Source organism: Bos mutus, unplaced genomic scaffold (assembly GCF_027580195.1).
Source record: "Bos mutus isolate GX-2022 unplaced genomic scaffold, NWIPB_WYAK_1.1 CTG348, whole genome shotgun sequence".
Classification (NCBI taxonomy): Eukaryota; Metazoa; Chordata; class Mammalia; order Artiodactyla; family Bovidae; genus Bos; species Bos mutus.
Genome location: NW_027219835.1, coordinates 18,793 through 90,372, shown reverse-complemented (window position 1 = coordinate 90,372; position 71,580 = coordinate 18,793). Strand labels below are relative to the sequence as shown.

General features: G+C 42.8%; 2 protein-coding genes, 1 long non-coding RNA gene and 1 pseudogene across 3 annotated transcripts in view; all 4 read left to right on the top strand.

The window, feature by feature from the left end:
- The first annotated feature begins 12,365 nt into the window (after positions 1–12,365).
- LOC102277689 (liprin-alpha-1-like) lies at positions 12,366–29,315 on the top strand (annotated as a pseudogene).
- A 12,594-nt stretch (positions 29,316–41,909) lies between these two features.
- LOC138986986 (uncharacterized) lies at positions 41,910–46,080 on the top strand. Its single transcript, XR_011463503.1, has 3 exons — positions 41,910–42,105; positions 44,788–44,833; positions 45,951–46,080. It is a non-coding gene; the product is annotated as an uncharacterized lncRNA (long non-coding RNA).
- Positions 46,081–55,267: 9,187 nt separating this feature from the next.
- Positions 55,268–55,875, top strand: LOC138986985 (putative ankyrin repeat domain-containing protein 30B-like). The gene is made up of 2 exons (XM_070366965.1): positions 55,268–55,524; positions 55,687–55,875. The coding sequence occupies exons 1-2, from the start codon at positions 55,330–55,332 to the stop codon at positions 55,873–55,875; spliced, it is 384 nt and encodes a 127-aa protein (XP_070223066.1). The 5' UTR covers positions 55,268–55,329.
- Positions 55,876–60,313: 4,438 nt separating this feature from the next.
- Positions 60,314–71,580, top strand: part of LOC138986984 (ankyrin repeat domain-containing protein 26-like) — a 12,142-nt gene continuing 875 nt past the window's right edge. The window contains exons 1-4 of the mRNA XM_070366963.1: positions 60,314–60,422; positions 61,994–62,131; positions 68,116–68,149; positions 69,286–69,355. Coding sequence (XP_070223064.1) covers positions 62,020–62,131; positions 68,116–68,149; positions 69,286–69,355 — 216 coding nt within the window. The 5' untranslated portion in view covers positions 60,314–60,422; positions 61,994–62,019. The remainder of the gene's footprint in view (positions 60,423–61,993; positions 62,132–68,115; positions 68,150–69,285; positions 69,356–71,580) is intronic.

The window sequence follows — 71,580 nt, the reverse complement described above, 5'->3', positions numbered from 1 at the left end:
TCAGGGGTCAAACCCAGGTCTCCCGCATTGCAGGCAGATTCTTTACCATATGAACCACCAGAGAACCCTGACCCTGGTGTACATGGATGTAAAAATCCTCAAAAGAATATTAGCAAACCAAATTGAAGATACATTAAATATAATCATACACTATAATCAAATGGAATTTATTCTATGCCTGCAAGCATGATTTATTATCTGCACATCAACCACTGTGATACACAATATGTGCAAAATTAAGAATGAACTCAGTTGATCTCAATAACTGCAGAAAAAGCTTTCGACAAAGTGTAACATCAATTTTGGTACAATCTCTCAACACAGTAGTTAAACATGGAACATCCTAAACGGGTATATAAGACGAGCCCACAGCTAACATCCAACTCAGTGGTAAGGAGGTGACAGATTTTCCTAAAAGATCAGGAATAGTACAAGGATGCCCACTCTCACCAATCTTGTTCAACATAGTAGTGGAAGTGTCCTACCCAGAATAACTAGGCAAGAAAAGGAAATAAAAGGCATCCCCATTGGATCAGATGAAGTTACATTGCCACTATTCAATTATGACAGGATTTATATGAAACCCTAAAAACTCCACCAAGTAACAAGTATTAAAACTAATAAACTCAGCAATATAGCAGGATATGAACCATCACAGAGAGAACAGAACAGTCCCATATACAAACTCATCAAAAAAAAAAAAAAAAAAAAACCTGAAATAAATTTCACCGAGGAACAGAAATAGCTGTACAATCACGGGCTCCAAGACATAGAGTCTGGGTTCAAATCCCAACTTACCCACTGACTTGCAGAGTGACCCAGGGCAAATTACACAATGATATGAGCCTCAACAGATTCAACTGTAAAATGGACACAAACCCAGTATCTCCTCCCAAGGCTGTGAAACTCCAAGGAAATGCTTATTTAGGCCCGGGGGTTGGAGTGTCTCGGGGAGCCTCTCCTTGTATGAAACTCCTCTAGAACTGGGCTCTCCTGATCCTGTGGGTGTAGGGCCTGGGAGCCAAACGGGACTGGACAAGGACGAGGACAAAAAAAATTACTAGTTCTGTGTCAGGGAGGGAAGCCACCTCCTTTCCAGATCTCAGAGTGGGGCCTGCACTGAGGGCCCAGGGGATGCACAATCAGATGTGAACCCCGAACCCCCCACAGCAGGGATGGAGCCTTCCTGGCAAGAACCTTCTCTCTGGTCCAGGCTCCGGTGTGATGTGGTGTACTCCCTGAGTTCTCCGTGTCTCCACCAGGCAGAGAGCTCTCGGGAGTTGGAGGTCTATTAAACCACAGGTGCCTAAAAGTCAGAATGACACAAGGACTAACAACACTGAAAATTAGCTATATTTAAAAAAATGACAAATACAGACGAGGCTGGGGACGATTGACTACCTCTCAAGCCTTTAGCAGAAATATCTCCACACCAGCTCAGCAGAGCCCACAGGAGGAAAATATAATGGAAAAGCAGGCTATGGGTATATCTACACTGGTGGACCCAGGGACCCAAGTCCCAATCCACCAACATCGTTTTGTGTATCCAGACACCAAGAGGAAGAAACACAGACCTTGCCTTAGGAAGTCTCAGCCAGACTTAATATTGGGGTTGCTAAGCATGGTCACATGGTCACCATGGTCACTCAGTCCCTCCTCCCTGCTCACATCCTCTGTCCTCACAGAAACATACACGGTTCACTATAGAGAACCCTCTGAGGGTACTTATGTATACTACAAACTGGAAATGGTGAAATGCGAAGAGAAGACACAGAAATGGAAACATGCCTTTGGAGTGCTGTACAAATTTCCAAAGATCTGAAGTTCTTGATACTTGGCATTTTTAAAAAAGCTTCTTAATGTGTAAATGCAGAAAGGACATTTCCAGGAGAAAGGACAGAGGAATCGTCCCATTGGGACAATTTGCTATCCATGTGGGAAGGTTAGTCGGATCCCTACCTCACAAAACACCACCAAACCAATTAGACACATACTAAAAACCAACAATTGAAGGAAAAACTTGACAAAATTTCGAACAATTTTTGATGAGGGAATATCTTTTCTTTAAATTGAGGTATTGTTGATTTACAATAATTTGTTTGTTTAAGGTGTACAGCAAAATGATTCAGCCTCTCAGGTGCTTCCTTGGACAAAATTCATTCCCTTTGGGAGGCCCCTGGGCCATGCCCTCAGAACAGCTGCTGCTGCTAAGTCGCTTCAATTGTGTCCGACTCTGCGCAACCCCATAGACGGCAGCCCACCAGGCTCCCCCATCCCTGGGATTCTCTAGGCAAGAACACTGGAGTCGGTTGCCATTTCCTTCTCCATCAGAACAGCTAAGAATCCTGAATAGGCAAAGCAGCATATGCTGGTGCTCGTGGGGGTTTTTAGACTGAATAAATTATTTTAACATAATACAAGAAACCGGAGAAGGCAATGGCACCCCACTCGAGTACTCTTGCCTGGAAAACCCCATGGATGGAGGAGCCTGGTAGGCTGCAGTCCATGGGGTCGTGAAGAGTCAGACACGATTGAGCGACTTCACTTTCACGTTTCACTTTCATGCATTGGAGAAGGAAATGGCAACCCACTCCAGTGTTCTTGCCTGGAGAATCCCAGGGACGGGGGAGCCTGGTTGGCTCTCATCTATGGCGTCACACAGAGTCGGACATGACTGAAGTGACTTAGGAGTAGCAGCGGTAGCAATACAAGAAATAAGCCCAGAGGTTAAGAGAGGATCTCCAAACCTACCTTCAAACAGGAGGTCTTGCTCCCTTGAATGTGGGTGTGTGAAACAGCGCTTGGGAAGGCAAGAGGTGTGTCATGAATATTTTCTCTGCAGAGGACAAAGCGGTGTATAGAGAGGATGTGCAGGCACGTCCCAGGACACTGAGCACACGGACACATGGACTGGACTTTCAGCCCTGCTCTGGGGGCATCACACTACCTCCACCCCTGACATAGGGTGAGCAGCTCGCACGTATCCTGGAGCATATGGTCACATGACCTGGACCTGGCCAATCAGTGTGTTCTATCCTCTCTGGCCACCCTGAGTGGCTCAGGACTGGGATGGTGACCAATCGGGGCCCAGGGCTGGGCCTCACGCTGAAATCAAGGGAAGAGGAGGGCTGGTTCTGCCGGAAGTGGTGAGGCCATATGAGATCAGGCTACAGCAGTGGGTGGTGCTTGAGGTCAGCCTGTAGCAGTTGGTGGTCTTCCTGCGCCCGTCAGGGCAGAGCCGCCGGCCTGAGAAGGAGGGCGCTGCTGAGCCCAGGGGTTGAGAGCGCCAGTTCCTACTGTGGTCCCGGAGCTCCACCTGAGACCGGAGGGAAGCCATCTGCCCGTGAGTCCTTTCCTGCTTGTCTGTCAGCTTGTTTGAACCACGCTGGAATTGTGCAGGCCAGAATACTGGAGTGGGTAGCCTTTCCCTTCTCCAGGGGATCTTCCCAGTCCAGGGATTGAACCCAGGTTTCCCGCATTGCAGCAGATTCTTTACCAGCTGAGCTACAAAAGAAGTCCAAGAATACTGAAGCGGGTAGCCTGTCCCTTCTGTAGTGGATCAGCATTCCCAACCCAGGAATCAAACCAGGGTCTCCTCATGGCAGGAGGATTATTTACCAGCTGAGCTATCAGGGAAGCCCAGTATCTCTTCAGGCCAGCTATTCATTGATATCTCTTAAGGCCAGCTATTCATTGATATCTCTTAAATCCAGCTATTCATTGTAGGATTACCCTAATTAGTCTTCATGGGATTAAGGTAGCAACCTGCTAAGGTAGCAATCGATGTCCTTTATCTAGAGGACAAAATTGGGGCTCAAAGAAGGGGGTAACACAGCTACAGCAAGGAAGTGTGTACCTAGACAAAACCCCCAGATCCTGCTGTTAGAACTCGGGGAAGCCATATGGTGTGTCTTGTCCATGTGACAAGGGCTAAGGCACCCAGCCCACACTGGATACTGTGGGGACCTGACTTGGTAACTGCCTTCTGGCAGCTCTGAGACTCACAAAAGCAATTTGCACTGAAGAGAGGAGGGACACCTCCCTTCATCCACCCCACCACACCCTCCGGGTACTCCCACAGCCTGCCCCCTTTCTCTTTCTTTGTGAGGGAATAAGCGTCACGCTCATGTGACCACATTGGCTGTCCACTGTTCACGAGCTACCAACTGAAGCTGCTACCGAAGAGGCCAAGAGCCTTTGCCCCTGAGTACCTCTCTTTCCTTTGCACCGTGGGGGTCCTCCTCCACACCTGCACAGCAGAGGCCGTTTCTGAGACATGCAGGGACCCTCTTCAGTTTGCAACAGGTTGCATCCATCGCTGTCCTTTCAATGCTTCCCTTGAAACTCAGCTCCTGAGCTCCTTTGTCTGCGTTGTGGCCCACCTGGCTGCCACGGGAGGGACAGAGCTGACCATGAATCCAAAGCTCAGATCTGACAGGCAGGAATCTGTGTATAAAGGACCTGATTAATCACACTTTAGAGGCTGTAATGGGCTCCAGGGATCCATAACCAGGGCTTGGGCCAAAGTGACTCCACAGCTGTTTTAATGCCTGGGGAGGGTTCTGGCTGTAGTGGGGGTGGGGTGAGTCTCCTGAGTTTCTGAAGGCCCACTGTGTGCAGGTTCATGGTGCCCTGAGAAGAGAAGGCAGAGTCTTTCCCTGAGCTGGTGGGCTGTGGGCACAGCCATGGATGACCAGGAGTCTGCATCTCACTAGGGGCCGAAGCTGGCACTGAGGGAATCCTCAGTGAGGTTTTTTTTTCCTTAAAAGCCATCCTAAGTGACTTCAGCTCCATTGCTTTTTGCCAAAAACCTACAATGATCCCAAGAACTTTGTACACTCCAAGGGTGGTGACTGGACGTGGAGCCCAGCACAAACCCAAGTCAGTCCTGCCCTGAGTCCCACGGGCCAGCCACACCATCCCCCTTCCGTGGCCTGGCTTTCTTCTGCCAGGACCCCAAGAATGGTGGAAAGGCAAGTGTGGCCTCAAGCTGAGGGGCCCAGCGTGGGCTCCAAGCCCCTGGGGGGTCCCCTTGGGACGTCTGGTGGACCTAGTTCACACTGCCGTCAGGCAGCTCTCTCTCGGATAATGTCGTGTTTCTTTGCTTTCTGTTGTGATGGGGCACCCCAGTTATCTCGGGGCGATTGGGAAGTCTGCTGGTGTTACACGTTCCTGCCTTAGATGGGGAAACGTTATTGCTGTATTGACGCTGCTCCCTCGATACTGGGAATCTGTTAAACACAAATGGCAAGGGGAACAGAGCAAAACAGAAAAAGAAAAATGGAGAGTTGCTGGGTTGCTTCAGGTCTCACCTGTGATTAAGTGTACAGCCTGCATGTGAACCCGGGTTCCCGCACCTGCCAGCTACCAGGTCCCAGGCCCTGATTTTAGACCCCCAGCTTCACTAAGGAGTCATTGACAGATATAGTTTGTGTGTATTTAAAGTCTACATTGTGATGACTTGATGCTCATAGACGTCGTGGAATGATTGCCCAACCTAGGCATCGCCTCAAAAGGTTAACTCTGTGTGTGTGTGTGTCTTTTATGTTGTTCTTATAATTCATGAACACAATATAGATAGCTTTCCATTTTTTAAGATCTCCTTTAATTTATCTTAGAATTCTGTAGTTTCCTGTATGCCTTGCACATGTTTAATTAGATATCTTGATATTTTCAGTGCTATTATAAATTCCTAATAGAGATAGAATTGACTTTTCTATATTCCTTTGGTAAATCCATTTACTTCAAATCATTCTAATTGTATTTTTTTATGTATACACAATTATGTCTGCAAATAATTGCTTTTTTTCCCCCCTTTACAGCTGTGATAACCCTTTCCTTTTTCTTGCCTTATTGTACGGACTAAGATCTCCAGTACAGTGGTGAACAGAAGTAGTGAGAATAAGTATCCTTGTCTGTCCCATTATCAGAGGAAAAGCTTTCAGTATTTCACCATCACACAGGATATTAGCTTTTTTGTAGATATTTTTATCAAAATATGTAAATTCTTCTCTGTTAGTTTACTAAAAGTTTTTCTTAGTCATGAACTAAAATTATTACATTAAATTTTCTTAAGTTTATTTTCTCCAGATTTTGAAACAGGTGATTTTTCTTTTATGTGGTGATTTAACTTTAAAAAATTTTGTGATTCTAAAACAACCCCAAACTGATCTTGATGTATTCTCCTTCAGTTGGACTTTATTTGTTAGTATTTTATTTAGGATTATTTAATCTATACTTAGAGTCTGTAATTTTACTTTCTTGTACTTCTTCCGTGTTGGTTTTAGTATCAAGGTTATGCTAGTCTTATAAAACAAGGTTGGAGAGTGTTCCTTGTTTACCCTGAGAGTTCCTGTGAGATTACTGTTTTCTTCCCTAGATTTTTGGAAGAATTGATTGGCAAAACCAGTCGGTTTCATTGTGGGGAGGCTTTTAATTTCAGATTTAATTTTTTTCATGCAAATAAAATTTTCTGATTTTGTGTCTTCTTGGGTTTATTTAAGTAAAGCATCTCTCTAGGGGTTTATCAGTTTTATCAGTCCTTTCAAAGAGCGAACTTTTGGCTTTGTTTTTCTTAAAAAAACTTCATATTTGCTTTCTGTTTTGTTGTTTTCTGCTCCTTTTTTTTTTTTTTTCCATCTGCCTTGTGTTTCTTTTGCTATGCTTTTTGTCTGGTTTCTTGGGAGAGAGGCTTAATTGATTTTTAGTGTTCCTTCTTTTCCAGTATATGTGTTTAAGGCTTCAAGTTACCCTCTAAACATAGTTCGCTGCATTCCACAAGTTTGAATAAGCCAGATTTTCATTATCTTTTATGGAAAAGTACTTTCTAATTTTCATTGTGTTTTTTAAAATTATTATTCATGAAATTCTTCAAGCAGTATGTTATTTAACTTCCCAATGTTTGGGGAGGTTTTTCTAGTGACCCCTTTTTGATTTCTAACTTAATTCCATGAAGAGCCCTGTATTAGTCTGTTTTGGCCTACTGTTATAAATACCATAGACTAGCTGATAAACAAAAGAAAGTTGTTTCTTGTAGTCTTGGAGGCTGGGGAGTCCCAAGATCACTGGCAAGTGCCACGTCTGGTGAGGCCTGTTTCCTGGTTCCTAGACTGCCTGCTGCTTCTCCCTGTCCTTGCAGCACAGGAGCCCATTCCCTCGTGGCCTGACCCCTCCCAGAGTCCCTGCCTCCTAGGATCATCATCACGTGTGGGGTGAAATTTGAGGGCACATAAACCGTCAGCCCATAGCATTCTGTAAGTATACCCTGCATTATATCAGTCCTTTGAAATAATTTGAGCTTTCCTAATGGCCCAATATACTTTTTGTTATGTGTTCCTTGGGCTCTTGAAAATAATATCTATCAGTGGGAATGCAGTGTTCTGTGTGTATCAGTCAGATCAGGCTTGTCACTCATGTAATTCAGATTCTGGTAGCCACGCTGAGTAAAAGCAGAAGTAGGTGAAATTACCTGTAATATATTTCATTTTAATACACTCAAAATATTATCATTTCAGTGTGTAATCAACATGATAAAACCTAATGAAATAGTTCACGTTCTTTTTTTCATGCTGAGTCTTTAAAACCCAGTCTGTGTTTCCTGCTTGCAGCACATCTCATTGTAGAGCCAGCTGCATTTCAGGTACTTCATGGCTGCAGGTGACTTCATACCAGGGAGCCCAGTTCCACGAGAGATGTGTCTTTAACGTCTCCCACTGGGATTATGAACTTGGCTGTTACTCCTTTTCTATTTCTGTCGGTTTTTATGTATTGACATTTTGAGGTTATGTTATTAGGTACATTCAAATTTAGAATCCTCATCTTGCTAGACTGAACTTGTATCAGTATGAGATGCTCCTTTTTATCACTAGTAATGCTTCTTTCTTTAGACACTATTTGACAGTCATATTGCCACATCAGTTTTCTGTCCTTGTTTGCCTGGGTATCTTTTACTTTCACCTGTCTAAAAGATCTTCCATCTTAACATGTATCTCTGTGAATAGTGTATATATCTCTGTGTATAGTTTTCATTGTAATCAGTTTGACACTTTATCTTTTAATGAGAGTATTTGCTCTGTTTATAATGTTGATTTTTCAGTGGGTAGATACCATGTTGCTGTTTGTTTTCTGTTTGTCCCACCTGTTCTGTGTTCTTTTCTTTTGCCTTCTTTTAGAAGTATGAAGTGTTTTTCTAGTTCTGTGCTCCTCTGTCAGGTTGTTGGGTGTACATTCACAGATACAGCGTGTGTTTTACATTCAGGTCTAACTTAGTACTTTTACTGCCTCCCTGACATGACAGTTTCCTTCTTGTCACTGTTATACTTTAAATTGTTAGGTATATTTTTTGCATTAAATCATTGTTTTGTAGAGTTAATATTTACCCACAGAGTTACCTCATTGTTGGTCTTTATTTGTTTTTTATTTTTCCATCAGAGACTACTTTTATTTTTCCCAAAGTACTGCCTTAATATTTTTTTTTGCTCATGTCTGTGGGTGATGAGTTGTCTCATTTCCATTTGCCCTAAAGGTGTTTATTTTGCTTTCACTTTTGAAGAGTGTTTTTCTTGGGTATAGAATTCCAGGTTGGTGGTTATTTGTTCTTCAGCATTTTACAGATGCCAGTCCATTATCTTCTGACTTCCTTGTTCTTGAAAAGTCAGCTCTCAGTGTTGTTGTGACATTAAAAGCCACACCTTTTTTCCTCTGAGCGCTTGAACATTTTCTTCTTGCCTTAGGCACCCACAGAGGAGCTGAAACCAATGTGTGGTTTTCATTTTTGAGTCAGTGGTCTGATTCTTGAACCAACTCTTGTCACTGTCCCTGTCAGTCAGTCAGTCGCTCAGTGTCTGACCCGTTGCGACCCCATGAACTGCAGGACGCCAGGCTTCCCTGTCCATCACCAACTCCCGGAGCTTGCTCAAGCTCATGTCTATCGAGTTGGTGATGCCATCCAACCAGCTCATCCTCTGTTGTCCCCTTCTCCTCCTGCCTTCAGTCTTCCCCATCATCAGGTTCTTTTCCAATGAGTCAGTTCTTTGCATCAGGTGGCCAAAGTATTGGAGCTTCAGCATCAGTCTTTCCAATGAATATGCAGGACTGATTTGCTTTAGGATTGACTGATTGGATCTCTTAGCAGTCCACGGGGCTCTCAATAGTCTTCTGCAACTCCACAGTTCAGAAGCATTGATTCTTCAGCGTTCAGCCTTCTTCATGGGCCAACTCTCACATCCATACATGACTACTGGAAAAACCATAGCTTTGACTAAATGAACTTTGTTGGCAAAGTAATGTCTCTGCTTTTTAATGTACTGTCTAGGTTTGTCATAGCTTTCCTTCCACTGAGCAAGCATCTTTTAATTTCACCGTCTGCAGTAATTTTGGAGCCCAAGAAAATAAAGTCTGTCACTGTTGCCATTGTTTCCCTATTTATTTGCCATGAAGTGATGGGGCCAGATGCCATGATCTTAATTTTTTGAATGTTGAGTTTTATGCCAGCTTTTTCACTCTCCTCTTTCACTTTCATTAAGAGGCTCTTTAGTTTCAACCCCTGGAGGCATTTCTTATTCCCCTTTCTGTCTTTTCTCCACAATGAGGGTCCCCATTTATAGTTTTTAACAACATAGTTTAACAAAGGGCTCCTTCAATATATTCTTTACTTTTTTCCCTCATATATATATATATATATATATATATATATATATATATTTTTAACAATCCATCCTTCAATTCACTGATCCTCTTCAGCTATGTCCAATTTGATGTTAAACCCAGAGACTGAGTTCTTAAATTCAGTCACTGTTATTGTAAAGTTCTAGAGTTGGTTTTGATTCTCAGAAATTTTTCCTTTTGTCAAGTATATTTTTGAACAGCTGACGTTTGCATCTGATGCCTCTAGCATACCTCTGATGTGCTGATATACATCTGATACCTCTGGATCTGGTTCAGTTCTTTTTCTCTTGGTCCTGTTTGTTGTTACACCCTTTTTTTTTTTTTTTTTTTTTTTTTTGCATGTTGGACATTATGTTTGGAAAACCCTAGAGGTTCTGAGTGATGCTATCTTCTCCAGAGTTTCATCTGACGTAGACCTCCAGTGGGGACAGAGCTGTCTGTTCACTCAGGGCCTGAGGGACTTGAAGCTGGGGGGTCCTTGTAAGCTCAGTCTCAGCAGCCTTCACCCACCTTCCCCCCCGACCCCAGGGAGGAGCTTTGCAGTGTCTCGGTCTGGAAGCCTGGGCTGCCTCCCAGGCCACCCCGCTTCTCGGCATATCCTGAAGCCCACCGTCTGTCTCCTGAGTACCATGAGGTGACTGATACTCAGCGCTTAGCTGGTTTGGGCAGAGTGTTGGGTACGTTTTCTGACATCCGGACTGACTCGTCAGGCTTGTGCTCAAATTTTTGTCTTCCCAGCCCAAGGAACCATCCAGACCTGTGTTAGCCAGTCCTCTCTGCTTGACTTTTCCCCTGCCTTTTCTTCACAGAGTCAGCTTTGTTCAGATGCCCCGAGGGAAGGAGCAGCCCTCTCAGTCTCCAGCTCCCTCACTGGGCTTCCCTTTTGTTTGAAATCTTGGATTGTGGCTGCCAGAGATGGCAGAGCCTGGAGGGCTGCCGTCTATGGGATCGCACAGAGTTGGACACAACTGAAGTGACCTAGCAGCAGCAGCAGCAAGGACCTCTTTTAAACTATATTTAGCTTTTCTAGCTCTTGGTAGGCTGACCTACTAGCTGCTTGTGTCTGTCACTGGAAGTGGGGACGCCCTGGGTGTCTTCTGTCATCTGAAGCCACATGTAACAGTCACAGTAATTGTATTGATCATCTTTATTTGATACCGAGGAAACCAAGAACCAGGGGTCCTTGCTTGGTACCCACGGTTGTGTTTCTGATCAGAATCCCCGGCTTGCCTGGGCTGTTTCAGTGCCACATAAACTTGGGAAGGAGGTGGAGCAAGCAGCCCATGTGGCCTGGAGACAGAGGAGCCAGTCTGCCCTCTTCCCCTGCCCCTGCCAGCCCAGGGCAGGTCTTGTGATGACGGGCTGCTGGTGGTGGAGGAGAAGGCTCAGGAGGGAGGGATTATGTGACCTGTATGCTGTGACATGGTCACATGTAGTTTTCTTTTTCAATTTGAAAAAAAAAAATGACTGCTTTTAGTCTTCCCTCCAGTTTCACTTTAAGGTTGAAAATGAAGATTTTATTCTTAACGTTGAGCACAGTGATTTTACAGTCTTTTTGAAAGCAACAGTTGAGGTTTTAAAAAGACATCTCAGAGAACTCCAGTAGATAAAGCCAAAAAAAAGAGAATGTGTTCAGGGTGAACTGCGGGCGGGACCCCAAACTGTACTCTGTCTCTCCCAGAGTCTATAATCGCTGAGATGGGTGGATACAGGACCCCAAGCACCCTGGGGACTGAGGTCCTCAAGTGACAGCAGAGGTCCGGGCTGAGCCAGTAGTGTGGCCTGTGCCCTGGCGAGTGGAGAGCCGCAAGGGTGGGAGTGGAGCCAGGAGAGGGGTGGGAGACTCGGGGGTGGAGGGTGGGGCAGTACCTGGCGGGGTCTAGGAGGCACTGGCTGTCGAGGCTCGAGGCAGGGACACCCCTGAACCTCCACCGTGCAGCCCCCATGGAGCAGAGTCGTCTGGCAGCCCAGGGTTGAAGTTAAGAGGGCGAATTTGCAGTGGGTTGAATGAACCCCTGTACCCACTGTGGGTTCATTTTAAGTGCCTGGAGCGAGGTTGGTCAAGCCCTTGATGAGCTCGAGTGAGGGAGTTAGTCAGGGAGGACCGAGCTCAGGGTGAGAGTGAGGGGCAGCTAGCGTGGTGAGTCCTCTTTAGCTGGGTGGGTTCTGGGGATGCCCTTGAGTTCAGGAGTGCCCTTTAGTGGCCTGAGGTGAGAGCAGCCAGGGGCTGGGCCCATCAGATTGGGCCTCACCCAGTGAAGTTTTGGGGTTGTGTTTCATTTTGTTAGCATAGTTGTGGGCCCTGCCGGCCAGGGCGCTTTGGCCTTAGTGGGCACGATCGACCCCAGCAGGATTACCTTGTAAGAGGTTGTGCAGGTGCCACGTGGAGGACAGGTGGGGGCCCCACAAGAAGGGAAACACTGCATGGAGGAGTCACTGGGGCACGTGGACTAAGCTATAAAGTCAGTCCTTGAAGCAGAAAGGCTAAGCCCCTTAACGTCTCCCTTCTTCCAAAGAAAGGATACACTGGCTGGAGGAGTCTCTGGGGCATGAGGATCGAGCTAGAGAGTCAGTCCTTGAAGCAGAAAGGCTAAGCCCGTTAATGTCTCCCATCTTACAAAGCACAGACCAGTGTGTCCAGTATTTTAATGTCAGGTACCTACTGCTTACATGTGTGACATACACCCTCATAGCTACACATGTCTACTACATGCCTCTTACAAGTGCTGGGCATTGTTCTGGGTGCTGGACACTCAGTATGTAGTAGGGGATATGTAGCCCAGGATTTTTTTATTTCTGCAAAGAAAAATAGAAGAACGAAAGATTCCATGTGGTTCAGTTTGAGAAAGTTCACCATGTGGAGGGCCCCATGTGCACGCAAATTGTGGTAAAATACATATAACATAAATTTAACATTTTAACCACTTGATTGAATGACTGGGTGGCTTCAGTGGAGTCAGGCTAACAGATGGCCCTGAGGTGTCATCCACCTTTCTCCCAGAGGAACACTCCAAAGCTTGGTGGCCTTGTAGACCTTCCCTTTATTCTTCACTCTCCCCAGTGGCTCTAGGTCATTGGTCTGTGTGTCATTTAAGAATCTCTTTATCCACTTTGTTGTTAGGTTTATATTTTGGAAAGCTTCTCAGATGCCCCTGGGTCTTGAGAAGGTAGGCTTGGATTCCACGTTCTCCCCTGCCACATGCCTGCCAGGTTGAGGTGGAGGCCGAAGGCTGGTCTGAGTTGTGGTGGTCTGTGTGCTCGTGTGGTCAGTGGACCCCCTCTTCTCTGGAGGGGCAAGGAAATCCTTTGTGTGGAGCCTGGAGAGACTTGACAGCGTCAGTCTTCACAGTCTCTCTCTCTTTTTAATTTATGTTTGCATTTAGTTTCTCATTTAACTGTTTTCTAGGAGATTCCAACTCCTACTGAAGAACTAAAAATATGCATGGAGCAGCTTCTTGAAAGAATAAGAAGAAATCACTGAGCTTAGAGTGGAAAGAAGCAATACCAGGGTCAGTAGGGGGATTCTCACGTGTTGACATTTGCCCCGCGGGGGTCACCGCTGGCCTCCGTGTGCTGTCTTTAAACTCTGTCTGATTTCCAAGTCATTTTTCACACCTTCCCACTGAGCAAACCAGGGTGGATCAGTTCGGGGTTCTCATACCTTGCTTCAAATTTATGATGAGAGCTAATGTAATTTTAGAACATTTGAGGGGGGAGTTCTCTTAACTTACATTTTTGTCCATGTTACACTTTGTGTGGGATCTTAGTTCCCCGATCAGGGATTAAAACCAATGACCCCTGCAGAAGTGTGGAGTCTTGACTACTGGGCCCCTGGGAAAGTCCACTCTAACTTTAGCCTGAACTGGCGGGATTCCGATGTGCCTTAGCATGTTTTCCGCTATAGGGTGAGTCTGAGAGGAGTTATTGGGCCTGAATCAAGCATGAGGTTGAAGGTGCTCCTTTGGCCCTGCCCTGCAGCTGCTACTGGAGCACCTGGAGTGCCTGGTTTCCTGGTATGTGTCATCCCTCCAGATGACGGTGGGCAAGCAGCAGGCGCAGTCCCTAGCCGGCATGACCAGCGACGTGGAGGTGCTCAGCGCACTGAAATTGCTGTTTGAGCACCACAAGACCCTGGACGAGAGGGTACCAGCCACCCAGTCGTCCTGGATTTGTACACTTGCTGTCTTGTTAGGTGGATGATGCATGTATTTATGTAACTACTTGACTTTTGAGCTTCTTGAATTCTTGTATATATATTTTTTCTGTAAGAAGTCAGAGTTTTATATAGTTAAAAAGCGTTGCCTGTGTACATGCTCAGTCATGTCCAAATCTTTGTGACACTGTGGACTGTAGCCCACCACGCTCCTCTCTTCATGGGGCTTCCCAGGCGTGAATACTAGAGTGGGTGTCCATCTTCCACTCCAGGCAGTCTTCCCAACCCAGGGATCGAACCTACCCTCTTGTATTGGCAAGTGGATTCTTTACCACTGAGCCACCTGGGAAACCCCCAGTTAAAAAGTGTTAGTTGGCATAAATGTCTCCAGATTTATTACATTCTGTATATCAACTTGCAGTTAAAAACTGGGTAATAGAATTAATTTAGGATAACATTTTGTTCTCTCAAATTTAGAATTTAAAGCTGTTAACAAGCAGATTTACTTGACGTTAAGATCAATGAGAGACATTAAAGGTATTCTGTGACAGTATCTATGTATTAGGGTGAGTATACACTAAGAAGTGTACTAATGTATATACACACATCAACACACAGTGACTTGGCCCCTTTTGTTTGAGTTGAGAGCGTGATTACGAGTAGCACTCGAAAGGTGTAGTTTGTTAGAAGAAGAATTAGGTGCCACACATAAAGAGGTAAGTTTGATCAGTCATTGTGTAATTTCCGTGAAGGGTTTGTCATTTGAATCCTTTCATTTTAAAAAAGAATGAAAGCTGTAGTGGTGGGCATCAGATGTTATTTATCGTTCTGATTGAGGACCTGCCCACCTGGGTTATTTTAATGACTAGTAAACTAGACTTGTGGCTCAGAGTTGCAGGATCTCTTAAGTACCCCTTTTTCCAGCAGAAGACAAATTCTGACTCTAATCACCTGGTGGTATTCGGGATGGATAGTATCACCATGTATTTTCTTTTTATGTTGCGTTTTCAGTTTAGACTTGAATTTTTCCAGGTGTTTTGCTGTCTTTACTTATTTCTTTACTCTAATTCAACTTTTTTTTTTTTTTTTTTTTTAGCAGATGATTCTTAAAGAGGAGAATAACCAGGAAAAGATACTAACGCACAGGGTGCTTGATGTAAATCATGAGCAAGAAAACATGCCAAGCGCCAATGGAAAGGCAAGTCCTTGGTCTCGCTCTCTGTCTGGTTCTTGTCTTACCATCCAGTCTGTGTGGGGCTGTTGGGACCTCTCACCAATGCACCATGTAGGTCTGAGTGTCCGTGAGGGTCGTGTGAGCTCCCAGAGCGCAGAAGGCAGTTTTGACCTCACCAATTTCCCGTAAATGCTGCGTTCCCTCCCTCCCAAAACAAGGCTGTCTAAGGCTTCCTTTCCCCCTTAGAGACCCTCCGACAGCTCTCTAAGCCACGAGGAAGACCTGGCTAAGGTGATCGAGCTCCAGGAAGTCATAGACAGGCAGTCGTGGGAGCAGAGCCAGATGAAGGAAACCCTGGCAGCCCTCTCTGCCCACGTGAAAAAGCTGGAGGTGGACCTGGACACAGCCATGAAGGACCTCCTCAAGTCCGAGGATGTGAACACGAGACTGCAGCGGGACATCCGTGAAATGAGTGATGGCGGCCGTGTCTGTTGTTCTGAGGTGGAATGTGGGTCCCTTTTTTCCCAGTGGTCTCAGCCTTGGGATGGCTGCGTGAGCAAGAGCAGAGCTCTGGCAAGACCGCAACTGGCTGCCTCCCCGCCTCTGTGTCGAGGTCTCTGGGGTAGAAGAGGCCTGGTCCAGGTGGTCCGTTGGCAGTGGACCAACATGAGGGCAGCCCTGGCGCTGTGCTGCACCCTGAGTGTGGACTCCTCATTTCTACAAGTTCTAGGGGACCCAGTGTACTCCTTTTTTTAAAAAATTCATTCATCCATTCATTCATTTATTGGTGTGTAGTTGCTTTACACTGCTGTTTCAATTTCTGCTGTGCAGCAAAGTGAATCAGTCATCTATCTATCTATCTATCTATGTTATCTCCCTCTCTTTTAGATTTTCTGCCCATTTACTTCACCACAGAGCACTGAGTAGACTTCTCTGTGCTGTACACTAGGTCCTTACTCGTTGACTTTATGCATAGTATCAGTACTGTATATACGTCAACCCCAGTCTCCTGGTTCATCCCCCCGCCGCCTGCCTGTCGAATGTGTTTCTGATGATGCTGAAGTTTCCTTCTGATTCACTCAGGTGAGTCTGGTGACGTCTGTGGAGCCCATTCTCTCGGAGAGATGGGAGCATGCTGTATGGGCTCTGCTGAGGCAGCTTTCCTGGCCATCTTCTCTAGTTTTCTGAGGTTCTGCTCCTTGAAGGGGTGTGTGACAGTGATATCGGCCATCAGACAAGTCGAGTGGCATTTGCTCACCCTCAGATCCTCAGGTCCGAGCTGTGTAACCATGTGGAATCATAATGTTTCTGGCAGTCGTGTCTGCGGGTGTCGTGATTTATGAGAAACTCCCTAGCGGTCACTGTGAAAACAGAAGAGTGCTGGGGGTTCAGGCCTCCTCCTATGAGCCTTGCCTCACCTCTGTGCACAGACAGACAACACCCACCCTGTCCTCCCCCCACCGCCGTGAGACTATCTCAGAGAGAACCCCTCCAACATGTGGTACAGCAGGTGTACTTGTTTAGTAGCTTGGTGTGAGTGATTCTGTGTGAAAACTGAAAATAGAAATATTTGCACATGTTTGTATAACCTATTCACACTACTCTTTGGCAACAGGAGATTAGGTGGCAGAGTTTAATACATATAGAATTCTGGAAAAAGCATTTTTAAGACCTTTCACTTTTAATGTTAAGACTTTGCCCACATTGGTTACTTAGTGACCAGGGAGGGACCTGAAATGGATTTTGAGCAGGCAGACAGGAGTTGCACCAGCAGCAAGTTCTGGTGCTGATTTGAGCATTTTATACATGTGGTGTAACTGCTTTAGAAGAACTAGGCTTGAGAAGGCTGTGCCCAGTTGTGTTACACTTTGACTTCTGTTTCCACTCGTTAATATTCTTTAATTCTGAGGAAATTGCATGAGATTTTTCCAACTTTTATCCGAAGAAACAAGCATCAGAGCTCCCCATTGGCTCTGTTGAAGGTCCCTCCCTGTTCTGGGTCAAGACCGCCTGTAAGGTGTAGCAGACAGAGGTCCTGACTTCATGCCAGATACCTTCCCTCCTGGAATTCTTGCAATAACAGGGTAGTTTTGTATACTTTTTGTTTGCTGTTTGGGTTTATTTTGTATAAAATAAGCTTGGTAAACCGAGTGGCTGGACAGAACGTTAAGACAGATGGGTGCCAATCGTGGCAAATGTGACCTTTGAGGTAGGCGTGTTTTTGCTCACGTCTGAGAAAACTGCCATGTCTAGGACTTTAATTTTGAGGACGTTAACTTTATGTTTGATTTGAAACTGAGGATGACCTCAATGATAAACTTGAAAATGAAATTGCAAATAAGGATTCTGTGCATCGACAGGTAATGGCCTTTACTGAACTGTTTCTGACTTTTATTGTAGTGAATAACTGAGGAAGGAAGTTAAAGACCTTTTCATGTGACTCCTATGTTGGAAATCAAGTCCCAGTGTAACGTTCTTATGACCCTAAAATATTGCGTTCAAAAGTGTGGATGTACCTAATGGTGAATCAGCTGTACTGGAAGGAAATACATTTTTTAAAAAATGGGGGTGACTGTAACTTACAGGTTTGAATTATTTGAGATTTGGTTTAACCAGTTTGCGGAATTCCACTCCACTGCCCGAGGTGGAGGCCGAGCTGGCACAGAGAGTGGCTGCGCTCTCCAAGGTGCTGCTCTGGGTCCCCAGCGGGGGGTGGGGGGGTGGGGGTAGGGGGGCGAGTGCGGGGAGGGCCTGTTCCCGTGCTGTCCCACCACGCCCCTGCCCGTGCTGCTCAGTCCACACAGGAGCGTAGATGCTGGGGTCATGCTGCCTATCTGAGATGCGAGCGCTCCCCGAGTGTCAGGCAGCCCCCACTTCTGCATCATCCTCCATTAATTTCCCTCCAGTTTTGTCCCGTGTTCTGTGTGTCCCCAGGATGCTTCAGCTCCGAGTCACTGCCTCTCAGAGTTCAGTCAGCCACTCAAAGCCTAGCAGGATAGAGACCTAGAAAAATCCCATTCTCGTTTAAGAGATGGCCAGAATAGCTCTGTAATGAACACAGTTTTAAGTCATTATCCATACACTTGTTGAAGAAGTCACAGTGGGGCACGTGCAGACCCAGGGCCCCACTCCCAGCTTGCTGTCCCGGAGCCCGCGGGTGAGAGGCCGCCTCCTGGGGATGTGGCACTGCTGGGGGCATCATCCCCACTGCCAGCCAGCCAGCCACCCTGTCCTTCTGGCGGGAAAGATGTTGCCCCGTGCTGCCGGTGGGCACTGGCTGGGCATGGAGAGTCAGGTCGGGCTTGTGCTGGGGCGGCTGACGGGAGCATTGCCCGGAGGTCAGTGAGCGGCTGAGGGGCCTCTGGTCGCCGGCGGCCAGCAGTGTCGGGTGCTCACAGACCCTCCCAGAGCAGGGTCACTAGTAGCCACCAGGGGACGCCCTTCTGCCTGTGATCTTCCTCTCCAGGCTTGGTTTCTCCTCTCCCCTGGCATCTCTGCTGTCCGTCCCCAGTTGGCCTTGTAGTCCTACCTTTTGTCTTCCGGAAGCTCTGCCACTAAGGAGGCTAAATGGTTCGAACTTACTTCCCAACTTAGGAAGGTAGAACGTGTGCCTTGCGTGTCTTGCACTTGCTGATGCCTGCTGCTTGCACTGGCTCACCACAGCAGTCCAAGGAGGGGGCGCAGCGGCCACGGGTGCGGGCCTGGGGCCGGGGGGAGCACGTCTCCTCTCACAAGCTGGTCACCAGCACCCTCCATGAGCCACGTGTCACACATGAAGCCGCGCAGGGGCCCGTGGGCCCGTGGTCCGCACAAAGCATGGCCTGCTTGCCGCCCCTGCGGTCACAGCCCGCGTGCTGTCAGGACAGGGTCATTGTAAGAGGAGCTGATGCTGTTCTTGGTCGACAGGTGGGAGAGAGACATGGCAGCATCGAGGAGAGGCTGCGCAAGATGGAGGCCCAACTGGAGGAGAAGAACAAGGAGCTGCAGCAGGTGTGTGTGCTGACGGGGAGGCCGCGTCTGAGTGGGAGACACAGCTTGGGTGGGGGCCAGCGCTGCCTTTCTCCGCCGCTCCCATCTCTGCCACCGAGTGTGTGTGTGTGTGGTCCCATCTGCTGATACGGGCACCCACCTCCTTGGGAGCAGGGCCAGAGGTGGTCGCCCATAGGTGGTGGGCGGGGGCCAGGGCGTCCCCACATTCAAAGAGGCTGCTTGTTGCTCTGACCAGCCAGTCCAGGGAGCTGCTTGGGATACAGGTGGACCTCACGACTGCCCCTCAGACAAATCTGAGGGTGCCAGCCCGGGGCCCATGAAACTGAAGGCATGGCGCCCAGATGTGGAGCCTGCTTGCCTTGGATGTGGCGCTGGAGTCCCACATGCCAAACTGCTGGCCCAGACATGGTGTGTGTGTAGGATGGCTGCTCCTAGGCAGGAGGAGAAGCATAGTTGTGCTGCAACAGAAGGTGCGTCAGGAAAGGGTGATGGTGGAGGCTCGCATCACCGAGTCCTGAGAGAGGTTTCCCGGAAAGGTTGGCCATAGGGTGATACAGACCATCCAGGAAATGGAGTAGGGATTCCTGGTCCAGCCTCATGTGTCAGTACTGTTGCCACTATGCCTGTGTTCTTGGGCCTGGACTGCAGAGCCTCACAGGCAGGCTTCCAGGGGGCAGTGGTTCTGACTCCCATCATGAGACCCACGGTGAGGCGCCCTCCCCACTTAGGCAGAGAGCTCAATGTCTCCCAATCAGGGGTGCACTTCCTTACTTTCAGAACTGATGCTCAGAGGCTGTTGAGATCGGGATGCTGTTTATGACTAAGCTAATTCAAAGTAAACTTTTGTTTTGCTTTAAAAATATTTGAATGCCGATGCCTTATTGTGGAAGCTGTGACAGATTTTGTTTCCTTGGGCTCAAAAATCACTGCAGATAGTGACTGCAGCCATGAGATTAAAAAATGCTTGCTCCTTGGAAAGCTATGACAAACACAGATAGCATATTGAAAAGTAGAGACATCACTTTGCCGACAAAAGTCCCTATAGTCAAAGCTATGGCTTTTCCGGTAGTCATGTGTGGGTGTGAGAATTGGACCATAAAGAAGGCTGAGTACTGAAGAATTGATGCTTTCAAATTGTGTTGCTGGAGAAGACTCTGTTTTAACAGAAAATATTTAACAAAATATAAACTTTTTAAATGTATTACGATGGAAAATTTCAAACATGGACAAAAGTGGATGGAGTAGTATAATAAATACCCATAACCTGTCAATTAGTCTCAGCAATTTCTAACACAGAACCAATCTCAAATAGATCATTCTTTTGTCTTCTCTCCATTTTTTTTTATACAGTAGGTCCTAAAACAGCTTTCTAAACATTGAAATTGATGCTCATTTTATAAAACACAGACTTGCCACCTTTGTTATTACATTTAAAAATTGCTTAAGGTAATTATTTCCAGTTTTTTAATATGAATTTTCATATTGGAAAAGACCCTGATGCTGGGAAAGATTGAAGGCAGGAAGAGAGTGGATGGCAGAGGATGAGATGGTTGGACAGTATCACCAACTCAATGGACATGAGTTTGAGCAGATGCTTAGCAGAAGTCGAGTTACATTTTCCTTATGGGTAATCCACTGCTGTAACACGTATAGCATTTCTGGTTTTGAACACTGAGTGTGTTTGCATTATAGATGGATTTAGAGTGTGTGGCTGTTGTGTGTGGTTCAGAATTCTGAGTAGTCCTTTTTGGGTTCACCTGAAAGCTGAGACAAAGTGTGAGCCTTTCACGTGGACTGTGCTGTGCATCAGAAAGATAATACGAGCCACATACACAATCTAAAATGTCCTAAAAACCAATGGGCTACTTGACGTCCTTCTTTCACTGTGAGTCTTGAAATCTGTGTGATTTCCACATCGAGCTTTGCACCAGCCTGTCTCATGTGCTCAGGGGCTGCACGAGGTGAGTGACTGCCATGGCCGACAGCATAGAGCTGCCAGGTTGAGTCAAGTGACTCGGAAACTTGGCCCGTTTGGCTTGTTTTACCCCGTGAGAAAGTGAAGTGGGCTGTAGAGGAATGAATGTGAGGAATGCCCAGGAATGCAGGTGAGCTCCATGGAGACAGTTTAAAGCAATGAGAGGAGTGAGGACAATAGAGTGAGTCATGTCCCCCTGACCCGAACCCCCGCCCCAAGTCCAGCTTCTCTCTACAGACTTCATCGTTGGTAATGGCTTGCCATGTTTCCTCCAGAGAAAGCTTTTCTACACCTGAGATGGAACTTCCTCTTCATTATGGTTTATAGGGTTAATATTGTTCTGAGTGTTTATATTTGCTATGGGACTCTTAGAAAATATTTTCTCAGAATTAAAATGTTCGGGTTGATACCTACTCACATAACCTGTTCTGCACATTTTGGTGCAAGTCATTTTACATCCGGAAAGTAAGTGGTGCAGGCTGTGTCATTTGCTGTTTTGTGGGAACAGCTGATTCTAAACCTGGAAACCCTGAGAGCCAAACTGTACCAGACGAGACTGCGAGGGGCTCCCTTCCACCACGGGTAGACTGCTCCCCCAGGTAGTTCCCCTCAGCGCTGTCGAGTGTGACAAGGGCCTGTCTTGTGTGTGGACAGTATGACTGGGTGTCACTCATGGTCGCATCTCAAGGAGCCTGTAGCTTCGTGGCCAGTGAAAGGGAAGAGACAAGCATTGTTCCTTAGGGTCCAGCTTGGTACCACGGAGTGGTAGTCACAGTATTGACAACACTCAAAACCACAGGCAGAGGTTTGGAAGTAGGGGGCCGACCAGTTGATATTTGGGTGTGTTCATTTGAGGGGCCTGACAGACTGTGACACTGATGTTTCTGAAGAGTCGAAGAAGGTTAATGACCTGTAGTCTTTTTTTTTACGTGAATGGAGACTGAGACATGACTTGCCGTTGACTGTGGTGGGAGGAATCACCTGGCTTGTGAATGAGGCGAGCAGATTACTGAGCATCCTGATTTTTTCTTACTCAATATTATAGGGGCAGTAATTCTATTAAGTATTTAAATGTTTCTTTGGCTTCTTCACGGAAAATTGTCACAAGTGAGAGATAAACTTGAGCAAAGGTTATTAAGTGCTTAACTGGTGACATTCATTCATCTGTAGGAAATTGACTACTGCTTGAATCCTGAGTTAGGAGACAGTTTGAAGCCCATACGCATATTTCTGTGTTTGTGTGCTTAGGGGATCCTCTCAGTCTAGGGCCCCCACCCAGCCTTCTTCTAGAGTAAGGGGGTATCATTTGAGACAAAGGCAGAGCCAGAAACTGGCCCTGTGTCTGAAACCATGACGGGTGGAGTTCAAGGAGAGCACGTGCCCTGCAGAACAGATAGGAGACATGGCTGAACTTGCTGGCAGAGCTCCTCCATGGTGAGGGGCTGGTGCTGTCGGAGGTGGGGAACCCCTGCTCCCAGGGTGAACAAGGTGAGTGTGAGGAGGACTGCTTAGACAGTGGAGGAAGAGGAGGTGGACACAGCCTCCTGCCCTTGGGGGTTTTTGGGTAATGAGGAGGTCCCTGGTGCCCAGACCCGAGGCCTGGCTCGTTTGTGGGGTTCAGATGGAAAGCCTGGGGCCTGGTCACCAGTCCCCTGTGTGTCAGTGAGAGTGAGGGATGAGAAGAGGAAGCAGCCACAGGGCGGGAGGGGCCTCTGTGCTCTGAAGACAGTGGGCCGCAGCAGCTGGTGCGAGGGAGGGGTGTCTCCAGGAGGCAGCTCTCGAGGGGTCATGGCAGTGACTTAGCAGCACAGGTGGGGCCTCAGAGTGGGGTTTGCGGGCAGTGTGGGCTGGGTGGGGGGCACTATCCTGGCTCAGGAGGGAGGGAGTGGGGACTTAAAACCTGGCTCACAGGCAGAGCAGACAAGGCGTATTTGGTGGGACCTCCCAGAGGAATTGGTCACCTTGTCTCTGAGACCTTCTCCCAGAGGAAAGAGCTTCAGGTGAGGAGGGGGAGAGAGATGGAGGCTACACCCCGCGAGGGGACTGGGAGGTGATGGTTGGGGGGCGACCCAACCAGGAGGCCTCTGTGGCCCTCAGAGGACCCGCGAGGGTCCGCAGTCCATGGCGGGACTGTGTCGTACCCCCAACCCAGTTCCCAAGTGTGCTCTGGCCCCAGGCCCTTGGGTAGAAGTGGAGCAGAGAAAGGATTGGTTCCGGCAGGAGGGAAGGGAGACGGGAGGGATACAGGCGTGGCTCGGGGAGATTCCAGACCTCCATCTCCTGTGCAGCACAGTTTTCCTTGCAAAACCGTGGAGCAGAGCAGAGTGTGACCCCGAGCAGGCTGAGCTGGTGGTTGGCCCTGGCCGCTCTGCAGACGTATGGGGTGTCCTGGGAGGGTCTGTCTCCCGAGTTTATGGACTCCTGCACGTAAAGGCGCCACCCTCTTCCCAGAGAGAAGACTGAGCAGAGCCCAGGTGGTCCTGCAGTGCAGGCCACTCATAGTCAAGGCAGGGCCGCACTGCCTTTCAGCAGGCCCCTGCTGACTGAGTTCCTGGCACCGGGAGGCCCAGACCTTAGTACTCAGGGCCTGAGCATCTGTGCTGGGCCTTGTTCAGCCCAGAGTCTGGTGACATGCTACCTCTGCTTTAATGGGAGACACCAATGTGGCTTAGCTCCGAGCTGTGGGTCCAAGGCCTTTCTGCTGCGGGTTGTCTGAGGCCACTTTAGAAGCATGGAGAGTGGTGCAGACAGTGTTCCAGGCAGACAGGTGATTGTGATCCACAGACTTCACGTGGGAAAGGGAGGTCTGAGCAGGCATGGGCCGGAGGGGAGGTAGGATGCCAAGGAGAAAGCAGAGCAGGTGCAGTCTCTGCCCTGGGACCTGAGGGTGGGCTCCGGGGGAACCCTGAACTCCCCAACCCCAGACAGCTGATCCTGTCCTAGTCAGCTCCACACCCTCGTGTCAGCAGTGCCTTCTCCACATGCGGGAGTTTTCCAGCTGGTGGGGATGAGCCCTGAGTGTTTGCAGAGCAGTGGGCGGCCTGTTGCTGTTGGAGCCAGGAGGGCAGTGCCCTCTCGGGGGCCCTTTTGCTGTGAAATTGCCAATCTTCCAAATTGACAGGCTCTGGCTTGACTGACAGAGTGAGCTCTCTTTTCTTGTAAAAGTGCTGTTCTTTCCCATGTGTTTCAGCCGACCCTACTTGGGCAGCACCCCGGACCTCAGGTTCCCTGTGGCGGACTGGCCAGCAGACTCCTCCTGCAATGGGGTGGTGCTGCGGTGCCCCCAGAAAGGCCGGCTGGCAGCGCTGCACGATGAGCCGTCCAAGGCAAGGACCCCCGCCGCCCCCTTCCCGTCCCTGGTGGGCACCTTGTGAGGTACCTGCCCCCTCACACTGTGGTCCTGAGGTGGGTTTGGAACAAAGCATTGATAGATCGCTTACATCTTCCCATTTTCCTTTTTCTGGCTAAGAGTTTACTTTTAAGGCATGCTTTTTTTTTTTTTTTCCTTAAAATAACCAATTTTTATAACTTGTGGCCTACTGTGAGGCCCAGCATGGTACTAATTAGCACAGTTTTGAAATTGTCCTACGAGTAAATGGATACACATATCCATCAGCTTATAGTAAGGAGAATTCTCATTGGAAGTTTAAGTGCCTTATATTTTCACCTCATTCATGGCATGTATTTTTTCATACAGGCCTGTGTTTTGAGCTTCCGTATTCAGTGAGCAGTTAGTTTGGGCCAGACATCGTCAGAAGTAGGACTCCAGCAGTGAATTAAAAACGGTGTGCATTCTTTATCCACTGCTACGTAATGGATCACTGCCAAGCTTAGTGACTTCCCAGTGAGCAGCTCACAGTCCACAGTTCCTATGCATTGTAGCAGGCGGGCTTGGTTCAGGGCCTCCTGAAGGCACAGACACAGGAAGGCCCCACAGGGCTGGATGGCAGGCTTCCAGACTCACCTGGCTGCTGGGGATAGGCCCAGGTCCCTGCTGTGTGGACCTCTTCATGGCCTGGCTTTCCTTGGAACACCCTCTGAGAGCGAGAGCGTGGGGTGTAGCCCAGGGCCTTTTGCACCCCAGTCTCAAAGCTGCACACCTTCACTTCTGTTTGCGAGAGTGAGCTGCGAAGTCCTGCCTCGCTCAGGGGCTGAGCAGGAGTTGCCCCTTCTGCCTCTTGAAGGGAGGAGGATGGAAGAATTTGTGGACCCCGTTTTAAACCCGCACAACCTGTCAGACAGTAATGAGCAGGGAAAGGAGACCAGAGTGCCCGAGTTGTCCGAGGAGGAGGGGACGATCATGTGTGAACAGGGTGGCCAGCAAGGTGACACCAGGAGGGTGACCTTGAACCAGAGACCTGGAGGCAGGAAAAGAAGTAGCTACTCAGAGATAGAAAAAGGGTCGTATCAGCCAGCGGGGACAAGGGAGAGAGCGGGCCATATCAGGGAGGACCCCAGGCTCAGGCCTGAGCAGCTCGAGGCCAGATCCTTTTTTTTGAGGTGAGGAGGGTTGCCGGGGTGGGGAGCTAAGAGCCAGACCTCAGCCCTGCTGAGGTGGACGAGCCCATGAGGTATCCAGGGGACGTGTCAGGAGAGCAGCTGAGTGTTCTGGCCTGCATCGGGGAGAGGACTCACTCAGCTCAGGGTGAACTTGGGGTCATGGGCATACAGATGGCATTTAAAGGCACGAGCACGGTAAAGTCACCAGGCGGGTGCCAGTGGAGAGAGATGGGGTGCAAGGGTAGAGCTGTGGGGCACCCTGCATTCCAAAGCTGAGAAGGGGCACAAGGGAATGAATAACCCCAGGGAGGGCAGGGCCTGGAGCCCAGGGAGAGACATGCTGGGGGGGCATGGTGGAGGGCAAGGAGGGGAGGGGGCTTGGTAACATGGGTTCCTCGAGCCCCCAGGGAGCTGCCCTGCGGGGCGGGGCACACCGCCTGCTGGCAGAGAGCTGGAGACCGGGCGGGGATGGGGACAGTAGAGGCTGCTCCCAGGGAGCTTTCAGAGACCCACAGTGGGCGCTGCAGGGAGCCCTGGAGGAGGAATCTGCTGGTTCCTGTTGTGTGATTGGAAGGCGAGAGAAGGGAGAGGACCTGCTGACCGGGCTGATGGGGGTGAACCCATAGGCAGCTGGTTCGCTGGAGCAGAGCAGGAATGATGGCAGGTGGTTTTGGAGCCAGTGAAGGAGGTGGTCCAGCCCTGGGGCGGGGTCGTGATGAAGACAGGGGGCGAGGGCACTGGCCACCGGGGACAGGGAGCTGGTAAGCCAGCACCTCAAGGCTGCCCCTCAGTTGCTTTTAGATCATGTCTTGGAAAAGCAGGCAGGACCTGGGTGACAGTGTGGCAGGGGGAGGTTTGCAGAGAGAAGGGTGTGAGGTTTGAGAGCAGGAGGGTGGAGTGGGGCCCCGTGGGCACTCTCCTGTGTGTCTCTGATGACAGAGCCACCCTTGCGGTGTGAGGGGACATCCCCCAGAACAGCCCGAGGGCCTGTGCCCTGAGGAGAGCCGCGGGGGGCTGGCCCTCCCATCCCCTGGCTGTCCCTTCTTGCTCCTGTGTGTTGGTGTTCAGACCAGCCTGGAAACGGAGGGCTGGGGGCCTGCGAGGATGGCACTCCCCAGTGAACCAGGACCAGTGATGACCACTGAGGGAGACCCAGCAGCTGCCGAGCTGAAGGATTCTTTTTTCTTATTTTCTTCCAGCCTGGCTGATGGAGGCATGAATGTATTTTTTTTTTAATTTTCAGTTTTTGTCTCTGACTCCATCAGCCCACCCTTGTGAATAACCTCATAGGATTGCCTTCCGTCCACGCTAAGACCTGAGTGTCACCAGGCCATCTAGGAACTGGATTCTCCTCCTGCCCGTTTCTTTAGTGCTGCTCGCTTAAGAGATGACAGTGTCTCATGAGCATGGCCCATTTATCCACAGTCAGGGCTTCCATGTAAAATTGTGTTCAGTTCCTGCCCTGAATGTCTTTGACGAGACATGGTCCTCTCATGCCCAGGTGCAGACCCTGAAGGAGCAGGACTGAGAGCGGGTGCAGCAAGCCAGCGTGCTGGCCAGCGTGGCCCAGGTGTTCGAGAGTGACGAGGGCATGTCTCTGGCAAGGGCGACAGGGTCACCCTTTTCAGCTCGGCCACTCAGCTGTCACCCAGCGGGCAGGCCCATGCCAAGACTCTGACTGTGATGCTGCAGGAGCAGCTGGACGCCATCAATGAAGAGATCAGATGGGTGCACCTGAACTCAGCTCACCGGAAACTCGGTTTCTCTGAGGAGCTGTCTTCTCCTAGGGAAGTCTGAGTGTTCCATAGTAAGAAACCTGACTTCAGGTGTGCTTCAAGAATTTTCAGTTTTGAGATTGCCCTTGATTATAGAGCTCAGTCAGCCAGGGCGTTCTGTCCATGGTGTGGTGTCAGCACTCTGTGAGGGGGTATTGTGGGGTGTCCTCCCCAGCTCTGAGCCCCTAGGTGGGTGAGGTGCTGAGGCGGTGTCCCCTGCGGCCCATGCACCCTCCCTCGGAGCCTCCCACGTTCTGGTGAAAAGCCACCTGGAACAGAAAAGTTGGGGTTTTGGGTTTGGCAAATTCCCACTCAGATCTGCATTTTCCTTTTTAACTTAATACAGTGTGAAGATTGCCTTGTTGTAAGACAGTGGTCCAAGGACATGTGTTTGAGTTTTTCTCATCTCATCAGTATATTTAAGATGTTTTCTTTAGACACCGTCTTGGCAGTTATAACAATTTACAAAACGGATAGAATCCAAAGGCCCGCCTCGTGGTGAGCAGGGGGCCTTGGGGCTGGGTGCAGCCGGGTGGCTGGGGGCCCCAAGGCCTGCCTGGTGCCACACCCGCACAGCTATGCCCATGTCCCAAGTCCATGTTCAGAGTGGCCGCAGGCCAGTGACCCTGCACAGGACTTGGCAGAGCTGCTGCTCAGACTGTTCTCATCACGTCGGCCCAGGCCGAGATGCCTGTTCCTGTCGGCCGAGTGTGGGGGGCCTGGGGGAAAGGCAGGGGGTGAACGGGACAACCAGCAAATGCAGGTGGTGCCGCCTGCCCATTTGACGCTGAGACAGATGGCTTTGTGGGCCATGTTTGAGCACAGATGAGCTCAGAAAGATTGTCTTTCCCTGTCTCCGCAGGGAAATATGGAATGGTTATATATTAATATTTTTATTTTTACAGCATGTTGTCAAGTAAAAGTGATTTTTCCTTATGCAACAAGTTGACTTGATGTAAATGGTAAATTTTGTCCATCAACTTGTTATCAACAGTGAAAAACTTTCAAGATGTATAAGTAGAAGTGAAACTGGAGGGTTTACTTCCTGTAAGAATCTTGTATTTTAATTTGAAAATCATTTTATTTGCATGATCATGTATTTAAACTGCTATATAAAATCATCCACGATGCATTAGGGCAGAAGAGCAGAAACCGTGAATTCTAGGTTAATGCAGCACATTGACATGAATCCAGAAACTCACACAAAGCTGGTGGAGAACTTCATTGAGTGATGCGTTTGTACATATACAACCTTAAAAAAACAGAAACAAAAAACAGGATCAACTCAGCACTTCATCTGGTCTGGAGACTTGTGTTTATAAACTCCAGCTTGTTTATGAATTGCTGTTTTGATTGTACAGAGTTCCCGATTCCCAGTGGAAAAGACTTGAGGCACTGACGTGCATCTCTGCCCTGAGAGCAGGGAAGGTAAAGGTTGTCAACTTGAGGTATCTCCTCACAGGAAGAGAGTCGCCACCAGGGCCCCTTCAGAATGTTAGAGTAAAGAAGTGAAATCAAACATGAATGATCAGGGGCCAGTTTGTAAGACTCAATGCTAAGTTATTCTAAGTTTGAGAATATTCAAAAGAGGAAAAGTCAAACTTTTTTGTTGAGATGTTAATTGAGCAACTATTTCTGGAATTTGCTAATCGTGACACAGAATGCCAGCCCAAATTTGTTGTCCAGACATGTTCCTCTGCTGACAGAGGCAGGTGACAGGTTTTATTCTATTTTAGGTTGATCAAAGAAGAGAAGGAGAACACAGAGCAGTGGGCCGAGGAGACTGAGAGCATGGAGGGCAGGCGGAGCCTAGGCAAACTCCGTCGTTTTAAATCAGTGAGCTCCCTCAACCGGCATCCTGCCTCCTGCCCGCCCAGCAGTGGGCGCTCCAAGCCCGGAAGGAGGCGGCACAGCCCAGCCCAAGAGGGAGACCCGCTGGGCATCATGACTCGTATGTGTCTGCCTCCTCCCTGCCATATCCCTCCCTCAGCACACTGATTTTCTTTTTTGTTTGTTTGTTTTTGTTTTTTCTCTTTTTACCCAGAAGAAAATCAGGTACATTTGCTATGCTCGGAGATCTAAAATTTTTTAAACTGCCTAGTCTTTAATCATTCCACAATGTCACAGTGACAAATTAGTCTTGATATTTGGACCACCAGCTTAGCACGTCATCATGAACTCAGCCAGAGCCTGCCTCTGTAACGTTGGGCCTGGCCTGTGCTGGGCACAGCAGCTGCAGGGAAGTTTCTGTTCTCAGGGAGCAGACAGCTTCATGAAAGTAACCATAGGCAGCTCTCATGGAGCATGAAAGCCGTGCAGCACATTTTCCATTGGGGATGCCTGGCTGCAGGGTATGCGATGGGAACAAAACCAAGAATCTAAACTGGTCTGCTTGCTAATGGACCTGGCTGTGCGCTCAGGCCAGCTTTGCGTGTGAAACCAGGTTAAAAGCCCGGTGCCCAGGGCCCCAGGGTAGACGTCGGGCTGCCTCACTTTTCCGAGTCTAAAAACGGGATGACGACCTAGGGCTTTTGGTGACAGAGTGTGCGGCTCTAAAGCACATGTTTCAGCTTTCTTCCATGTTTAGCTTAGGTTTTGTGAGTGCATTGCTATTTACCCCATGAAATCACATATACAATACTCTGCTTTATAACTGCACTTGTATTATCACTTTTTTTCTGTTACCACCCATTTCATATTAGTTGCATTGTTAGTCAGCTTATAATTAAATTAACCGTGAATCTTTTAGAGGCATGTGAAGTGGTAACTAGTCCATTTTGTGGTCTTTTGACACATTGTTTTTATAATTTGCATCATTGGCTAATTAGTTGATATTTAAAATTCTTTGATGATTTCTCTGTGGTTTCATGCTTAAGTTCTTTCCAAGTATTTGTAAAAGAACAGTTCTGTGTATGTTTTCCTTGCTGTTGGAGTTCTCTGACGGTGTGTCTGCTTTCATCATTGGTTTTGATTTCCTGTCTCATCCTGTTGTCTGCTTAGTCGTCATCAATCCAGAACCCCCACCCCCAAGGCTGTAGTTTACCCATCCATCTTCCTTCCCCTGTCCCCCCACTTGCTCTGGTCATAGCCGTGCTGTGGTCCACAGCATGTGTCCCTTTAGTCGGGTTGTGCTTTTTCTTCATGTCTCATTAAATGGTGTTTTTCCCCCATAGCAGTAAGTTTGAATTGGTGTATCACTATGCAGTTACAGGAGAAGGCAATGGCAACCCACTCCAGTACTCTTGCCTGGAAAATCCCATGGATGGAGGAGCCTGGTAGGCTGCAGTCCACGGGGTCGCACAGAGTCAGACACGACTGAAGCGACTTAGCAGCAGCAGCAGCAGCAGCATGCAATTACAAGCATAATGTAGATGGATCCTAAACTACAAATCATGTGTAATTCATAAATGAGATTATCCTTACATAAAGAAATGATCCTCTTAAGTGTAGAATTAGTGGAATTTTAGATATGCAGATGGCACTACCCTTAAGGCAGAAAGTGAAGAACTAAAAAGCCTCTTGATGAAAGTGAAAGAGGAGAGTGAAAAAGTTGGCTTCAAGCTCAACATTCAGAAAACCAAGATCATGGCATCTGGTCCCATCGCTTCATGGGAAATAGATGGGAAACAGTGGAAACAGTGTCAGACTTTATTTTTTGGGGTTCCAAAATCACTGCAGATGGTAATTGCAGCCATGAAATTAAAAGATGCTTACTCCTTGGAAGGAAAGTTATGACCAACCTAGACAGCATATTCAAAAGCAGAGACATTAGTTTGCCAACAAAGTTTCGTCTAGTCAAGGCTATGGTTTTTCCTGGGGTCATGTATGGATGTGAAAGTTGGACTATGAAGAAAGCTGAGCCCGAAGAATTGATGCATTTGAACTGTGGTGTTGGAGCAGACTATTGAGAGTCCCTTGGACTGCAAGGAGATCCAACCAGTCCATTCTAAAGGAGATCAGTCCTGGGTGTTCTTTGGAAGGACTGATACTAAAGCTGAAACTCCAATACTTTGGCCACCTTATGCGAAAAGCTGACTCATTGGAAAAGACTCTGATGCTGGGAGGGATGGGGGGCAGGAGAAGAAGGGGATGACAGAGGATGAGATGGCTGGATGGCATCACTGACTCGATGGACATGAGTTTGGGTGAACTCTGGGAGTTGGTGATGGACAAGGAGGTCTGGTGTGCTGTGATTCCTGGGGTCGTGAAGAGTCGGACATGACTGAGCGACTGAACTGAACTGAACTGACACAATATCCTTTCTGTGTTGGTGCTTGTATTTAAGACTGTGAATCTCATCAGCTTTTGCACAGTTAATGTCTCTATTATACTCTTAAAAAGTATCTTCTATGGTTAATAAAATGTAAAGACTGCACCTGCTATTAAGCTAGCTTTCATTCTTACATATTTTCACAGGGAACCTCTTTAATGAATTTATTTTGAGAAGTTTTAAATCAAATTCTATGTCAGGATTTTACATTAATGTCCAATAGGTGGTTAGATTTGTTCAATGTTAAAATAGGTATTATGGTAACTTCCTCATCAGTTAAATTACTAATTTAAAGTATAACATGTTTTTTATTAAGAGAAACTAACTTATAGAGAAGTTTGGCTAAGAATAGACAACTGCTAAGGCCCTTTGTTGTACAGAATTCTGTGCTTTAATAAATCATGATGTTGTAATAGAATTGTATCTTCCTGAGTAATAATTTATAGTGTTTCTCTAGTAAATCTTGAATAGCTTATTTAACTTCTGTGGTCAAAAAAAAAAATGTTCTGTTTCCAGTCACATGTTCTCTAAATCTTCATCTCGCTTATATGCTTGCCATCATATTTGCTTTACTGTATTTGCCTATACTGATTCTTGGTAGAATTCAGCTGTGAAGCCGTCTGGACCGGGGCTTTTGTTTGCTGGAAGATTTTTGATTACAGTTTCAATTTCCATGCTTGTGATGGGTCTGTTAAGATTTTATATTTCTTCCTGGTCGAGTTTTAGAAAGTTGTACTTTTCTAAGAATTTGTCCATTTCTTCCACGTTGTCCATTTTATTGGCATATAATTGTTGATAGTAGTCTCTTATGATCCTTTGTATTTCTGTGTTGTCTGTTGTGATCTCTCCATTTTCGTTTCTAATTTTGTTGATTTGATTTTTCTCCCTTTGTTTCTTGATGAGTCTGGCTAATGGTTTGTCAATTTTATTTATCCTTTCAAAGAACCAGCTTTTGGTTTTGTTGATTTTTGCTATGGTCTCTTTTGTTTCTTTTGCATTTATTTCCGCTATAATTTTTAAGATTTCTTTCCTTCTACTAACCCTGGTGTTCTTCATTTCTTCCTTTTCTAGTTGCTTTAGGTGTAGAGTTAGGTTATTTATTTGACTTTTTTCTTGTTTCTTGAGGTGTGCCTGTATTGCTATGAACTTTCCCTTTAGGACTGCTTTTACCGTGTCCCACAGGTTTTGGGTTGTTGTGTTTTCATTTTCATTCATTTCTATGCAAATTTTGATTTCTTTTTTGATTTCTTCTGTGATTTGTTGGTGATTCAGCAGCGTGTTGTTCAGCCTCCATATGTTGGAATTTTTAATAGTTTTTCTCCTGTAATTGAGATCTAATCTTACTGCATTGTGGTCAGAAAAAATGCTTGGAATGATTTCTATTTTTTTTGAATTTACCAAGGCTAGCTTTATGGCCCAGGATGTGATCTATCCTGGAGAAGGTTCCATGTGCGCTTGAGAAAAAGGTGAAATTCATTGTTTTGGGATGAAATGTCCTATAGATATCAATTAGGTCTAACTGGTCTATTGTATCGTTTAAAGTTTGTGTTTCCTTGTTAATTTTCTGTTTAGTTGATCTATCCATAGGTGTAAGTGGGGTATTAAAGTCTCCCACTATTATTGTGTTATTGTTAATTTCTCCTTTCATACTTGTTAGCATTTGTCTTACGTACTGTGGTGCTCCCGTGTTGGGTGCATATATATTTATAATTGTTATATCTTCTTCTTGGATTGATCCTTTGATCATTATGTAGTGACCTTCTTTGTCTCTTTTCACAGCCTTTGTTTTAAAGTCTATTTTATCTGATATGAGTATTGCTACTCCTGCTTTCTTTTGGTCCCTATTTGCATGGAAAATCTTTTTCCAGCCCTTCACTTTCAGTCTGTATGTGTCCCCTGTTTTGAGGCGGGTCTCTTGTAGACAACATATGTAGGGGTCTTGTTTTTGTATCCATTCAGCCAGTCTTTGTCTTTTGGTTGGGGCATCCAACCCATTTACGTTTAAGGTAATTACTGATAAGTATGATCCCATTGCCATTTACTTTATTGTTTTGGGTTCGAGTTTATACACTGTTTTTGTGTTTCCTGTCTAGAGAATATCCTTTAGTATTTGTTGGAGAGCTGGTTTGGTGGTGCAGAATTCTCTCAGCTTTTGCTTGTCTGAAAAGCTTTTGATTTCTCCTTCATACTTGAATGAGATCCTTGCTGGGTACAATAATCTGGGCTGTAGGTTATTTTCTTTCATCATTTTAAGTATGTCTTGCCATTCCCTCCTGGCTTGAAGAGTTTCTTTTGAAAGATCAGCTGTTATCCTTATGGGAATTCCCTTGTGTGTTATTTGTTGTTTTTCCCTTGCCGCTTTTAATATTTGTTCTTTGTGTTTGATCTTTGTTAATTTGATTAATATGTGTCTTGGGGTGTTTCTCCTTGGGTTTATCCTTTTTGGGACTCTCTGGGTTTCTTGGACTTGATTCTTGAATTTTTAGCTTCAAAGTCGCAATAAATCTAGTTTCTCTTCATTTCTTTGCATGCATCTATCAGCCTAGTGATTTAAGGAAGCAGCGTCAAAAGGTAAACTGTTTAGTAATTTAGCATGCCTTTGTTTCTCTGTGAAGTATTAAAGAGTCCTTATCGTTAACAAGAATGAACACTGTGTGGTTATGTACTGGTGAATAATTGACCTTTTAATAGAAGTAATGAAACTCACCCACCACTTAAAATGTGCTGATGGTTCTGTTGAAAATTGGTCATTCGTTGGGACAGTAATAACAGTTTGCCTTTCTCCCACTTGTTTACCTTCTGATCATCTCATGCTTGTTTATAATAGACATAGTATTATTTATTATATTTAAAATTTTCTTTACTTATTTTTTTGGCCATGCTGCACAGCTTATGGGATCTTAGTTCTCCAGCCAGGGATCAGACCAGTGTCCCGGCAGTGAAAGTGCCAAGTCTTAACCTCTGGACCACTGTGGAATTTCCGCTTAGTGTTTTCTTATAAGAAATGACTGAATCAGAGCCATAGATGTTCGATTTGCGGGAAGCCAATTTAATGATGGTGGGTAGCAGTGTGCAGGAGACTCTGTGCGCCAGGCACGTGCTTTCCGAGTCTGTCATCTCATCCCCAGGTGAGGTCCAGGCTGCTGCTATCCCCATTCAGCAGACATGGACACTAAGGCGTAGCGAGGCCAGGTACCCTGATCTCTGGTTTATAATTAATATTAAATAATAAATTAATATTTCACACTAGCATACTAAAAATTGATGTTAACTTATTTATAAGAACTCATATATTACATATATCACACAGTATATTTAAATGTGATAAAATTTTTTCTTCATACTATTTATCTAAGATTAGAATTTAGTTATTATGCTTTCAAGGAATATTAAATTTGAACAATGAGAAAGGATTATAATTTATAGATTTGTTTGTTTTATCTGATAGAACATATATCTGTTTAATTATTAAATATCTTCTCTTAAAGAACTTACTCATTCTATACATTTCTACAGATTTAAGAAAGTCTTAAAAATGACAAGAAGGAAGTTAAGTGAATATGAAAATGGAGAGCTTAGTTTCCATGGAGATTTAAAAGACAGTCAAACTGAAATGGATATTCAAATTAATATGCTAAAACATAACGTAATTTTTAATCAGTTTTAGAACCCCCAAATCACTTAATTTTGGGAAATATAAATCATTCCATGCTTTGAGCAGTGAAACACAGATTTGTCTATTAATTTTTTAGATTGGACACCAGTAAAAAAGACAACTTTTCCTTATATCATTTTGAGATAAAAAGGGCACACTCTTGACTCTCTCTGTCTTGAACCCTGGCTGGTGATCTGAAGCTAAGCAGCACAGCATTAATGACCCCAAAGCATCCGTTGTTTTTGGTGACAGGTTTGTTGAAATCTAATGAACATACCATGCAGTTCATTCATTTAAATTGTACAGTTCAGTGACTTTATTGTGTTTAAAGAGTTATACAGGCATTACCACGTTAGAACATTTTAATCACTCTCCAAAGAAGGGTGCAAGTTTTCCCTTCCTGATCTTCTCAGCCTGAGGCAACCATGACTCCACTCACTGACTGTGTAGATGTCCCTTTTCTGGACATTTCGTGTCAGTAGAATCACACAATATGGGATCCTTTGTGACTGCCTTCTTTCATTTAGTGTAATATCTTCAAGGTACATCTAACATGTGTCAGTATTTCCTTGATTTTATTGCTCAATAATATCCTATTGTATGGACATACCACATTGTATTTATCCATTCATCATCTGATGGACCTTTGGGGTTTTTCTACTTTTTGGCTAATGTCAATAATGTTACTGTGAACATTTATGTCTAAGTTTTGATGTGAATGTGTTTTTTCATTTCTTTTGGGAAAACAGTTATGAATAGAATTGCTGTATTAAACAGCAACTCTGTTTAACCTTTTGAGGACCTGCCATACTGTTTTCCAGCATGGCTGCATCATTTTATATTTTTATCCAAAGTATGTGAAACGTTCCCATTTCTATACATTCCTGTCAACACTAGTCATTACCTGTCTCTGTGAGTATAGCCATCCTAGCAAGTATGAAGTGGCATCTTGTGGTGTTTTATTTCTCTCTCTGAGGAGAGGACAATGAAGATTGAGTTCTAGATTAGTAACTACTCAAAGCTACCCATCTCTTTTAGAATTTTAGTAAATTGAGATGAGGTCAAAAGTCTGATTTTGGTAATTAAACTATTTCTAGTTATTTCTTATAGTTCAAATCATATGCCTCATTGCTTACTAGTCTTCATTGTTTTCAAACTTGAGCAGAAATTCTAAGGAGTCACAACTGCCTATGTGTAAGAAATTGTAATTGAAGGGAACCCTGAAAAAACTTCTTCCTGAATAGTCCTTAAGTCTTCCTTCTAGTTATATGCTTCTTCTCATCAACATTGTCATTAAAAATCTCACCCTTTATTATATTCCACTTTATAGGAGACCAGTTCCTACCTGCATTTAAGTTATGTTTCTTTATTTTCTCTTTTTCAAAAATCCATTTTTCTGTTTTTTTCCTAATCAGCTTTAAGTTTAGTGGCTTCAATAAACAACATTGGTTTCATTCAAAACCTACACTTAGGAAAAGGTGGCCAGGATGGCTGGCTTCTCGTCCCCTCGGCTTCAGGTGGGGCAGCTTGAGGGCTGGGGGCTGGAATCGGGTGAAGGTGTGTTCATGCCCATGTCTGATAGTTGGTGTCTGTGGTCGGCTGGACTTTGGTGAAGGCAGACAAGTGAAACACCTACCCTGAACACCTAGGCTCTCTTTGCAGCCTGGGCTTACTCGCAACATGGAGCCTGGTTCCCAGGTTGAGAGCCAGGCAGAAGCTCTGCTGCCTTGTCTAACCTCGCTTTGCAGTTCACACAGCATCACTTTCATCATCTTCTGTTCAACAGGAGCAAGTCACTTATACTTGGCCTATATTCTACCTCTCTTACAGAATAAAGTTTTTTTTAAAACTAATGGGTACATTTAAAAACTAGCACAGTTACTCACTGGCCACAATTTTTTATATTCCTTCCAATGAAAAGTACTCTCTTCCCTACCCGTTCCCTCACAAGTCTCAGTTGTTAACAGTGTCAGGTCCAGGCTCAAGTAGAGGTCTTGCCATCTTCATCAGGTACAGGTGGCACATGGGGATGAGGTTTCTGGGTGTGATTTCTAGAATGTGACCCTGTGAGCACAACCCTCTCAGTACTAAGCCTTGAGAACTAAAGGGACAAGTTATCTTCCACCCACACTCCCACCATTCTGCTGAATGACTAGACTCTCCTGTTCAGAAATGGGAAACGGGAGGCACCGTAGTCCATAGCAGCTCTGAGGTCCAGTTTGGTGCTGCCAGCTCTGTGATGAGGACTTGGTCCTGCCCATAGGAGTGCTTCTCCTTTGCTCTACCCTCTGAGCTCTGTGTGCTGTCCTTTTCATAAGAAATGACCTCTGTCTGTAGCTGAGTCATGTTTCTTAATCCACTTCCTCTTCATTGAACTTCTAAGAAAATCCTAAAGGCCTATTCTCATTTGTATGTCTTGGTCTCTGTTAGGTCAAGCATCGTTTTTTTTGCTGCCAAGGTTCTCTTTAAAGCTTTTAGTGTCCTGTGAATTGGATTGGGATTCACATTATTGGAGAGGCTACCCTCACAAATCTTTTTTGAGAGAAGCTCTGCACCTTGGGCTTCTTGTGAAGCTTTGTAGGATGATGCCTTTAAAATTCTTATGCCCTTAAGATCTTTAAAGGAATTTGAGGCACCACCTTAAGTCTTCCCATGGTCCTAATGAAGGGTTTTACAGTCTACAGGCTTCACCTTTAGTCCGTGTTTTCCTGGCAGCACCCTAGATTTGATCTTTGCCCAGTAGCTGTTTTTCTCTTTTAGCATCATGTGACCACTGGACATGTGAAGATGCTGTAAAGGAGATAACAGATATTGAACCCAAATATAATTGAGCCTGGTTCCTTTATATTTAATAGTCCCCCCCCCTTTTTTTTGATGGCTTATCCTTCTCATTGATGTTACTTTCAACTGGTTCATAGGAAGAGTCTCCTTTCCCCTGTGTTTCAGTGTCATTTTCTTCTCTTGCCTAGAAGCTGTCACCAACAGCCTCTTTAAGGGCCATCAGGATTCAGTTTACAATGTCATGAAGCCCTTTGGGTTTTCATTTCTTTCTATGAGTCCATTCAGATCTCACTTACTTCCAGGTTGAAAGACATTCTCACATCTTTTAGTTATTTTTTAATGGCATTTTTAATATCAGTATCTGTGCCAGGTATTTATTGCCAGCAAATTGTATAATAAAGCATGTCAAAGCGTAGTGGCTCAAAACAGCATTTACTTTGTTTGAAAAGTTGTGTTGGGGCAAAGCTTAGTGAGTGAGGCCAGCAAGTTTCTTTTCCAGTCAGCATCAGCTGGGATGTCATGAAGGTGGGGGCCAGAGTCATCTGAAAATTAGCTCATGCACATGTCTGGCAGTTGGAGCTGGCTTTTGGATGGGGCATTAGTTGGGAGCGGCCATTGGAGGCACTGACAAGGTGCTCAGTATGTGGTCTTGGCTTCTTCACAGCATAGTGACTGATGCTAAGGGTGGGCTTTCCCACAGAGCAAAAGTCAGTTTCCCCAGACTCTGTCCAGTAGAAATCAGTTACTGAGGCCAACACATATTTAAGGGGAGGGAATTGCAGAGAAAAGTGTCAAAGAATTTGTAGACAGTTTCAATACCACCACCTCCACTCACCTCGACTTACTGAGTAATCATTCTGTCTAAAGGAAAGTTCTTTGCAACTCGGTGTCACTGAAATTCCCGCAAATTTTGTTTGTTGTTTTGTTTGATATATTCTGTTCTGTGAAGAGTAACAAATGGTTACAAAAATGAGGCATTTTTGTTGTTGTTGTTCAGAAAAATGTATGGATCATCTCACTAAGCTATTAAGAGATGGGATTTCTTTAACCTTTTGAATTATTTTTCTTTGGAATGCAGTTCAAATTAGCAAAAACTATTTAGTTCAGAAAAAGACTTATGGGATTAGAATCCATATTTACAAGATTTATTAATGAGAGTCTTATTTTCACAATCTTCTTTTGGGAAGTGTTTATTAACTCAGCCCTAGATAACTCAATACAGTATCCCTCAAACTTCTTTAAAACATGGGGCATTAAGATGGGGGGAAGGAGTAGAGACATTCTACTAAGAGGTGACTTGTAGTCATTTTATGGAGAAAAAATAGAAAAGAGTGTAAAATCAAGTGCAAATGTTGTGTGACAAAGATGATGACAGTGAAGAATATATTTTGTGACTCTTGGTGGTTTAAATTTCTCTCTTGATTCTCTGAGTAATCCCTGGTCCTACGTTCTACCATACAGATACCATCGTATCTATTTGATCCTGGGTTTGAGTTAGGCTGTGCTCAGTCCACTTGCCTCATTACCAAACAGTATTGTTTTATTCTTGCAGATTGAGGATCTTACAGCAGAGCTGGAAACTGCATTGTCAAAATGTCTGCACCTGGATGCAAAAAATCAAGTTCTTCAAGAGGAGTTATTATCTATGAAAGGAATGTAAAAGAAATGTGAAAAACTAGAGAAGAATAAAAAGAATTTGGAGCAAGAAGTAGTGAACCTCAGAAGTTATACAGAAATGTATATTGTAGAACACAGTCAAGTAGAGCAGTATAAATGGGAGATTGAAGAAAGGGCTAAACAGGATCTCGTAGAGAAATTAAACTGAGTCAACCTATTTTTGCAGGTTAATTTGTTCATCTGTCATGTGCTTGAATTCACCTCATTGTAAATTACGTTTTGGATCTATACAGCTTATGTGTTTCCTCTACTTCCCTTTGAGCAATTGGCTTGGTAGTTTTCTGGAAGGAAGGGGACACTTGTTTCTCCCTTTAAATATTTCTGTTTCCATCACAGTTATCACCAAATTGACCTATCAGAATGATTCTCACTAGAAAATCCTTTCATTTATAAGACCAATTGGTATAAAACAATACTACTAAGAGGAAAAGAAAATAGTGTGGTTTAGAACTGGTACCATCCTCTTGAATTATTTTTAAGTTGTCTTGTTAATTTTTTAAAAAAATTTAAGTTGATCCTCTTGTTCTTTGAATTATCAGATTATATAAGCACCACTATAACAATAATTCCACTTTAATTTTATAATTCACATTTAATTCACTTCACATTGATGATAATTGTTCTAAACTTCTGCTCTTTTTTTTTTTTTTCTTTAAAATTGCTTTCTGAATCACTGACTCAAAACTAAAGGGAGCAAATATCATTTTCAGGTTAATGATTATTTTTAAAATGTTATCTTTTTAAATTGGCCTTAGATAAAAGCAGCTCTCAGGATAACTTAGAGCAGTTACAAGAGAAGAATAATGCTTCCATAAGAAGTCAGATGGAACTCAGAATTAAAGACTTGGAATCTGAACTCTCCAAGATGAAAACTTTGCAAGATTCTCATAAAGCAGAGTTGGAAAAATATAAGCAGCTCTACCTAGTAGAAGTAGAAGTTAGAAAGTCATTGGAAGGTAAACTAGACAAGTGAAAACACAGAATCACAGAAAGTAAATTTAGTTTGTTAATTTGTCTCTAAAGCCTAATTTTTATAGAGCGCAGTTCATGAGATTAGTAGAAATGGAAAGCTAACTAGATGGTCAGTGCTAGAGGGTGCCCTAAGATAAACTATTAATACTGTGTCCTTTTAAGTTTTACCACACAGAGTCGGAAACGACTGGAGTGACTTAGCAGCAGCAGCACAGTGCATAAAGGCATGTGAAATTGGGGGCAATTAACACTGGAGTGAAAGGCAGGATAATTCACAGAGTGGCTAGAAATAGTATGTCAGTATGACATACTGTCATACTGTCATAATAGTCAGTATGACCCGACTGAGCGGGGGTGTGGACGATGGAAAGGGCAGATGGCACCTCCAGTGCCTAGTCCAGGTTTTCCCACTGTCTGAAAGCAGAGCACTCCTAGGAAGCCTTTCATAAGCCAAAACAGCATACAGCAAAGAAGCAGGTACCCGAGGTCATATTCTCCTAGTTAAAGCCTAAAATGAATATGCACAAGTGAAGCACAGGTGCTCCCAGACAGGGTTCAGGGTTGTGGTGACTTGACACTGAGATGTGGGGTGTGGCTTCCAGGGAAGGAGCTCAGTGGGGCCAGTCTCCCTGCTTGGGGAGCGCGATGCCTCTCACTGTAAAATGTACACTGAACCTTTTTATATGAAATCAAAAAGTCTCTTAAAAAAAATTTTTTTTTGATTATCAAAAAAGATGCTGACGTAGGCCTTTCCTAGAAGTGAAGTAACATAAAGTGAACTTTGGAAAAGTAGGGGATACTTGTAATTGTTCCTGGGGCTGTTTTAGCTCTTTTCAATCACCCATTGACTTTCTTGTCCTCCCCTCTAGATTGTGACTCTAGATGATTCCTCAGAGGCAAAAGCTTAATTTCTCTGAGGTCATGAGTGAAATGTGTATACAAGTGTGGTGAAAGCAAATGCCTTGAAAGTGGCTTTGTGGGATGGGGTGTTTCTTCATCCCTGAACTGTTTCCTGGAGGCAGGTGTGTCCCAGAGGGCAGCAGGTGTCACTGTGTGAGGCCACCTCCCTCTCTCTCTGATGCCCTTTCTCTCCTCTCCCAACTGTGACTTGTTACTTGAGAAGCCCTAGACACATGTGTACTTCTTTAGAACAAGGTTACAGCTATCATTGTTTACAGGAGGTCTGCTCTGTGTTTTCAGTGTTCAAACAGTTTATTGGGAATTCCATTTACTATATGGCAACTTTAAAAATGCAGATCATTAAGTTGGTGTTTTTCATCTTCCTCAGGACTCATGAGAGGCTGGCAGTTATCAGCAGCAAACTTGAGGTGGAGAAAGAGCAGAACAAATCTTTACTTGGCACTCTTAGCACGAGGCCAGTCCTGGAGCCCCCTTGTGGTGGAAATTTCAGTAATCCTTTAGTGCTCAATGGAAATCTTACTCCAAGAGCAAACGTAGGGTTTTCTACCTCAATTCCACACCCTTTGAATAACAGCATGGAGACTCACTTGACCAAGGTTAGTTCTATTATCTTTTTCCACTGGGTTTCAGATTTCTGATATGAATGATCCTTGTTTTTAATTTCATGAACTTCTGAGTTGTTTATTTGACTTAATGCACACTAAGTAAAAGTCATAATTAGCTGTGCTAATAAAGGAGACAGAAATGTTATGATTTTTTTTGTCCCAGAGTTCTTGATTTTAAGAGATACTTACTACATTATTAAATTTCTTGAAAAACTGCGTTTAAATTCTACTTTAGAAATGAAATCTTATTGCCTAGTATCCAAAAGTATTCTTTCAGATATTTCACTTCCTTTCTAATTGATTTCAGTTGGCGATGGTTCATAATCATTTCCAAGCTCTGCTGTACCCAACAAAGTTTTTCTGTCTCTAAGCATAAGTGAATCACTGGCATCTAAACACTAACCACATATGGATGCTTTTTGTTTAAAGGAATCCTAGATAAATCCTTTTTATGAATTAAATAAACTTACAATACTAAACCAAAACATTAATTTCTAGTTTTAGCTTAACATTTTTTGTCATTTTCTTACATTAATGTCATTTCTTACAAAAATGACATTTTTATAAGTTTCTTTAATTGCTTTTTTACCTATAGCATTTTTATTTAAAATTTAAAAAAAATCTTGCTGAGCATTTCTAGATTTGTAGTTAATTCAAACATTTTAAACATTATAAATGAAGCTCACTTTATCTCTATCTTGACATCACCTGGATGAATTATATCTAAGATAGCAATGATGGGGAGTCTTTAAATTGCAACCAGTTTTCACTGTTGAATCATTGTGATTAAAATATCTATTTCAGTCAGTGCACACAGGTTTATAGTTTTAATGGTGTTTTCCTGATGTTTGTGATGCACGGAAAAGTAGCCCTTATTAAATGCAGTCTCAACCTGTTTTCTCATTTGACTTCTTGCCATCATAGGAGAACAATTTAGGTTTCTTTCACAGCACTGCATCTACATTGGGTCTTAGTACTTGAGAGCTATGAAACTGGAGGATGTGCTTTAGCTGTGCAGTCACAGTGGGCCTCCGAACACTTCATCCCAAGTTAGACACTTCCGCACACAGGCCTAAGAGGAGAAAGCAAATGCTTGACCCCCGTCCCAGACACAGGCTGCCTACTGCACACCCAAGTTCACGGTGCTGTGGGCACATACATCTTTTCAAAGTAGAGGAACCAAGCAAGCCCTTCTCCCAAACTCACCGGTTAGGTAAATCTCCTCACCTCTCATAAGGAGGGTAGGAGTATAAGTCCTCACCTTGAAACTTTTCTCCTTCAAGTTCCCTGTCGTGTGTTTTTTAAAAAAATTATGCTTCATAAATTAACTATATCAACTGACTGCTACCTATAGAAGTTTGACATTAATTTATTCTTGTTCTTGCCTTTAAAACAGATTTAGTTAGAAAGCTACTATGTCATGTCATGCCACAAGCATTATTGAACTATGTAATAAAGTTTTACATATTCATTTTCTCTGCATTATAGTTAAAAATATGTGTGTTTTTTCTTAATCTGAGGAAGTAGCTGGCATAGGACTCTGGACTCAGTAAGAAAGTCATTACCTTTCTTACTTCTTTTGTAGAATTACAAACTTTGCCTAAATCATGACTCTCATACCTTAAAAAAAGTTTGTTTGTATTTTTTCAAAGAAAACAACCTTTATTTAAAAAAAAAAAAAAACTTTTGTGTGGAACCATATTATATAAAACAGAGACAAGTATAAAGCCTTTTAGCCAAAGGAATGGCCAGAGGTCCTGTACTTGTGACTTCTCAGTTCCTCAACCCTGCAGTGACCCCTGTGGGACCTTTCCCTTCTATGGGACATAGTTCAGAAACTAACAGTTCTGTGTTAATCCTTCTCACTAAACACCTTTAGAATAAAAACTTGCTGGTTCATTGTTCTATTGTGTATAACTTTCTCGCCTTTCTGTGTTTTTGTTAAATGGAAAAGTTCAAAGAAAATTGCAGGTGTGTTCTCCTTAATAACATTCATCTCAAACTACTTCCTCCATTTGAACAGGATCCTCACCTAGAAATCAAAATAAAGGTCTCAGAAGTATGTATTTAGGGCAGGAGCTGTTAAGGGGAGAAGATAGTAATCTTGTGGGTCATTCCTAGGATCATGGGTCATTCTCTAATTCTTTGAAATTATGTATACTTGATAGACTGATATTTATTGTACTTTTTATCAGATTAACCTTCCATATATATGTTCTCTGTTATTTATAAGCGGAATAAGTAGGAATGCATTCTTTTATTTATGTGATTATTTTTCTACTTAAGTAATCTTCAAGTTAGGTCTAGTCTCTAAAAGTATTATTTATTTATTTTTAAATTTTATTTTATTTTTAAACTTTACAATATTGTATTGATTTTTCCAAATATCAAAATGAATCCACCACAGGTATACATGTGTTCCCCATCCTGAACCCTCCTCCCTCCCCATACCATCCCTCTGCGTCCTCCCAGTGCACCAGCCCCAAGCATCCAGTATCGTGCATCGAACCTGGACTGGCGACTCGTTCCATATATGATATTATATGTAGTTCAATGCCATTCTCCCAAATCATAAAAATATTATTTAAATGTCACATTTAGTAATCTGTATAACATTCCTATGATAATATCTCTTGCTTAACTTAAAGATAAATAATATTTGACTTATTTCAGATGTGGCAGGAGTTGGACAGGAGTATAACTAGAGAACTAAGAGAAGGTATGTTGCCAAAATGTATGAATTAAATTTAGATATTGATTTCTGAAATACACTGTAAACAATAAATGGCATCTCTTTCCATTGTTTGGATAACAGATGCTATGTTAATTTTTTTTTTATACATAGCTAATGAAAAATGTGAAAGCATGACCAGTCATAGTGAAAAATATTCTTCTTCCTCATTTATTCATCATGTTCCATAGTTTAAAAAAAAATCTCAAAAGGTCTATGTAGTTCTATTTATTTCTGGCTGTATCCTTTCTCTACTACTGCCATCCCTGTGGAACTGTCCATCTGCACCCTGACACCATTTTCAGAAAGCATGGAATTCATCAATGTCTCAAGTGTCTGGTAGTGGTTAAGGCTAGAACACCCAGACTCAAGCAGTTATGTTTGCATACCTGTCACTTGGTGGGTGACTTTATAATTTCTGTGTCATTGACTTTGTCACTAGTATATCTCTTGCCCTCAGGAAAAGCTCCAAACACCTGCATCAATTTGGGTCCTTCCAAAGTAGTTGGCCTTATCTTATCTCTTTACCACCTTATTCTGCCGCTTAGCTGTGCATCTAACCAGCCAGACTGTGTAGGATCCCACAGATTCGTTTCCTCACCTCTGGTCTTTGTATGTGCTTCTCCCCTCTGACTCTTGTACTTTTTCCTGTCATTCAGGTAGCTACTTCCATAACACCTCCACCAAAAAGGAGGCTGTCCCTTCTTAGTGTTCCTTGTTCCATATTGTATACGTGTCTTAGTATTTATGACTCTATGGAAATTGTCTGTTCATCTGTTTTTACATTTTATGGCATTATCATTTCTCAGGGTGACTGGGTCACCTTCATCTTGTAATTCCAGTGTTTGTCACAGCACCTTAGCAGATAGTTATTGAGTAAATGAATGAAGAATGAGAAAGCCAGAAGCTCTGATACTCAGCCGCATATGGGACCATGGGCTGATTATATAATTGTAATCTTGTATTTTGTTTTCTGTCATTTATAGCTATGTTTCATTTTTCAGAGCACCTAGAAATATCTTAGGCTTTTGTTTTGTTTTTTTTTAACTAATACTGAGTTAACTCAAGTATTTTAGATAAAGGACATAATCCTTTTTCTTTCCAGCTGCTGCTGAATTTGAATCTGAGTCCTATGGATTGTCTCCTCTAGGAGCTACAGATGGGTCAAATCTGTCTCAGGACCTGCTTTTGAAAACATCACAAGAATGTGTACAGATTTTGAAGAAAAAAAATATATGATCTGAAAAATAAATAGTAAAAATTTCCCCTCTTTTCTGTTTTCATGACATTTTAGTTGTTTCTCATTAAACATGATGAGAAAATCTTTATTAAAGGGAAATACTTTTGTGTGTATGGTGAAAATTTATATGGTATTTTAAAAATACTACTTTTAAGTAGTATTAATACTACTTTTAAACAGTAGTATCCAAGTACTTTTGGTACTAAGTATTTTCTCTGCAGCTAACTTAAGCAATTTAAAAACCAGCACTGTTAAGTTTTCCATATTCAAATTGAAAGTGTTAGTCACTCAGTCGTGTCTGACTCTGCGACCAATGGACTGCAGCCCGCCAGCCTCCTCTGTCCTCCACTATCTTGTGGGGTTAGCTCAAATTCATGCCCATTGAGTTGGTGATGCTATCCAACCCTCTCGTCCTCTGTTGTCCCCTTTCTCCTCCTGCCTTCCATCTTTCCCAGCATAAGAGTATTTTCTGATGAGTCAGCTCTTCACATCAAGTGGCTGAAGTATTGGAGCTTCAGCCTCAACATCAGTCCTTCCAATGAATATTCAGGATTGATTTCCTTTAGGATTGACTGGTTTAATCTCCTTGCAGTGCGAGGACTCTCGAGAGTCTACTCCCAACACCACAGTTCAAAAGCATTAATTCTTTGGCAGTCAGCCTTCTTTATTGTATAACTCTCATATCCATACATGACTACTAGAAAATAGTGTATATATGTTAACCCCAATCTCCTAATTTGTCCTTCCCCTCATGTTTCCCCTTTCATAACCATAATTTGATTTTAATATATTTTGAGTTGTTTTCTGTTGTGTAAATAAGTTTATTTTTATTAAATTCCACGTGTAAGTAATGTGATACTTGTTTTTCTCTGAGTTACCTCACTAGTATTGTAATTTTGAGATCCATCTGTGTTGCTGCAAATGCCATTATTATTTCTTTTTATGGCCGAGTAATATTCCATTTTCGTTGTGTCTGTGTGTGTGTGTGTGTGTGTGTGTATACCACATCTTCTTTATCCATTCTTCTGTTGATGGACACTTAGGTTGCTTTAATGTCTTTGCTATTGTAAATGGTTCTGCAGTGAACATTGGGGTGCATGTACCTTTTTGAATTATGGTTTTCTCCAGATATATGCCCAGGACTGAGATTGCTGAATCATATGGCAACTCTATATTTAGTTTTTATAGCAACCTTTATAGAGTTTTCTACAGTGGGTGTACCTAGTTGCATTCCATAAGTAGTGTAGAAGGATTCCCTTTCCTCTACACTCTCTCCAGCATTTATTGTTTGTATATTTTTTGATGGTGGCTATTCTGATTGGAGAAGGGAATGGAAAACCACTTCAATATTCTTGCATTGAGAACCCCATGAACAGTATGAAAAGGCAAAATGATAGGATACTGAAAGAGAAACTCCCCAGGTCAGTAGGTGCCCAATATGCTACTGGAGATCAGTGGAGAAATAACTCCAGAAAGAATGAAGGGATGGAGCCAAAGCAAAAAGAAGACCCAGCTGTGGATGTGTCTGGTGATAGAAGCAAGGTCCAATGCTGTAAAGAGCAATATTGCATAGGAACCTAGAATGTCAGGTCCATGAATCAAGGCAAATTGGAAGTGGTCAAACAAGAGATGGCAAGAGTGAATGTCGACATTCTAGGAATCAGCGAACTCAAATGGACTGGAATGGGTGAATTTAATTCAGATGATCAATTTATCTACTACTGCGGGCAGGAATCCCTCAGAAGAAATGGAGTAGCCATCATGGTCAAAAAAAGAGTCTGAAATGCAGTACTTGGATGCAATCTCATAAACGACAGAATGATCTCTGTTTGTTTCCAAGGCAAACCATTCAATATCACAGTAATCCAAGTCTATGCCCCAACCAGTAACGCTGAAGAAGCTGAAGTTGAAGCTCCTATGAAGACCTACAAGACCTTTCAGAACTAACACCCCCAAAAGATGTCCTTTTCATTATAGGGGACTGGAATGCAAAAGTAGGAAGTCAAGAAACACCTGGAGTAACAGGCAAATTTGGCCTTGGAATACAGAATGAAGCAGGGCAAAGACTAATAGAGTTTTGACAAGAAAATGCACTGGTCATAACAAACACCCTCTTCCAACAACGCAAGAGAAGACTACACATGGACATCACCAGATGGTCAACATCGAAATCAGATTGATTATGTTCCTTGCAGCCAAAGATGGAGAAGCTCTATACAGTCAGCAAAAACAAGACCAGGAGCTGACTGTGGCTCAGACCATGAACTCCTTATTGCCAAATTCAGACTTAAGTTGAAGAAAGTAGGGAAAACCACCAGACCATTCAGGTATGACCTAAATCAAATTCCTTATGATTATACAGTGGAAGTGAGAAATAGATTTAAGGGCCTAGATCTGATAGAGTGCCTGATGAACTATGGAATGAGGTTTGTGACATTGTACAGGAGGCAGGGATCAAGACCATCCCTATGGAAAAGAAATGCAAAAAAGAAAAATGGCTGTCTGGGAAGGCCTTACAAATAGCTGTGAAAAGCAAAGGAGAAAAAGAAAGATATAAACATCTGAATGCAGAGTTCCAAAGAATAGCAAGAAGAGATAAGAAAGCCTTCTTCAGCGATCAATGCAAATAAATAGAGGAAAACAACAGAATGGGAAAGACTAGGGATCTCTTCAAGAAAATCACAGATACCAAAGGAGCATTTCATGCAAAGATGGGCTCAATTAAGGACAGAAATGGTATGGACCTAACAGAAGCAGAAGATATTAAGAACAGATGGCAAGAATACACAGAAGAACTGTACAAAAAAAATCTTCACGACCAAGATAATCACGATGGTGTGATCACTCACCTAGAGCCAGACATCCTGGAATGCAAAGTCAAGTAGGCCTTAGAAAGCATCACTACAAACAAAGCTAGTGGAGGTGATAGAATTCCAGTTGAGCTCTTCCAAATCCTGAAAGATGATGCTGTGAAAGTGCTGCACTCAATATGCCAGCAAATTTGGAAAACTCAGCAGTGGCCACAGGACTGGAAAAGGTCATTTCATTCCAATCCCAAAGAAAGGCAATGCCAAAGAATGCTCAAACTACTGCACAACTGCACTCATCTCACACGCTAGTAAAGTAATGCTCAAAATTCTTCAAGCCAGCCTTCAGCAATATGTGAACCATAAACTTCCTGATATTCAAGCTGGTTTTAGAAAAGGCAGAGGAACCAGAGATCAAATTGCCAACATCTGCTCGATCATGGAAAAAGCAAGAGAGTTCCAGAAAAACATCTATTTCTGCTTTATTGACTATGCCAAAGCCTTTGACTGTGTGGATCATAATCAACTGTGGAAAATTCTTCAAGAGATGGGAATACCAGACCACCTGATCTGCCTCTTGAGAAATTTGTATGCAGGTCAGGAAGCAACAGTTAGAACTGGACATGGAACAACAGACTGGTTCCAAATAGGAAAAGGAGTACATCAAGGCTGTATATTGTCACCCTGCTTGTTTAACTTATATGCAGAGTACATCATGAGAAACGCTGGACTGGAAGAAACACAAGCTGGAATCAAGATTGCTGGGAGAAATATCAATAACCTCAGATATGCAGATGACACCACCCTTATGGCAGAAAGTGAAGAGGAACTAAAAAGCCTCTTGATGAAAGTGAAAGAGGAGAATGAAAAAGTTGGCTTAAAGCTCAACATTCAGAAAACGAAGATCATGGCATCCGGTCCCATCACTTCATGGGAAATAGATGGGGAAACAGTGGAAACCGTGTCAGACTTTATTTTTCTGGGCTCCAAAATCACTGCAGATGGTGACTGTAGCCATGAAATTAAAAGATGCTTACTCCTTGGAAGGAAAGTTATGACCAACCTAGATAGCATATTGAAAAGCAGAGACATTACTTTGCCAACAAAGGTCCGTCTAGTTAAGGCTATGGTTTTTCCTGTGGTCATGTATGGATGTGAGAATTCGACTGTGAAGAAGGCTGAGCGCCGAAGAATTGATGCTTTTGAACTGTGGCGTTGGAGAAAACTCTTGAGAGTCCCTTGGTCTGCAAGGAGATCCAACCAGTCCATTCTGAAGGAGCTCAGCCCTGGGATTTCTTTGGAAGGAATGATGCTAAAGCTGAAACTCCAGTATTTTGGCCACCTCATGCAGAGTTGACTCATTGGAAAAGGCTCTGATGCTGGAAGAGATTGAGGGCAAGAGGAGAAGGGGACGACAGAGGATGAGATGGCTGGATGGCATCACTGACTCAATGGATGTGAGTCTGGGTGATCTCCGGGAGTTGGTGACGGACAGGGAGGCCTCTCATGCTGCGATTCATGGGGTCGCAAAGAGTCGGACACGAGTGAGTGACTGATCTGATCTGATTCTGATTGGTGTGAAATGATACCTTATTATAGTATTTCTGAATTTCTATAATAAATAGTGATGTGGAGCATCCTTTCTGAGCATCCCTCATGTGCTTTTTGGTTGTCTATAGGTGTTCCTTATAGAAATGTGTATTTAGATCTTATACTCATTTTTTGATCAGGTTGGTTGTTTTTTTATATTGAGTTCTTTGAGCTGTTTGAATATGTTGGAGATTAATCCCTTGTCAATTACTACATTTGCAAATATTGTCTCCCATTCTGTGGGTTGTTGTCTGTCTTGTTTATGATTTCCTGCACTGCACAAAAACTTTTACGTTTGATTATATCCCATTTGCTTATTTCTGTTTTTATTTTCATTAAGAGGTGGATGAAAAAAGATCCTGCTGTAATTTATGTCAGAGTGTGTTCTGCCTATGTTCTCCTCTGAGTCTTACAGGACCTGTCTTATATTTAGGTGCTTAATCCATTTTGAGTTTATTTTTGTGTATGATGTTAGGGAGTGTTCTAATTTCCTTCTTATACATGTAGCTGTTGAGTTTTCTCAGCACTACTTATTGAAGGGCCTGTCTTTTGTCCTTTGTACAGTCTTGCCTCCTTTATCTTAGAATAATTGACCACAGGTATGTAGGTTTCCCTCTGGACTTTCTGTCTTGTTCTGTTGATCATTCAATATATTTCTGTTTTTGTGCTAGTACTGTGTTTTGATTACTGAAACTTGCAGAGTAGTCTGCAGTCAGGGTACCTGATTCTGTTGGCTCTTTGCTTTTCTTTCTCAAGATTGCTTTGTCTATTTGGGGTCTTTTGTTTCCATACACACTGTAAAAATTTTTTGTTCTAGTTGTGTGAAAAATGCCATTGGTAGTTTAATAGAAATTGCACTGAATCTGTAGGTTGCTTTGGATACTATAGTTATTTTGACAGTTATATAGGTATAATGTCACTTTCATTTTTGTATTTCAGTTTCCTCTCTTTCCTTCTGAGTTTAGGTAAGGGTTTATTGATATTGTTTGTTTCTTTCAGGAAATCAACTTATAGTTCTTGCATATGAGCACTGGGCTGGCACACCAGGCCTCTGTGGGCAATGTGTTTAGAGGTGTTGCTTAGCAATGATCATTCTGGGATCAAAGATCTCAAACCGTTGAGCTTCCCAGCCGGGAGGTTGTGGCGGGATGGCTCTGGCTTACCTGTAGTGCTTGTGTTGGGTTTAGGGGACTGTGACGAGCCGAGGGAGAGGTGAGGTGTATTTGGAGTCCATAGGCTCTGCAATGAAGAAGATTTTTGGCTTTGGGAGTAAGAAGGATGTGTTACCCTTTGGCTCCTCCATCAACCCAGTGAGAGACAGCAGTCATGGAATCAACTTCCAGCCCAGGTACCGCATCTGAGACAAAGTCCTCAGAAAGATCCAGAAAGCTGCCATTGTGGGCAACGTAGCCAAAGTGCAGCATTTGGAAAAAATGGCCTGAACGACAGGGACAAGATGAACAGGTAAGCGAGGTGGAAGGGCCTGGCAGACATCCCTCCAAGGCTCCTGGATACCTTCCTGGGATCCAGCACCCCGCAGACTTTATAGGCAGCAAAAAGCCTTAGCTGGTTTTGGACCCACTTATAATTCCCCTTATAGAGCTTTACTGATAGTTTTGAAGTCATTTAACTGAATGTTGGTAATCACAGAAATGTAATGAAACATGGTTAGCATCTGTTTTTCCTTTCTTCCTCCTACTTTTTATTTGCATGGGTTAGCATGATGTACTCATGAGTAAAAGCTCTCAAATTATATAGCCTTCAAGAAATCATCTGAACCTTATGGCTCTCACATTTTTTCTCATGTGATTTATGAAAACACTTCTTCATGGATCGCCTATTGTAGATCATGGCAGTGGACAGATTTCTGATGTTGTCAATATCTTATTTTTAATGTATATATTTTTTATACAGTAAGGTTATATATTACAGACAACTGCATAGTGAGCAAAATAATTCCCATGCCAAATCAATTTCTGGATTAAAAATTCTTCAGATACAATTCAATATCTATTTATATCAGTGTACACTTAGATATATGTGTTCTTTTCTGAAGGACCTTAGAAGACAGTTTTGAAGTAGGAAGCTGGCTGTGTCCTTGAATAGGAAGACATTTTCTTAGGATGTATGTTCTTTCTATATTTAAACCAAATCAACATTTGATGGTTTTAAAGATTTTGGGTTACATATGCTGTCTTTAATTGTTGTTGTGAAATTAAAAGTTTTGTATAGTAGAAGATTTGCCCTTCTAGATATCAAAATGTGCTATAAGTGCCCACAAAGTGTTCATTTACTAACAACTGAAAAGATACATAAATGAATGGAACAGAATGCCAAACACCCACATGTATGTAAAACTTTAGAACTTGAAAATGATGACATTTTCTGTTAGAAATGATAAACTGTGTGTAGATGGTGGAGAAATAAGCTGGTAAGAGAAAAGTAACTCAATTTTTATCTCACCAAAAACTTTCAGATAGAATATGGATCAAACATTTCAAATATACACAGTGAGAAAAGTACCAGAAAAAAACTCAGATTCCTATTTATACATTTTTTATCTGCTGACAAAACCTTCTGTTTTTTCTATTTCTGCTATTTCTTAACCTTAATTTTTTTTTAAATTGGAGAATAATTGCTTTACCATGTTGTGTAGTTTGCTGTTGTATAACATCATAAATCAGTTGTAAGTATACATATATCCCCTTCCTTGTGAGCCTCCCTCCCACCCCAAAGACCTTTCTAAAAATGATTTCAAAAGTAAGAATTCTGTAGTTTCCTGGATTTTGACACACACACACACACACACCAAACGAAAGAAAAAAGAAAAGAAATCTGGATGTTGATTTAACATTTTAAGAACACAAAAAATTTAAAACTCTCTGTAGATCAAGCTGTCTATAGGCAAGTCGGATTAGCAGACAGGGCTTGTCTTTTTGGCACTAATAGGAATGTGGCACAGAAAAAAAAAAATTTGTCACTTTCAATTTTTTTTTTAGAATTTTTTTTGAGGATTAATATTTTCTGACAATTTTCAGAAGTCAAGGGAGTCTAGGGAGTTCCTTGGTCATCCAGTGGTTAAGACTCACTGCTGTGGGCCCAGGGTTTGATACCTGGTGGGGGAACTAAAATCCTGCCAGGAACTGGGATGTATTGTACAACATGGGGATATAGCAAATATCATATAATAACTTTTAATGGAGTATGACCTATAAAAATTGTGAATCACTATGTTGTGTACCTGTAATATACAATAATATGAAAAACATCTATTTCTGCTTAATTGACTATGCCAAAGCCTTTGACTGTGTGGATCACAATAAACTGTGGAAAATTCTGAAAGAGATGGGAATACCAGACCACCTGATCTGCCTCTTGAGAAATTTGTATGCAGGTCAGGAAGCAACAGTTAGAACTGGGCATGGAACAACAGACTGGTTCCAAATAGGAAAAGGAGTACGTCAAGGCTGTATATTGTCACCCTGCTTATTTAACCTATATGCAGAGTACATCATGAGAAACGCTGGACTGGAAGAAACACAAGCTGAAATCAAGATTGCTGGGAGAAATATCAATCACCTCAGATATGCAGATGACACCACCCTTATGGCAGAAAGTGAAGAGGAACTCAAAAGCCTCTTGATGAAAGTGAAAGTGGAGAGTGACAAAGTTGGCTTAAAGCTCAACATTCAGAAAATGAAGATCATGGCATCCGGTCCCATCATTTCATGGGAAATAGATGGGGAAACAGTGGAAACAGTGTCAGACTTTATTTTTCTGGGCCCCCAAATCACTGCAGATGGTGACTGTAGCCATGAAATTAAAAGATGCTTACTCCTTGGAAGGAAAGTTATGACCAACCTAGATAGCATATTCAAAAGCAGAGACATTACTTTGCCAAAAAAGATTCGTCTAATCAAGGCTATGGTTTTTCCTGTGGTCATGTATGGATGTGAGAGTTGGACTATGAAGAATGCTGAGCACCGAAGAATTGATGCTTTTGAACTGTGGCGTTGGAGAAGACTCTTGAGAGTCCCTTGGTCTGCAAGGAGATCCAACCAGTCCATTCTGAAGGCATCAGCTCTGGGATTTCTTTGGAAGGAATGATGCTAAAGCTGAAACTCCAGTACTTTGGCCACCTAATGTGAAGAGTTGACTCATTGGAAAAAGAAATGAGCAAACAAAAATGCTACCAATTATAGTTGTACAGGCATCGTGAATTATAAATTTCATTCCAATGTCAGAGACGTTAAAATGTCAGAAAAGGAAGGTATTAGAATCATTGAAGCACAGTGTTGTCTCTAATCCTCAAAATGTATCTGCAAAGGAGGTATGATATCCTTTGACTTCATTGAGATGTTGTCCTTGTTAAATCAGAGAAGGCAATGGCACCCCACTCCAGTACTCTTGCCTGGAGAATCCCAGGGACAGGGCTGCTGGGCTGCCAATAAGAGTCAGACACGACTGAAGCAGCAGCAGCAGCAGCAATAAGTATGATTATATTACCTAACAGTTACTGAGCTGTTACCTGTGCCAGGAATGGTTCTAAACTCTTTGCATGGATCTCATTTAAGCATCGCAGTGCTGTCCTGTGAGAGAACTACTTCTCTCTCTCCATTTTGTTGATGAGGAAATTGAGGCACAGAGAGGCTGAGCGACAGCTAAGTGACAGAGTGAAAGTCAAATTCAAACCCAAGTTGAGCTGAATCTCAAGGTCATGGCATTCTATTCAAGTAAATTGTTCTTTCATTACTGTGTTAAGAAGAGCTAATGCTAATATATAATGTTCTTTCTCCAGAAGGAAACAAAATATTTGTTTTAGAGGGATAGGAATAGCATGCTATTGAATGTTTTCAATCACAGGAACAATTATTTGTTTTGAAACAGTAACACTACAGTTTCCTGAAAACTCCTCTTGCTTTCTTTGGACTGCCCTCCACTTGGCCTGTGCCAATGGCCATTCAGCGGTGGTCACTCTGCTCCTGGAGAGAAAATGCCTGCTTAACCTCTGTGACAATGAAAACAGGACAGCACTGATGAAGGTATGGGGCAGCAAACCGTGTCCACACGAGGTGGATGTGATTTAACTACTGAGACTAAAAGTGAATTCATCTCATTTAGATATAGCAAACTGGTGAAGCTTGTGGACTGTTTACTTTGAATTCCTAGAATTTACACTCTGTTTCTTGGCACATCACTGACAGGCCATAGAATGCCAAGAAGAGGAGTGTGCGACTCTTCTGCTGGAGCATGGTGCTGACCCAAATGTCATGGACGTCTGTGGGAACACCGCTCTCCACTACGCTGTCTTTTGCCAGAATATATCACTTGCAGCAAAGCTGCTTTCCTGCGACACCAATATAGAAGCCAGGAACAAGGTATATCTCAACTAACTTTATTTACAAAATATTTGCAAAGCATTTTTTTAAACTGCTGCTGCTGCTACAAAGTATGTAAATCAGTAAACCTATCTTAGGTCCTTTAATGGACCGGAACCTGGCCCTGGACCCCAAGAAAGTGAGAGAAAGCCCACCAGGCTCCCTGTCCCTGGGATTCTCCAGGCAAGAACACTGGAGTGGGTTGCCATTTCCTTCTCAATGCATGAAAGTGGAAAGTGAAAGTGGGGACCAAGCTCTGATGGAGTTGTGCTCCTGACTATATATAGGCTGTAGTACAAGAAGTTTCTTTCACAATGATAAAGATCAGAAAACCAAAGGTACAGTAGCCCATGGACTGCAGCCTACCAGGCTCCTCCATCCATGGGATTTTCCAGGCAAGAGTAGAAGTGTTTTATTTCTAACTGTGTAAATAGGTAAACTGAATAGTGTCCATCAAGCCCTGTTACCATGGAAACAACTCCAAAGCCACTGCAGGAAGAAAAATGTTGGAGCCCAAACAGAGAGGGCAAAGCTGTGTCTCCCAGCCAGCCGTCTACCCCAGAAGGAAGATTTCCCATCAGAACATGCCCAGGAGTGGGTGGTAGACTCAGAGCCCACAAATGATGAAGACCTGGGGGGAGTGAAGTGATGTGAGAAGTGGCTGCTTCCAGGGGCTCAAAGAATGGGTGCCCCTGGGGTGGGTGGGAGGAGGAAGGAGACCCAGTGCCCATGAGGGGGAGCTGGGTGAGTGCAAGTGGGCCTGGGAGGCAGCAGGCCTGGAGCCCTGAGCCCTCCAGGACCCAGGTTCTGAGATCCAGCCAAGAGGGTCAGGTCATGTTTGACTCCCAGCAAGGGTGTTCACTTGTGCTGGTGACCACTTGGTTCACGAGGTACACCTCGGGGTCTCCTATGCTCAGCACTGGGGAGCAGCTCTGTGGGGTTGCAGCTGTGCGTGTGGAGCTGGTGGTGGCGAAGCCGCCCCTCCTACTTTCTCCAGGACACATATGACGTCCTGCAGCTGCAGCCCCGCCAAGAACTCCCTCCACTCTCACAGGTGGGCTCAGTTTTCCTTCTTTGGAAGCTCCAGCCTTCCCTGAGTGAAAGTATTTTGAAGGAACAAAATTGTCTAAGATTTCACTTTAAATCATGATATTTCTCAAGCATTAGAGAGTAAAGCATTCCTTTATGCGTTTATGGCTGGTATTCGTGATAACACTGCACTTGTTAAAGGTAAAACATTTTCCAAATATTTTCCCCCACTTAAGGTTTTGTTTTGTTTTGTTTTGTTTTGTTTAATCAGTCTAAAATAACACAGTAAAGCAAAATTTGCCTCAGTAGACTTTGTCTTAAAATTCAAACATAACGAAAGCATTTTACAACATATTAGAAATCTTGCTGCTGTTCACAAATTCCCATTTTATGAAAAATGGTTTATATAAACACAGTTTCTCTCTCATTGCCCAAGTCTTAAGAGGGTAAAAGGAAAGGAAAAGGAGCAAGCAAGTGAAAAGTGCAAGTCAAGCTGGAATTTTGGCAGTTGGGAAATGCCAAGAAGAGGATTTATTTATTTTAATATTTATTTATTTGGCTGAGCTGGGCTTCATTTCAGCATGTAGGATCTAGTTTCCTGACCAGGGGTCGAACCCAGGCCCTCTTTCCTGGGAGCACTGAGACCCAGCCACAGGACCACCACGGAAGTCCTGAGATTTTGGTTTGTGCTTTTTATTCCCTTCAGTTTATATATTTCTTATATGCTTTTCAGTTTTCAGGGATAATAGTTGTTATTTTGAAAAAGAGTGTGAGTGAATTGTAAACTTGCCTAGGTGCCAGTTTTAAGAAGACTCTGATCAAAACAGACTGACAGTGAACAGGTGGTGATTAAGTGGGAATTAAGAGAGAAGAACAAATAACTACCTGATATTATCCTATTCTGGCAGAACCATCCACTTAGATAAGAGTCTAGACTCTGCTCTCCCATCTAGAATGTCTTGATGGGAAGGAAGTAAGGGGTTTATAAATAATGAGATCAGGTTGCCTTTTGGGTTTACTAGTCCCTGTTCTACCACTGTTTACCCAGGAAAATTTTAAAAAAATTGCAGTTTTGATGACTCTTGCCTCTTACACTTTTCTTTTTTATTCAAACCTTCACATAAGAGAAGGAATTGGCCATGTGAGTAAGAGATGAGACTGGAGTGGTTGCTGCACTAATTCTCAGCTATATTCTGCTGGTGAACCACAATTATTTGGGAAAACTTCTTTTAAAAATGTATAAGTCTAGGCTGTTCGCTGTAGATTTTGACTGAGTAAATTGAGGAACACTTGGACATGTGTATTTAGAATTATTCCCTTGAGATTCTGATCCAGTCCTTGATGAATAACTATGGAATGAATACATGTAATTTCTAAATGCCCCCTTCACAAAAGAAAGTAGTCTCTAGAAGGGCTGGAGTTTGATCAATGCTAGCTGCTTCCATCAGCTCCCTCCTTTCCAACACTATTAGCCTGACTTTTTCTCTGCCCCATGTTTGAGACATTAAAAGGAGTATCTTTGGCGATATCTATGGGCTTGAACGACAACTCCTTTTCCTTCCAACCACTCATCATTCGGTGACCCTCCGAGAGTCTTTAGCGATTTGCTCATGGCGAAGTCACTTCGTCTGTAGAGTCTGACACTTTAAGGATTTTGCACCTTCACTTATCATCCAGGTCATTAGGTCAACAGATGTTTGTTACCAACAGGGTTTTCCTGATTGCAGTAATAGTAACTCCTGAGCCTTTTTTGGTATCATCTGCAGGACAGACTCTTGCAGTGTGTCTGTTAGAATTGCTGATCCCTGGCATAAGCAGATGAGAGCTTTAAAACCCGTGAAGTTAGTAACAGTACAGAGGGGAATTGTTTTAAGCATTTATTTTCAGCAGGCTTGGAAACTCATTATCCATTTTATTAACAATCTAGAAGAATTCTAGAGATAGATTGTAGTTTCAACAGGCAGTGGAAACATTCTTGACTGTGAATTATGAGTCTTTTTAAAAGAATTTATGTTTAATTGAATTATGAGTCTTAATAGCCATATTTATTACATATTGGGACCCACTTTTTTTGTGAAACATATGATACTAAAGAAAGGAAAGGTTTCACATACAAATATTTGCTTTATACCCACCTGTTTGGAAACAGCAAACATAAAACCAAAAGTGGGCCATAAACCAAACATGGCCCTTGGATATGTTTAGTTACCTCCATACATTGAGTCAACATTTCAAATTTAGGAGGCTCATGCAGAAGTTCAGGCTTCTCCAAGGACCAAATCTGGACCCCCTTGAGCCCATCCTACTGTTTGGTCTGTGTGCAGAGGCCACCCCTTCTGTGTGGGACATGTGTTTTTGGGGTTACCAGTCTCACCTGGCTTTTTCACTTACTCAGGTCATCAGCTTTCCATCCATAAGCATTTGAGTTTCCAATTTTTGATTGATAGTTTATTTTGATAAATATTTGAAGGTTTTTAAAGACAGTCTAATTAATCTATAATTGATTTCATATTTTAAAAAATTTCTTAAGAATGGGATTGAATTTTTCAAATTAGAATTTTTAAGTTGGTTGTGGCGGTTTTGCACTGAATAACTCTCACAAACACACAAGATTATAAGAGACAGTGCAGGGAGAGCTGGTGGAAGAGCAACTCCCCAAGAAAATGTTGAGCATGTATTTATTGGTAATTTTATGTTGCAATCTTTAACTAAAAGCAGTAAAGCAAGACAGACACCAGAACTCTAGGATTTTGGAAGCTTCCTTCTGGTGGTCTGGAGGTAATCACATGAGAGTCATCAAGAAGGGTCTTTGAAGATAAGGTGGGGAGGGCGCTCATTCTGCATGCAGTTAGCATCTAGCTAATGCTGACCTCTCAGCCAGAATGTCTAACTTAAGGAAGGGTGGTGGAAAGAGCAAGCAAGGAAGAGAGAATGAGTAAGATTAAATTCCAGGAGACATTTCTGAGAAAGCAGTAAAACAGGGTTCCCACAGTTGATTTTTTGAAAAAAAGAAAAAGTTTCTTTCTTTGCATGTTCATGTAGAGAATAATATTCCCACTGGAATGTCTGTAAACCTTTTGAGTTTACTCATGGTCATCCTTGGATAGGTTATGCATGCTACAGATGGTATTATATATTTCTGCCTCAGCATTGTCCCTAAAATATGCAATTGATACAGTAGCTAAATGATACCCACACCCCCTGCATTGGGAGCTTGACACTTAGCCACTGGACCACCAGGGAAGGCCCAGAGGAGGAGCAGATTAAAGAGAAAGAAGGTGCACAGGGTGGTGAGGAGGAGGGGGCTCTCTTTCATTTACTTTCTGACTTTTATTTTTAAGTTCAGAGAATCTATTGCACGGTTTTAATTTCAGCTTAGAAATAGGTTAACTGTGTACATTAGAAATGGTTTTCCCTGTTTTACAGGATGACCTGACACCACTGCTACTTGCGATATGTGAAAAGAGAGGGCAAATGGTGGAGTTTTTAGTAAAGAAAAAAGCAAATATACATGCGGTTGATAAGATGAAAAGGTACCGTTGTTCTTTTTCTTTTTAAAACCCTTAGTGCTGTTCTAGGATGGTAATATCAAGATTAAATGTATAAGAGGATTCATTTGTGATCAACACATCATCACTTAGGTAGAAAGTCAGTTATTCTGACCGGGAACCATGAACAATATATAGCAGGAATGTATAGCAGGATTCATATTCCTTTATAATATTGACTGATGTCATATGCAACCTGTTTTTTGTTTGTTTGGTTGATCTTATAATAGCTGAGGGATTTCAAATTAGTTTTATTAGCTTTATGAAATATGGATTCTGCTTTTTAGTTCACCTCATGACAGTATCGAGTTTAATTCTTTTAAAAGAATTCTTTAACCTCTACTTTGTATGTATGTATTTTTATAAGATGCATAGTAAACCTAAAAGACTTGGTTTTGTCTTATGGATAACTCTTTGTTTTAAATTACTTTGTTTGAAGAATGCTGATGTTATTAGATTGCAAAAGAGTCAGATACAACATAGCGACTAAATAACAACAGCCACAAAAAGGTGATTATGACTCACTGTCACCAGATCCTGTGGGCTCATCAGGTTTTCATTTTAGTACATTTTGATATTTTCATTTTTAATGCAGGTAGAAGGAAGAAAGATAGCTTTGATTGGATAAACAGTTCCTTTAACAGAGACAAGTCAGAGGTGAATGATACAGACGAAAATGATGGGCTTTAGATTCAGGCTAGGTTCAATTCCTAGGTTTCCTACCGATTAGGGCTATCATCAGCAAATAAGTTTCCTGATACAAAAGGCAAATAGTAATGCATCTTTCAAAGGTGCCTGTGTGTAAGAAAGATTTTATATATAGTATTTCATTTTTAGTGCCTAGCACATGCTTGTCCACATCATTAACTGCCACCATGACTATTTTTATTCCCATTATTATCAATATTTTTGATTTAAACCTGCAAGTAGCCTTTCCTTAACCCAACCTCTAGCTGACTTTGAAGCCGAATATATCAGACTAAGGAGGAAATGGGGAATTTATCCCTTAAATAGTCATCTGCCTCAGATAAGTGACCTCAGCATCATTTCTTGTCCATCAAGGACTTTATTATTATTTTTAAAAAACATTTATTTATTTGGCTACATGGGGTCCTAGTTGTGGGAACTCTTAGTTGCAGCATATGGGATCAAGTTCCCTGACCAGGGATGGAACCTGGGCCCCAGAGGGGATGGTATGGGGATTGGGAGCCTGGAGTCTTATCCACTGGCCCATTCAGGGAAGTCCCCATCAGGGACTTTTTAAAAATAAAATAAAATTTAAAAAAAACTAAAAAACAAAACAACAAAAAAATTTATTTATTTGGTTGCATGGCATCCCAGTGGGACAGGAGGCTTCTTTTCCTCCCTTCATTTTAGCCTTGGAGGTAATTTGCAAAGATGAACACTTGAGCCTGTAAATGGTCAGTTCTTCATTTTAGCCTTGAAAGGGCAAGATGAACACTTGAGCCTGTTCAGTTGGTAAAGCATATCAAATTAACTGTTTAAGTAAGTCAACTCAACTTCCTGAGGCTGAAGTCATCTCTCTGTTGTTTTAGAACAGCCCTCATGCTTGCTGTCAAGTATGAATCAACAAATGTCATCAGACTTCTTCTTCAACAAGGTGCTGACATCTTTTCTCAAGATGTTTTTGGATGGACTGCAGAAGAATATGCTGTTATTAGTGGTTTTAATATGTAAGTGTTCACATTAAAATGCCAGTTCTCACTAAACTGCAGCCAAAAATAATTTTAACTGTTACTTGCTACGTGACCAGTGAGAGTTCCAGTTTGGTGCAGGCAGTTTGGAGAATGGTGGTGAGATGTTCCCCCTCAAGAGCTGAAAGCCAAGCAAAGGCCAATTAGTTACTCTTGGCTGTGGGCTCAGGGTGCTTTATCTCAGGACATGTAGACCTTGATCCTTAGAAAGCTTGACATTAGCTATTTCATTCCAAGTGTGACCTCTTGGTATGGTGTATGAACAGTGTCACAGTTGTGATATTTCTAACTAGTTCTTTGGGTCTTGAAATATTTAGTTCAGCAGCAAATCCTGTTTTCCCTTGAGGGCTTGCCTCTCTATACACTTCTGCTTGAATTTTCCAAGAACCTGGAGGATTCCCTAAGATCAACGAAACAGTCCTCTTCCACAAGTCATTTGGAGGGGAGAAAATAGTTCCTTCTCATCATTCTGTTCCTTGCATTGATTCTACTGCTGCAGCACTGCTGCTACAGCTGGTCTTGACAGGGTCTGCTTGGCAGCTGGATCTGGAGTCTGGATTGGGCTCTATAAAGACCTTTAATAAAATCATTTTAAAAGGAAAAAAAAAAAAAAAAACATCCTGCAGTGGGCTCACGATTGACCTTTGCTCCCAGGCCACCCCTCTGGGTCCAGGTTCCCCAGCCTTTAAGGTGATGCACAGGTCGACTTCAGAGTGAGAGCTCCTTTGTTCTCATATGTATGCTTGTCACTCAGTCACTGTTGCAAACAAAGCTCCAGCACCCAGTTTGGGCAGCTGGGCCGCCTAGCTTCCCCCTCACTCAGAGACCTTATGTGGAGCCCATGTGGAAGCCTAGATCTTCACGATGAGGTGCCCTTGAGGCTCTTATTTATCTTTTCTGCTAGCAGATGTCAGTGGGGACCATTTTAGGCTGTCAGAGAGGGTCAAGTGCTCCTGCAGGGATTGAGCAGACTTCCCTTTCTCCTTTGTATCTAGACTTGAACCTCAAGGTGGCTTTCTGTCCTGTGGGGGCACCTTTTCTTAGGTCACAGGTTCCCTGTCATCCTTCCCAGAGTAGTGGGTGCCAGCTTGCCTGAGATTCCCTAATTATGCTTGGCCCCTCATGGGATCTGTTTCCTGTAATAATGAAAATCTTCCAACAGATTTCTGTCTGCCTCCACCTTAAATGTTTTCAGAATCTGCCCCATAAGGAACCCATTCAGCAGAAATCCCTAAATCTCAAGTAAGATAGTTGGAATTCAGAGAGGTAAGCCCTGTCTAGAACTTGCCAGTACCCACTGTAAGAGTAGGGATATGTCTTCCAAGTGAATTGGAGAGGAACATGGAGATTAAACATCATTGTCAGAAAGATCTGCTGGTTCAGAGTTTGAGTAGGTAGAGAAGGAAGAGTAGTGGTCCAGGCCAGGTCTTGATTGTGATTAGTTTTCTGCTCTTGGTGTAATTAGCTGCAATAATGGGGGATCATTATGTTCTCTAATGTAGTGAATTCATATGTTATAAATAAATTTAGGTACACATTATCTAAAAGCTGAGATTCCCTAAATTACAAACCACAAAAAACAGCTAATCACCAGAATTAATAACAGTTTCATGCAACACTTGAATGTTAAACGTATGAAAAAGCACACATTGGGATTTACTTGGAATTCCAAAGTAGTTACAGCAATAAAGTTGAAGATGAAATTATTCCACTCTTAGATTGTTTCTGCAAGCATTTTGGGTGTATATTATCTCATTACATCCTATTAATCCTCTTTTGAAATAAGACAGTAATATCCAAGTTGTGTAGAGGAAGGACTTTGAACTGAAGAGAAACAACTCCTCCAGGAACAAAGAGCAGTTGGTTATAGAGGTAGGATTTGCAAGCTCGAGAGATTTTTCATATGCCAAGCTAAATCTAGTTAATTATTGGAGCTGTACTGCCCTGAGTTCATGACTACTTCATCTTCCTTTTCTTTCTCCTTTCAGTTCAGTTCAGTTGCTCAGTTGTGTTCGACTCTTTGGGACCCCATGAACCACAGCATCCCAGGCCTCCCTGTCCATCACCAACTCCCAGAGTTTACCCAAAATCATGTCCATTGAGTCGGTGATGCCATCCAACCATCTCATCCTCTGTTGTCCCCTTCTCCTCCTGCCTTCAATCTTTCCCAACATCAGGGTCTTTTCAAATGAGTCCGCTCTTTGTATCAGATGGCCAAAATGTTGGAGTTTCAGCTTCAACATCAGTCCTTCCAATGAAGACCCAGGACTGATTTCCTTTAGGATGGACTGGTTGGATCTCCTTGCAGTCCAAGGGACTCTCAAGAGTCTTTTCCAAGACTGCAGTTCAGAAGCATCAATTCTTCTGCACTCAGCTTTCTTTATAGTCCAACTCTCACATCCATACATGACTACTGGAAAAACCATAACCTTGACTAGACGGACCTATGTTGAGAAAGTAATGTCTCTGCTTTTTAATATGCTAAGTTGGTCTAACTTTCTTTCCAAGGAGTAAGCATCTTTTAATTTCTTGGCTGCAATCACCATCTGCAGTGATTTTGGAGCCCCAAAAAAAAAGTCAGTCACTGTTTCCCCATCTATTTGCCATGAAGTGATGGGACCGGATGCCATGATCTTAGTTTTCTGAATGTTGAGCTTTAAGCCAACTTTTTCACTCTCTTCTTTCACTTTCATCAAGAGGCTTTTTAGTTCTTTTCACTTTCTGCCATAAGGATGGTGTCATCTGCATATCTGAGGTTATTGATATTTCTCCTGGCAATCTTGATTCCAGCTTGTGCTTCATCCAGCCCAGTGTTTCTCATAATGTACTCTGCATATAAAGTTAAATAAGCAGGGTGAAAATATACCTTTACTTTCTCCTTTACTACATGCTAAATAAAAGTTTATAGAACTTAGAAACTTGAAATGTATGTGACAATTGAAGTTTTGATATTATCTCTGACATTGTCTGAAATGATCTAAGAATTTGATAGTTGTTTTTCATATCAGTGTTAAAATATTATTTATTGCATTTTTAATACATAGCTTTCACCAACTGATTTCTGAATATAAAGAAAAGAGATCTAAAACTTCTCCTGAAAATAGCAACCCAGGTAAGTCATCTGATACTGAATTACTCTCAGTGATTCTACCATAGATAAAGTAGGAATGAGGAAGTTTCAATAATGAAAGAACTATGAAAAAATTAGTGTAAATTGCATGTGTATTTTATTTTTTAAATTAATTTCTTTATACTCTAGTATTCAGAATTCTTTAAGAAGTTAATTGTAGGTGATTTAACATCAAAGACAGTATTGTCTGAAAAGAAATCCATCTCTTTAATATGGCCCCTAAAGTCCTATATTAGATCTTTGTGTAAATCAGAAAAAAAATTTTAAGTGAGTATGATGTATATTTCATCTATAGTCATAGTACAGCAGATTGGACATCTTATGAAAGTGAACTTTCATTTTTAGAAATGATTTCATTTTGAATGAAATCAGTTTGCATTTAGTGAATGAATAGAAATTAAAGAAGGAAATGTCCAGTTATTGCTGTGGACAGAGGAGCCTGGTGGCTGACAGTCCATGGGGTATTGCAAAGAGATTAGTCTGAGTGACTTCAAAATAGTCTCACTAAAATAGTTACCATCATTAAAACTGGGAACTTGAATAATCCCTTCCTGGTAGGATAAGAAATGATAAACAATAACTGCAAAGCTGAGGCAGTGTGCAGCATAGTAGTGAGAGATTATTTCTGAAAGATACCTACCAATTGTACAGAAGGCAGAAAAGCAATGCCTGGTTGAGAACCAGTTATTTTGCCTATTGTACCAAGCAGGTCTAGATTACCAACTTCATTCCTTACAGATCCAGAGAGAGTGAGATAGGTTGACTTCATTAGGATCAGATATTTTCTTTTGTGTGTTGGACAATTGTCATGAGAGTATAGTTTTGTAAGAACAAGATGTTCTCTTGCCATCAGTTAAAAGATTATCATAATAGATATTCAAATAGAACAACTTGGGACTCTGCAGGTTCTAATAAAAGCACAAAAATACTTTGCATTAACAAAAACAGCATTAGGTCCACTGGATGTGGCATCTAGCACATTGTACAGGGTATCCAAGGATACCTTTAACTGAGTAGACCTCTATCTAATCAAAGGGGGCTTCCCAGGTGGCTCAGTAGTAAAGAATCCACCCACCAATGCAGGAGATATGGCTTGATCCCTGTGTCGGGAAGATCCCCTGGAGAAGAAAATGGCAACCCACTCCAGTACTCTTGCCTGGGAAATCCCATGGACAGAAGGGCCTGGTGAGCTGTAGTCCATGGGATCACAAGAGTCAGACACGATTTGGTGACTGAACAACAAAAACATCTATCAAAGAACTGTAGGTTGGTTTATTACACTAGTCAGAGGAGATACAGAGATGACAGTGTCTTGGTCTTCAATACGCTCAGAATAGAGTTTTTCTCTGGTTAATTTCTGTATTTTTCTAAAGAAAATTTTCAAAGAAAACATGCTTATTTATTTGTTCATTTGTTCACTAAACAGATAAATTTCAAATGTCTTTTATGTACTAAGCATTGTTCTGATGTCACAGGGTGAAAACATTTAAAAATCACTGCCCCTGCTCTCCTTGCTCAAGCTTGCAGTGCTCCTTTCCCCGTGGAGTCACTGCATGTGAGTCATCCCTCCAGCATCAGATCATGACGACCCTGGGAAATGTTGTCCAACAGCACCAGAGTCCATGTGGCTCCCTCCATCCTTCCCTCCCTCCCTCCCCTAGTTCATCAGTTTAGGGTGTGATGATGTAGTTCTCCCAGCAATCCTTCCAAGCTGAAAAAGTATGATTTCTATAAGGATGTGATGATGTATGCCTTCCAAGCTGAAAAAGCATGATTTCTATAAACATTTGCCATATAATGGGAAGGACTGATATAATGATATCCCTCACTAGTACACAGCACTCTTTGGACCATCCTGATCTGTGTGGTCCAGATACTCTTGAGCAATGGAAGGAGATAGTCTCAAGAGATTCTTTTTGAACATGTTAGTGTTTGGGATTGGAATATATATATATAATCCTGTACTGCTGAACTTTTAAATTTTATTGAAACACACACAAACACATGAACTGAACTTTTAAAAATTTTAAATATATATATATACATACATATATATATATATATATATACTGAACTTTTAAACAAGTTCCATATATATATATATACATATATATAACTTTTTTAAAAGTTCAGCTTCTGTGTACCCTACTTCATGCTCACCACTACAAGTCTAGTCCCCATTCTCATCACTGAATTGAGCCCCTTTACCCATTTGCCTCCCCCACCTGCCTTTCAAGAGATTATCCTTTCTAAACCTGGAATCACTACATCTTTCATACTTCTCTTGCCTTTGGAAAGAGGGCCAGGAAGAGAAGACTTTTGTTTCCAATGTTTTACCTTGCTCTGAGGTTCAGTGCCTTTGACCAAGCTTCCCTGTGATAGGGCGTTTTCATTGTGAACTGAAGAGCCAGAGAAGTTGTCATGTCCCAGCAAGACACCTATAGTCTCTGTTCAGTGCTCCAGGCAATAGAAATCCAGAAATACTGTGCTGTTTAAGCATGCTATTGTCAGCTTATAGTACTGATTGTATTAATGGTGTAGTATCATTTTCTCTCAGTCAGTCTCCTGGAGTTTGGTTAGGATTATGGTCATTGTAAACAGCAGTTCTTTTCTTTGTTGTTTTGTTTTGCATTTGATGACTATAAAGGGGAGGAGTGGTTCTTAGGCATTAGTGGCCTACGAGTATAGTACAACCACTGTTCCCTTCCTCTAGTGTGGCCTCCAGGTGTGGTTTGAAAGGAATACTTTTAAACAAAGCCTCAGTCTTGAGGTTTTAATATTCTGTATTTTTCTTCTGTTGATTTAAAATGTATCTTGCTTTTTTCTTTAATAGTGGATGAGAGTTCTGAAGAGGACTCTTCAAGGAGGTAGGATTTTATGGATGTTTTAAATTATATGTTTAACTAAGGGAACATGGAGAAGAGAAACTAATGGTTGTTGAGTGTTCTACTTTGGATTAGACAATGCATTACATGCTTAACATCTGTGACCTCATAGAGTCATCACAGCAGCTTTGTAAAGTAGCTGTATCCTACTTTTTCTTAATTAGGCAACTGTGGTTTCAGGAGGTTAATGAATTGACCCTGGTTAAAATGAGTTGACCTGTGATTTGACAATTGGCCTTCCTGGCTCCCATGTCCACTCCCATGGCCCTCAGCAGAGACTGAGAAGTACCCATGGAGCATATAAGTTAAAGATATAAGTAAGTTCTTTGACTTGTGTCCATTTTAAGTTTGACATTGTGGGGAAACTCCCTGCACTCCCTCTTAGAAGTGTACTCACTTCTTAGAGAAGTGGTGCCGTCTCAGTAAGTGGTATCCCTGCTGACGGACCAAGACTCCCCTTTTGGACGGACTCAGATTCGTCTCTGAACCTTGAACAGACAATGGATAAGGAAAAGCCTATTCTTCCGCTTTGCTTTAAGTCACCTGGTTTATTCCAGTTTGGGCAAACAAGAATTATTTCAATCCATCAATGGGATTTTCAGTTCAGCTATTAGAACTTTTGGTGAAAACAAATTATTTTTAGGCTCTGCCGATGCATTGGCTGTCACTCTCTGTTATGGAAACTAAGAATGAGTGTTAACTAGATATTTCATAGGTTGGGAGAGATGGATGCAAAAATAGGTAACGAAAAACTTTTTTGGAGACTTCCCTGGGGGTGCAGTGGTTAAGATGGTTAGTAAGACATCTTCCAATGTAGGCAGTGAGCGTTTGATACTCGGTCAGAGAAGCTAAGATCTCACATGACCCAGGGTCAGACAGCCAAAACATAAAATAGAAGCAGCATTGGAACTAATTCAGTAAAGACTTTAAAAGTGGTCCACATCAAGAAATCTTAAAAAAAAAAAAAAAAAAAAAAAAAAAGCTGTTTTAAAACAGGCCAAATTTTATTCATGTCAAGAAAGTTCATTTAATATATAGACAAACTTTCACTTTTTTTTTTTTTTTTTTGTTCAAGGACATGAGCTCACTCATTTTTATTGTATGTTTTTGCTTTAAAGGTTTCCCAACAAACCTGGCATTGATTTAGGGCCTACATCAAATGATGAAGTCTTAGATTTTAAAACCAAGGTAAAGTGTTCTGTTGTGAAATTAGTTTTCCTGCTCTGAAATTAGTTTCATGTAGTATTTACTCTTATGATTAGACAGTGGAAGTGACAAATAGATTCAAGGGATTAGATCTGATAAACAGAGTGCCTGAAGAACTATGGATGGAGATTCATGACATTGTACAAGAGGCAGTTATCAAGACCATCCCCAAGAAAAAGAAAAGCAAAAAGGCAAAATGGTTGTCTGAGGAGGCCTTCCAAATAGCTGAGGAAAGAAGAGAAGCAAAAGGCAAAGGAGAAATGGAAAGATATACCCATTTGAATGCAGAGTTCCAAAGAATAGCAAAGAGAGATAAGAAAGCCTTTCTCAGTGATGAATGCAAAGAAATGGAGGAAACAATAGAATGGGAAAGGCTAGAGATCTCTTCAAGAAAATTAGAGATACCATGGGAACATTTCATGCAAAAATGGACACCATAAAGGATGAAGAGAAGCAGAAGATATTAAGATGAGGTGGCAAGAATACACAGAACTCTACAAAAAAGATTTTTATGACCCAGATAATCAGGATGGTGTGATCACTCACCTAGAGCCAAACATCCTGGAATGCGAAGTGATAGTGGAGGTGATGGAATTGCAGTTGAGCTATTTCAAATCCTCAAAGATGATGCTGTGAAAGTGCTGCACTCAATATGCCAGCAAATCTGGAAAACTCACCAGTGGCCACAGGACTGGAAAAGGTCAGTTTTCCTTCCAATCCCAAAGAAAGGCAATGCCAAAGAATGTTCAAACTACCACATAATGGCACACATCTCACATGCTAGCAAAGTAATGCTCAAAATTTCAAAATTTTCCAGTACAGGCTTCCATGAACTTCAGATGTTCAAGCTGGATTTAGAAAAGGCAGAGGAACCCATGAACATCCTCTGGATCATAAAAAAGCTGGAGTTCCAGAAATGCATCTACAGAGGAAACAGAGACTCTGGGATCACAGACCATCTGAAAATTCTTCAAGAGATGGGAATACCAGACCATCTGACCTGCCTCCAGAGAAATCTGTATACAGGACAAGAAGCAACAGTTAGTACTGGATATGGAACAATAGACTGGTTCCAAATCAGGAAAGGAGTACATCAAGGATGTAAATTATCCCCCTGCTTATTTAACTTATATGCAGAGTACATCATGTGAAATGCTGGGCTGGATGAAGCAGAAGCTGGAATCAAGATAGCTAGAAGAAATATCAATAACCTCAGATACTCAGATGACACCACCATGATGGCAGAAATTGAAGAAGAACTAAAGAACCTCTTGATGAAAGTGAAAGAGGAGAGTGAAAAAGTTGACTTACAACAAAACATTCAGAAAACTAAGATCATGGCATCTGGTCCCATCACTTCATGGCAAATAGATGGGGAAACAATGGAAACAGTGACAGACTTCTTTTTGGGGCTTCAAAATCACTGCAGATGGTGACTGCAGCCATGAAATTAAAAGACACTTGCTCCTTGGATGAAAAGCTATGCCCAACCTAGACAGCAGATTGAAAAGCAGGGACATTACTTTGCCAGCAAAGTTCTGTCTAGTCTAAGCTATGGTTTTTATAGTAGTCATGTATGGATGTGAGAGTTGGACTATAAAGCAGGCTGAGTGCCAAATAATTGCTGCTTTTGAACTGTGGTGTTGGAGAAGACTCTTCAGAGTCCCTTGGACTGCAAGGAGATCCAATCAGTCCATTCTAAAGGAAATCAGTCCTGAATATTCATTGAAAGGACTGATGCTGAAGCTGAAACTCCAATAGTTTGGTCATCTGATGCGAAGAACTGACTCATTGGAAAATACCAGTTCTGGGAAAGTTTGAAGGCTGGAGGAGAAGGGGATGACAGAGGATGAGATGGTTGGATGGCATCACCCACTCAATGGACAAGAGTTTGTAAAACCTCTGGGAGTTGGTGATGAACAGGGAAGCCTGGTGTGCTGCAGTCCATGGGATTGCAGAGAGTCACACAACTGAGCAACTGAACTGAGCTGAACTGATGTTGATATTTTCATAAAATTTGAAGAACAGTGTAGATGCATAAAAATATATTAATAAAATCATATGAAACAGAGGCTTTGCTCATAGTATATCCTTAAGAATACTGATATGTTACTGATCTATTGTATATAAATTCTAAATATATGTGTTTCTCCACATACCTTATTATACTTTTTTTTTTTTTTTTCATAAAGTTTGTTCTTGACTAG

Bases quoted from the DNA above. Each gene is read 5' to 3' on its own strand.
- LOC138986985 (XM_070366965.1), top strand. From the start codon at position 55,330: ATGTTTTCAATCACAGGAACAATTATTTGTTTTGAAACAGTAACACTA. The intron at 55,525-55,686 runs GTATGGGGCAGC...CATCACTGACAG, and splicing joins ACAGGACAGCACTGATGAAG to GCCATAGAATGCCAAGAAGA.